This window comes from Pristiophorus japonicus, unplaced genomic scaffold, assembly GCF_044704955.1.
Source record: "Pristiophorus japonicus isolate sPriJap1 unplaced genomic scaffold, sPriJap1.hap1 HAP1_SCAFFOLD_424, whole genome shotgun sequence".
Lineage (NCBI taxonomy): Eukaryota > Metazoa > Chordata > Chondrichthyes > Pristiophoridae > Pristiophorus > Pristiophorus japonicus.
The window spans coordinates 48,723-120,811 of NW_027254135.1; positions in this window are offsets into that span (position 1 = coordinate 48,723).

The window sequence follows — 72,089 nt, forward strand, 5'->3', positions numbered from 1 at the left end:
CCAGTCCATAGGAACTGATCCAGAGTCGATCGACTGTTGGAAAATGACCACCAATGCATCCACTATTTCTATGGCCCTTCCTTAAGTACTCTGGGATGCAGACTATCAGACCCTGGGGATTTATCGGCCTTCGATCCCATCAATTTCCCTAACACAATTTCCCGCCTAATAAGGATATCCTTCAGTTCCTCCTTCTCACTAGACCCTCGGTCCCCTAATACTTCCGGAAGGTTATTTGTGTCTTCCTTCGTGAAGACAGAACCAAAGTATTTGTTCAATTGGTCTGCCATTGCTTTGTTCCCCATTATAAATTCACCTGAGTCCGACTGCAAGGGACCTACGTTTGTCTTCACTAATCTTTTTCTCTTCACATATCTATAGAAGCTTTTGTAGTCAGTTTTTATGTTCCCGGGAAGCTTCCTCTCATACTCTATTTTCCCTCCTAATTAAACACTTTGTCCTCCTCTGCTGTATTACAAAATTCTCCCAGTCCTCAGGTTTGCTGCTTTTTCTGGCCAATTTATATGCCTCTTCCTTGGATTTAACACTATCCTTAATTTCCCTTGTTAGCCACAGTTGAGTCACCTTCCCCATTTTATTTTTACTCCAGACAGGGATGTACAATTGTTGAAGTTCATCCATGTGATCTTTAAATGTTTGCCATTGCCTATCCACCGTCAACCCTTTAAGTATCATTTGCCAGTCTATTCTAGCCAATTCACGTCTCATACCATCGAAGTTACCTTTCCTTAAGTTCAGGACCCTAGTCTCTGAATTAACTGTGTCACTCTCCATCTTAATAAAGAATTCTACCATATTATGGTCACTCTTCCCCAAGGGGCCTCGCACAACAAGATTGCTAATTAGTCCTTTCTCATTACACAACACCCAGTCTAGGATGGCTAGCTCTCTAGTTGGTTCCTCGACATATTAGTCTAGAAAACCATCCCTAATACACTCCAGGAAATCCTCCTCCACCGTATTGCTACCAGTTTGGTTAGCCCAATCAATATGTAGATTAAAGTCACCCATGATAACTGCTGTACCTTTATTGCACACATCCCTAATTTCTTGTTTGATGCCCTCCCCAACCTCACTAGTACTGTTTGGTGGTCTGTACACAACTCCCACTAGCGTTTTCTGCCCTTTGGTATTCCGTAGCTCCACCCATACCGATTCCACATCATCCAAGCTAATGTCCTTCCTTACTATTGCATTAATTTCCTCTTTAACCAACAACACCACCCCACCTCCTTTTCCTTTCTGTCTATCCTTCCTAAATGTTGAATACCCCTGGATGTTGAGTTCCCAGCCTTGATCACCCTGGAGCCATGTCTCCGTGATGCCAATCACATCATATCCGTTAACTGCTATCTGCGCAGTTAATTCATCCACCTTATTCCCAATACTCCTCGCATTGAGGCACAGAACCTTCAGGCTTGCCTTTTTAACACACTTTGACCCTTTAGAATTTTGCTGCAAAGTGGCCCTTTTTGTGTTTTGCCTTGGGTTTCTCTGCCCTCTACTTTTACTTTTCTTCTTTCTATCTTTTGTTTCTGCCCCCATTCTACTTCCCTCTGTCTCCCTGCATAGGTTCCCATCCCCCTGCCATATTAGTTGAACTCCTCCCCAACAGCACCAGCAAACACTCCCCCTCGGACATTGGTTCCGGTCCTGTCCAGGTGCAGACCGTCCGGGTTGTACTGGTCCCACCTCCCCCAGAACCGGTTCTAATGCCCCAGGAATTTGAAACCCTCCCTTCTGCACAACTCCTCAAGCCACGTATTCATAGAAACATAGGAACATAGAAAATAGGTGCAGGAGTGGGCCATTCAGCCCTTCGAGCCTGCACCGCCATTCAATGAGTTCATGGCTGAACATGAAACTTCAGTACCCCCTTCCTGCTTTCACGCCATACCCCTTGATCCCCCGAGTAGTAAGGACTACATCTAACTCCTTTTTGAATATATTTAGTGAATTGGCCTCAACTACTTCCAGTGGTAGAGAATTCCACAGGTTCACCACTCTCTGGGTGAAGAAGTTTCTCCTCATCTCGGTCCTAAATGGCTTACCCCTTATCCTTAGACTGTGACCCCTGGTTCTGGACTTCCCCAACATTGGGAACATTCTTCCTGCATCCAACCTGTCCAAACCCGTCAGAATTTTAAACGTTTCTATGAGGTCCCCTCTCACTCTTCTGAACTCCAGTGAATACAAGCCCAGTTGATCCAGTCTTTCTTGATAGGTCAGTCCCACCATCCCGGGAATCAGTCTGGTGAATCTTCGCTGCACTCCCTCAATAGCAAGAATGTCCTTCCTCAAGTTAGGAGACCAAAACTGTACACAATACTCCAGGTGTGGCCTCACCAAGGCCCTGTACAACTGTAGCAACACCTCCCTGCCCCTGCGATTCCTACCCTGACTAGCACGTGGCACTGGTAGCAATCCTGAGATTAGGAAGGCCAATGGTATCTTGGCCTTTATTGCAAAGGGGGTGGAGTATAAAAGCAGGGAAGTCTTGCTCCAGTTATACAGGGTATTGGTGAGGCCACACCTGGAGTACTGCGTGCAGTTTTGCTCTCTGTATTTACGAAAGGATATACTTGCTTTGGAGGCAGTTCAGAGAAGGTTCACTCGGTTGATTCCGGAGATGAGGGGATTGACTTATGAGGAAAGTTTGAGTAGATTGGGTCTCTACTCATTGGAATTCAGAAGAATGAGAGGTGATCTTATGGAAACGTATCAGATTATGAGGGGGGCTCGACAAGGTGGATGCAGAGAGGATGTTCCCACTGATGGGGGAGACTAGAACTAGGGGGCATGGTCTTAGAATAAGGGGCCGCCCATTTAAAACTGAGATGAGGAGGAATTTCTTCTCTCAGAGGGTTGTAAATCTGTGGAATTCTCTGCCCCAGAGAGCTGTGGAGGCTGGGACATTGAATATATTTAAGGTGGAGATAGACAGATTTTTGGGCGATAAGGGAGTGAAGGGTTATGGGGAGCGGGCGGGGAAGTGGAGCTGGGTCCATGATCGGATCAGCCATGGTGGTATTAAATGGTGGAGCAGGCTCGAGGGGCCGAATGGCCGACTCCTGCTCCTGTTTCTGATGTTCTTGTTGTCTATTCAATAACTGTTAGACTGAGTTCTGTTTAACTCCAAGAGATACGACCTTGGCTCTGCTTTATTAAGGCCCAAAGTGACTGATATACAAAATGGCTGGCCTTTAATACCTGGCTTGTACACAGGTGCATCTGGCCCAATGGCCTCCAACAAAGATGCCATCTAGTGGCTAGTGATACCAAAAGTACCTACTTTTATTATGTTCTGAAGTAGAATGGACAGAAGGACACTGAAGCAGCCACGAAAGCAATGACCATATACCTACAGTAGCTGCAGCCAGGAATGGTGATTGTATGTCTTCAGTCAATTTCCCTCGGCAGTCTAATCTTGTAGTTTTTTAAGTGGGTTTTTTTGTTGCATAATAAAACGCACACTGGGTTAAGCCTAAATCTTTGTGTCACGTGTTGTCCCTTCCCCGCTATAAGTTACGAGATCCAAGAATTAAAGTAGAGTTAAAAACACAAAGACCCCACGAGAGAAAGGTGAAAATTTACTCACGTTCCTCTCAATTTCCGCAGAGGATCTTTCATCCTCAGCTTATGCTCCACACCGGCAGCATCTGCTGCCCTTTCCTCCTTTTGTAGCTGGGAGGGCAAAATGGTAAAATCAAGTTCCGTGAAGAGAAATGGATCCCAACCCCTTCCCATTCACTCCCACTGTACACAATCCCAATGGAGACAATCCCCTTCCCATTCACTCCCACTGTACACAATCCCAATGGAGACAATCCCCTTCCCATTCACTCCCACTGTACACAATCCCAATGGAGACAATCCCCTTCCCATTCACTCCCACTGTACATAATCCCAACAAACCCAAACCCCTTCCCATTCACTCGCACTGTACACAATCACAATGGAGACAATCCCCTTCCCATTCACTCCCACTGTACACAATCCCAATGGAGACAATCCCCTTCCCATTCACTCCCATTGTACACAATCCCAATGGAGACAATCCCCTTCCCATTCACTCCCACTGTACATAATCCCAACAAACCCAAACCCCTTCCCATTCACTCCCACTGTACATAATCCCAACAAACCCAAACCCCTTCCTATTCACTCCCACTGTACACAATCCCAATGGAGACAATCCCCTTCCCATTCACTCCCACTGTACATAATCCCAACAAACCCAATCCCTTTCCCATTCACTCCCACTGTACATAATCCCAACAAACCCAAACCCCTTCCCATTCACTCGCACTGTACACAATCCCAATGGAGACAATCCCCTTCCCATTCACTCCCACTGTACATAATCCCAACAAACCCAAACCCCTTCCCATTCACTCCCACTGTACATAATCCCAACAAACCCAAACCCCTTCCCATTCACTTTCACCTTACAGAATCCCAGTGGACCCATACCACTTCCCATTCACTCCCACTGCACACAGTCCCAATGGACACAAACCCCTTCCCATTCACTCCCACTGTACACAATCCCAATAGACCCAAACTCCTTCCCATTCACTCCCACTCGACACAATCCCAATGGACACAAACCCCTTCCCATTCACTCCCACTGAAAACAATCCCAATGGCCTCAATCCCCTTCCCATTCACTCCCACCGTACACAATCCCAATGGACCCAAGCCCCTTCCCATTCTCTCCCAATTCACGCAATCCCAATGGACCCAATCCTCTTCCCATTCACTCCCATTGTACACAATCCCAACAGACCAAAACCCCTTCCCATTCACTCAAACTGCACAAAAATCCAATGGACTCAAACCTCTTCCCATTCACTCCCACTGTACACGATCCCAATGGATCCAACTCCCTTCCCATTCACTCCCACTGCACGCAATCCCAATGGTACCAAACCCCTTCCCATTCACTCCCACTGCACGCAATCCCCATGGACCCAAACTCCTTCCCATTCACTCCCACTGTACACAATCCCAATAGACCCAAACCCCTTCCCATTCACTCCCACTCTACACAATCCCAATGGGCCCAAACTCCTTCCCATTCACTCCCACTGTACACAATCTCAATGGTCTCAAACCGCTTCCCATTCACTCCCACTGTACACAATCCCAATGGAACCAATCCCCTTCTCATTCACTCCCACTGTACACTATCGCAATGGAACAAAACCCCTTCCCATTCACTCCCACTGCACGCAATTCCCATTGACCCAAACTCCTGCCCATTCACTCCCACTGCACACAATCCCAATGGATCCAAACCCCTTCCCATTCACTTCCACTGTACACAATCCCAATGATTCCAAACCCCTTCCCATTCACTCGCACTGTACACAATCCCAATGGACTCAAACCTCTTCCCATTCACTCCCACTGTAAACAATCCCAATAGACCCAAACCCCTTCTCATTATCTCCGACTGCACATAATCCCAAATGATCCAAACCCCTTCCCATTCACTCCCACTGAAATCAATCTCAATGGCCTCAAACCCCTTCCCATTGTCTCCCACTTCACACTATCCCAATAGACCCAAACCCTTCCCATTCACTTCCATTGTACACAATCCCAACAGACCCAAACCCCTTCCCATTCACTCCCACTGAAAACAATCTCAATGGCCCCAAACCCCTTCCTATTGTCTCCCACTTCACGCTATCCCAATGGACCCAACCCCTTCCCATTCACTCCCACTGAAAACAATCTCAATGGCCCCAAACCCCTTCCCATTCTCTCCCACTTCACGCAACCCCAATGGACCCAACCCCTTCCCATTCACTCCCACTGTACACAATCCCAATGGACTCAAACCTCTTCCCATTCACTCCCACTGTACACAATCCCAATGGATCCAAAACCCTTCCCATTCACTCCCACTGTACACAATCCCAATGGAACCAATTCCCTTCCCATTCACTCCCACAGTACACAATCCCAATGCACCCAAACCCCTTCCCATTCTCTCCCACTGCACGCAATCACAATGGACCCAATCCACTTCACTCCCACTGTACGCAATCCCAATGGGACCAAACCCCTTCCTTTTCACTCCCACCGTGTACAATCCCAATGGATCCAAACCCGTTCCCATTCTATCCCAATTCACGCAATCCCAATGGACACAATCCCCTTCCCATTCACTCCCACTGTACACAATCCCAACAGACCCAAACCCCTTCCCATTCACTCCCACTGCACAAAATCCCAATTGATCCAAACCCCATCCCATTCTCTCCCACTTTACGCAATCCCAATGGACCCAACACCTTCCCATTCACTCCCACTGTACACAATCCCAATGGATCCAAACCCCTTCCCATTTACTTCCACTGGACACAATCCCAATTGACCCAAAACCTTTCCCATTCCCTCCCACTGTACACAATCCCAATGGACACGAACCCCTTCCCATTCACTCCCACTGAAAACAATCCCAATGGCCCCAAACCCCTTCCATTCACTCCCACTCTACGCAATCCCAATGGACACGAACCCCTTCCCATTCACTCCCACCGTGCACAATCCCAATGGATCCAAAACCCTTCCCATTCTCTCCCACATCACGCAATCCCAATGGACCCAATCCCCTTCCCATTGACTCCCACTGTACACAAGTCCAACAGACCCAAACCCCTTCCCAGTCACTCACACTGCACAAACTCCCAATGGACCCAATCCCCTTCCCATTGACTCCCACTGTACACAAGTCCAACAGACCCAAACCCCTTCCCAGTCACTCACACTGCACAAAGTCCCAATGGACTCAACCCCTTCCCATTCATTCCCACTGTACACAATCCCAACAGACTCAAACTCCTTCCCATTCACTCCCACTGTACACAATCCCAGTGGACCCAAACCCCTTCCCATTCAATCCCACTGTACACAATCCCAATGGACCCAAACCCCTTCCCAGTCACTCACACTGCACAAACTCCCAATGTACTCAACCCCTTCCCATTCACTCCCACTGCACGCAATCCCCATGGACGAAAACTCCTTCCCATTCATACCCACAGAACACAATCCCATTGGACCCAAACCCCTTCCCATTCACTTCCACTGTACACAATCCCAATGGACCCAAACCCCTTCCCATTCACTTCCACTGTACACAATCCCAATGGACCCAAACCGCTTCCCTTCCCTCCCACTGTACACAATCCCAATGGCCATAAACTCCTTCCCATTTACTCCCACTGCACACAATCCCAATTGATCCAAAGCCCTTCCCATTCACTCCCACCGAAAACAATCCCAATGGCCCCAAACCCCTTCCCATTCTCTCCCACTTACGCAATCCGAATGGACCCACCTCCTTCCCATTCACTTCCACTGCACACAATCCCAACAGACCCAAACCCCTTGCCATTCACTCACACTGCACAAATTCCCAATGGACTCAAACCTCTTCCCATTCACTCCCACTGTACACAATCCCTATTGACCAAACCCCTTCCCATTCTCTCCCACTGCATGCAATTCCAATGGACCCAATCCCCTTCCCATTCACTCCCAATGTACGCAATCCCAATGGTACCAAACCCTTTCCCATTCACTCCCACTGTACACAATCCCAATGGACCCAATCCCCTTCCCATTCACTTCCACTGTACACAGTCCCAATGGATGCAACTCCCTTCCCATTCACTCCCACTGCACGCAATCCCCATGGACCCGAACTCCATCCCATTCACTCCCATTGTACACAATCCCAATGGAACCAACCCTCTTCCCATTCACTGCCACTGTACACAATCCAAATGGACCCAAACCCCTTCCAATTCACTTCCACTGCACACAATCCCAATGGATCCAAACCCCTTCCCATTCTCTCCCACTGCACGCAATTCCAATGGACCCAATCCCCTTCACTCCCACTGTACGCAATCCCAATGGAACCAAACCCCTTCCTTTTCACTCCCACCGTGTACAATCCCAATGGATCCAAATCCGTTCCCATTCACTCCCACTGCACACAATCCCAACAGACCCAAACCCCTTCCCATTCACTCCCACTACACAAAATCCCAATTGATCCAAACCCCATCGCATTCTCTCCCATTTTACGCAATCCCAATGCACCCAACACCTTCCCATTCACTCCCACTGTATACAATCCCAACAGACCCAAACTCCTTCCCATTCACTCCCACTGTACACAATCCCAATGGATCCAAAATACTTCCCATTCACTTCCACTGAAAACAATCCCAATGGCCCCAATCCCCTTCACTCCCACTGTACGCAATCCCAATGGGACCAAACCCCTTCCTTTTCACTCCCACCGTGTACAACCCCAATGGATCCAAACCCCTTCCCATTCTCTCCCACTGCACTCAATTCCAATGGACCCAATCCCCTTCACTCCCACTGTACGCAATCCCAATGGGACCAAACCCCTTCCTTTTCACTCCCACTGTGTACAATCACAATGGATCCAAACACCTTCCCATTCACTCCCACTGTACACAATCCCAATGGACCCAAACTCCTTCCCATTCACTCCCACTGTACACAATCCCAATGGACCCACAACCCTTCCCATTCATTCCCACTCGACACAATTCCAATGGACCCGAACTCCTTCCCATTCACTTCCACTGTACACAATCCCAATGGACCCAAACCGCTTCCCTTCCCTCCCACTGTACACAATCCCAATGGAATCAATCCCCTTCTCATTCACTCCCACTGTACACTATCGCAATGGAACCAAACCCCTTCCCATTCACCCACACTGTACACAATCTCAATGGTGCAAACCCCTTCCCATTCTCTCCCACTGCACGCAATCACAATGGACCCAATCCACTTCACTCCCACTGTACGCAATCCTAATGGGACCAAACCCCTTCCTTTTCACTCCCACCGTGTACAATCCCAATGGATCTAAACCAGTTCCCATTCTATCCCAATTCACGCAATCCCAATGGACACAATCCCCTTCCCATTCACTCCCACTGTACACAATCCCAACAGACCCAAACCCCTTCCCATTCACTCCCACTGCACAAAATCCCAATTGATCCAAACCCCATCCCATTCTCTCCCCTTTACGCAATCCCAATGGACCCAACAACATTCCCATTCACTCCCACTGTACACAATCCCAATGGATCCAAACCCCTTCCCATTTACTTCCACTGGACACAATCCCAATTGACCCAAAACCTTTCCCATTCCCTCCCACTGTACACAATCCCAATGGATACGAACCCCTTCCCATTCACTCCCACTGAAAACAATCCCAATGGCCCCAAACCCCTTCCATTCACTCCCACTCTACGCAATCCCAATGGACACGAACCCCTTCCCATTCACTCCCACCGTGCACAATCCCAATGGATCCAAAACCCTTCCCATTCTCTCCCACATCACGCAATCCCAATGGACCCAATCCCCTTCCCATTGACTCCCACTGTACAAAAGTCCAACAGACCCAAACCCCTTCCCAGTCACTCACACTGCACAAACTCCCAATGGACTCAACCCCTTCCCATTCATTCCCACTGTACACAATCCCAACAGACTCAAACTCCTTCCCATTCACTCCCACTGTACACAATCCCTATCGACCAAACCCCTTCCATTCACTCCCACTGTACACAATCCCAGTGGACCCAAACCCCTTCCCATTCAATCCCACTGTACACAATCCCAATGGACCCAAACCCCTTCCCAGTCACTCACACTGCACAAACTCCCAATGTACTCAACCCCTTCCCATTCACTCCCACTGCACGCAATCCCCATGGACGAAAACTCCTTCCCATTCATACCCACAGAACACAATCCCATTGGACCCAAACCCCTTCCCATTCACTTCCACTGTACACAATCCCAATGGACCCAAACCGCTTCCCTTCCCTCCCACTGTACACAATCCCAATGGCCATAAACTCCTTCCCATTTACTCCCACTGTACACAATCCCAATTGATCCAAAGCCCTTCCCATTCACTCCCACCGAAAACAATCCCAATGGCCCCAAACCCCTTCCCATTCTCTCCCACTTACGCAATCCCAATGGACCCACCTCCTTCCCATTCACTTCCACTGTACACAATCCCAACAGACCCAAACCCCTTGCCATTCACTCACACTGCACAAATTCCCAATGGACTCAAACCTCTTCCCATTCACTCCCACTGTACACAATCCCTATGGACCAAACCCCTTCCCATTCTCTCCCACTGAACGCAATTCCAATGGACCCAATCCCCTTCCCATTCACTCCCAATGTACGCAATCCCAATGGACCCAATCCCCTTCCCATTCACTTCCACTGTACACAGTCCCAATGGATGCAACTCCCTTCCCATTCACTCCCACTGCACGCAATCCCCATGGACCCGAACTCCTTCCCATTCACTCCCATTGTACACAATCCCAATGGAACCAACCCTCTTCCCATTCACTGCCACTGTACACAATCCAAATGGACCCAAACCCCTTCCAATTCACTTCCACTGTACACAATCCCAATGGATCCAAACCCCTTCCCATTCTCTCCCACTGCACGCAATTCCAATGGACCCCATCCCCTTCACTCCCACTGTACGCAATCCCAATGGAACCAAACCCCTTCCTTTTCACTCCCACCGTGTACAATCCCAATGGATCCAAATCCGTTCCCATTCTATCCCACTTCACGCAATCCCAATGGACACAATCCCCTTCCCATTCACTCCCACTGCACACAATCCCAACAGACCCAAACCCCTTCCCATTCACTCCCACTGCACAAAATCCCAATTGATCCAAACCCCATCGCATTCTCTCCCATTTTACGCAATCCCAATGCACCCAACACCTTCCCATTCACTCCAACTGTATACAATCCCAACAGACCCAAACTCCTTCCCATTCACTCCCACTGTACACAATCCCAAATGGATCCAAAATACTTCCCATTCACTTCCACTGAAAACAATCCCAATGGCCCCAAACTCCTTCACTCCCACTGTACGCAATCCCAATGGGACCAAACCCCTTCCTTTTCACTCCCACCGTGTACAACCCCAATGGATCCAAACCCCTTCCCATTCTCTCCCACTGCACTCAATTCCAATGGACCCAATCCCCTTCACTCCCACTGTACGCAATCCCAATGGGACCAAACCCCTTCCTTTTCACTCCCACTGTGTACAATCCCAATGGATCCAAACCCGTTCCCATTCTATCCCAATTCACGCAATCCCAATGGACACAATCCCCTTCCCATTCACTCCCACTGTACACAATCCCAACAGACCCAAACCCATTCCCATTCATTCCCACTGCACAAAATCCCAATTGATCCAAACCCCATCCCATTCTCTCCCACTTTACGCAATCCCAATGCACCCAACACCTTCCCATTCACTCCCACTGTACACAATCCCAACAGACCCAAACTCCTTCCCATTCACTCCCACTGTACACAATCCCAATGGACCCAGACCCCTTCCCATTCACTCCCACTGTACACAATCCCAATGGATCCAAACCCCTTCCCATTCACTTCCACTGGACACAATCCTAATTGACCCAAAACGCTTCCCATTCCCTCCCACTGTACACAATCCCAATAGACCCAAACCCCTTCCCATTCACTCCCACTGTACACAATCGCAATGGATGAAACCACTTCGCATTATGTCCGACTGTACATAATCCCAATTGATCCAAACCCCTTCCCATTCATTCCACTGAAAACAATCCCAATGGCCCCAAACCTCTGCCATTCACTCCCACTGTACACAATCGCAATGGACACGAACCCCTTCCCATTCACTCCCACCGTGCACAATCCCAATGGATCCAAACCCCTTCCCATTCTCTCCCACATCACGCAATCCCAATGGACTCAACCCCTTCCCATTCACTCCCACTGTACACAATTCCAACAGGCCCAAACTCCTTCCCATTCACTCCCACTGTACACAATCCCACTGGACCCAAACTCCTTCCCATTCACTCCCACTGTACACAATCCCAATGGACCCAAACTCCTTCCCATTCACTCCCACTGTACACAATCCCAATGGACCCACAACCCTTCCCATTCATTCCCACTCGACACAATCCCACTGGACCCAAACCCCTTCCCATTCACTCCCACTGACGCAATCCCCATGGACGAAAACTCCTTCCCATTCACTCCCACTGTACACAATCCCAATGGACCCAGACCCCTTCCCATTCACTCCCACTGTACACAATCCCAATGGACCCAAACTCCTTCCCATTCACTTCCACTGTACACAATCCCAATGGAATCAATCCCCTTCTCATTCACTCCCACTGTACACAATCTCAATGGAGCAAACTCCTTCCCATTCACTTCCACTGTACACAATCTCAATGGAGCAAACTCCTTCTCATTCACTCCCACTGTACACTATCGCAATGGAACCAAACCCCTTCCCATTCACCCGCACTGTACACAATCTCAATGGAGCAAACCCCTTCCCATTCTCTCCCACTGTACGCAATCACAATGGACCCAATCCACTTCACTCCCACTGTACGCAATCCCAATGGGACCAAACCCCTTCCTTTTCACTCCCACCGTGTACAATCCCAATGGATCCAAACCCCTTCCCATTCTCTCCCACTGCACGCAATCCCCATTGACCCAAACTCCTTCCCATTCACTCACACTGTACACATTCCCAATGGCCTAAAACCGCTTCCCATTCACTCCCACTGTACACTATCGCAATGGAACCAAACCCCTTCCCATTCACTCCCACTGTACACATTCCCAATGGATCCAAACCCCTTCCCACTCACTCCCACTGTACACAATCCCGATGGACCCAAACCCCTTCCCATTCACTCACACTGCACAAAATCCCAATGGACTCAAACCTCTTCCCATTCACTCCCACTGTACACAATCCCAATGGAGCCAAACACCTTCACATTTACTCCCATTGTACACAATCCCAATGGACCCAAACCCCTTCCCATTCACTCGCACTGTACACAATCCCAATGGAACCAAACCCCTTCCCATTCATTCCCACTGTACACAATCCCAATGGACCCAAACACCACCTCATTCACTCTCACTGTACACAATCCCAATGGACCCAAACACCTTCCCATTCACTCCCACTGTACACTAACCCAATGCACCCAAACCCCTTCCCACTCACACCCACTGTACACAATCCCAATGGATCCAAACCCCTTCCCACTCACTCCCACTGTACACAATCCCGATGGACCCAAACCCCTTCCCATTCACTCCCACTGAACAATCCTAATGGACCCAAACCCCTTCCCACTCACTCCCACTGTACACAATCCCAATGGATCCAAACCCCTTCCCATTTACTACCGTTGTACACATTCCCAATGGTCCCAAACCCCTTCCCATTCACTCCCACTGTAAACAATCCCAATGGATCCAAGTCCCTTCCCACTCACTCCCAATGTACACAATCCCAATGGACCCAAACCTCTTCCCATTCACTCCCACTGTACACGATCCTAATGGACTCAAACCCCTTCCCATTTACTTCCACTGTACATAATCCCAGTGGACCCAAACCCCTTCCCATTCACTCCCACTGTACACGTTCCCAATGGACCCAAACCCCTTCCCATTCACTCCCACTGTACCCAATCCCAATTGACCCAAACCACTTCCCATTCACTCCCACTGTGCACAATCCCAATGGACCCAAATCCCTTCCCATTCACTCCCACTGTACACAATCCCAATGGATCGAAACCACTTCCCATTCACTCCCACTGTGCACAATCCCAATGGACCCAAGTCCCTTCCCACTCACTCCCAATATACACAATCCCAATGGACCCAAACCTCTTCCCATTCACTCCCACTGAGCACGTCCCGATGGACCCAAACCCCTTCCCATTCACTCCCACTGTACACGATCCCAATGGACCCAAACTCCTTCCCATTTACTCCCACTGTACACAATCCCAGTGGACCCAAACCCCTTCCCATTCACTCCCACTGTACACGATCCCAATGGACCCATACCCCTTCCCATTCACTCCCACTGTACACAATCCCAATGGATCCAAACCTCTTCCCATTCACTCCCACTGTGCACAATCCCAATGGACCCAAACCCCTTCCCATTCACTCCCACTGTACACAATCACAATGGATCCAAACCCCTTCCCATTCACTCCCACTGTACACAATCCCAATAGAACCAAACCCCTTCCCATTCACTCCGACTGCGCACAATCCCAATGGACCTAAACCCCTTCCCATTCACTCCCACTGTGCACAATCCCAATGGACCTTAACCCCTTCCCATTCACTCCCACCATACACAGTCTTAATGGACCCATACTCCTTCCCATTCACTCCCACTGTACACAGTCCCCATGGACCCAAACCCCTTCCCATTCACTCCCACTGTGCACAATCCCAATGGACCCAATCCCCTTCCCATTTACTCCCATTGTACACAATCCCAATGGACTCAAACCCCTTCCCATTCACTCCCACTGTGCACAATCGCAATGGACTCAAACCCCTTCCCATTCACTCCCACTGAACACAATCCTAATGGACCCAACCCCCTTCCTATTCACTCCCACTGTACACAATCCCAATGCACCCAAACCCATTCCCATTCACTCCCACTGCACAAAATCCCAATGGCCCAATCCCCTTCCCATTCACTCCCACAGTACACAATCCCAATGGACCCAAGTCCCTTCCCATTCACTCACATTATGCACAATCCCAATGGAACCACACACCTTCCCATTCACTCCCACTGTACAAAATCCCAATGCCCAATCCCCTTCACTCCCACTGTACACAATCCCAATGGACCCAAGTCCCTTCCCACTCACTCCCAATGTACACAATCCCAATGGACCCAAACCTCTTCCCATTCACTCCCACTGTACACGATCCTAATGGACTCAAACCCCTTCCCATTTACTCCCACTGTACATAATCCCAGTGGACCCAAACCCCTTCCCATTCACTCCCACTGTACACAATCCCAATTGACCCAAACCACTTCCCATTCACTCCCACTGTGCACAATCCCAATGGACCCAAATCCCTTCCCATTCACTCCCACTGTACACAATCCCAATGGATCGAAACCACTTCCCATTCACTCCCACTGTGCACAATCCCAATGGACCCAAGTCCCTTCCCACTCACTCCCAATATACACAATCCCAATGGACCCAAACCTCTTCCCATTCACTCCCACTGAGCACGTCCCGATGGACCCAAACCCCTTCCCATTCACTCCCAATGTACACAATCCCAATGGACTCAAACCCCTTCCCATTCACTCCCACTGTACACAATCGCAATGGACTCAAACCGCTTCCCATTCACTCCCACTGTACACAATCCTAACGGACCCAACCCCCTTCCCATTCACTCCAACTTTACACAATCCCAATGGACCCAAACCCCTTCCCATTCACTCCCACTGTACACATTCCCAATGCACCCAAACCACTTCCCATTCACTCCCACTGTACACAATCCCAATGGACCCGAGTCCCTTCCCATTCACTCACATTGTGCACAATCCCAATGGAACCACACCCCTTCCCATTTACTCCCACTGTACATAATCCCAGTGGACCCAAACCCCTTCCCATTCACTCCAACTGTACACGATCCCAATGGACCCAAACCCCTTCCCATTCACTCCCACTGTACACAATCCCAATTGACCCAAACCACTTACCATTCACTCCAACTGTGCACAATCCCAATGGATCGAAACCACTTCACATTCACTCCCACTGTACACAATCCCAATGTACCCATACTCCTTCCCATTCACTCCCACTGTACGCAATCCTAATGGAGCCAAACCCCTTCCCATTCACTCTCACTGCACACAATCCCAATGGACCCAAACCCCTTCCCATTCACTCACATTGTGCACAATCCCAATGGACCCAAGCCCCTTTCCACTCACTCCCACTGTACACAATCCCAATGGACCCAAACCTCTTCCCATTCACTCCCACTGTACACGATCCAAATGGACCCAAACCCCTTCCCATTCACTCCCACTCTGAACAATTCCAATGGACGCACACCCTTCCCATTCACTCCCACTGTACACAATCCCAATGGATCCAAACCCCTTCCCATTTACTCCCACTGTACACAATCCCAATGGACCCAACCCCCTTCCCATTTACTCCCACTGTACACAATCCCAATGGATCCAAACCCCTTCCCATTCCCTCCCACTGCACGCAATCCAAATGGACCCAAACCCCTTCCCATTCACTCCCACTCTGAACAATTCCAATGGACGCACACCCTTCCCATTCACTCCCATTATACACAATCCCAATGGACTCAAACCCCTTCCCATTCACTCCCACTGTGCACAATCCCAATCCACCCAAACCCCTTCCCATTCACCCCCACTGTACACAATCCCAATCGATCCAAACCCCTTCCCATTCAGTCCCATTATACACAATCCTAATGGACCCAACCCCCTTCCTATTCACTCCAACTTTACACAATCCCAATGGACCCAAACCCCTTCCCATTCACTCCCACAGCACGCAATCCAAAAGGACCCAAACCCCTTCCCATTCACTCCCACTGCACACAATCCCAATGGACCCAAACCCCTTCCCATTCACTCCCACTGTACACAATCCCAATGGACCCAAACCCCTTCCCATTCACCCCCACTGTACACAATCCCCTGGACCCACACCCCTTCCCATTCACTCCCATTGTACACAATCCCAATGGACTCAAACCCCTTCCCATTCACTCCCACTGTGCACAATCCCAATCCACCCAAACCCCTTCCCATTCACCCCCACTGTACACAATCCCAATGGATCCAAACCCCTTCCCATTCAGTCCCATTATACACAATCCTAATGGACCCAACCCCCTTCCCATTCACTCCAACTTTACATAATCCCAATGGACCCAAACCCCTTCCCATTCACTCCCACTGTACACAATCCCAATGGACCCAAACCCCTTCCCATTCACTCCCACTGCACGCAATCCAAAAGGACCCAAACCCCTTCCCATTCACTCCCACTGCACACAATCCCAATGGACCCAAACCCCTTCCCATTCACTCCCACTGTACACAATCCCCATGGACCCACACCCCTTCCCATTCACTCCCATTGTACACAATCCCAATGGACTCAAACCCCTTCCCATTCACTCCCACTGTGCACAATCCCAATCCACCCAAACCCCTTCCCATTCACCCCCACTGTACACAATCCCAATGGACCCAAACCCCTTCCCATTCACTCCCACTGTACACAATCCCAATGGACCCAAACCCCTTCCCATTCACCCCCACTGTACAAAATCTCAATGGATCCAAACCCTTCCCAATCGCTCCCGCTCAGGTCCCCTTGCTTGAGACATTGGCTCTACCTTTTTCATCGCTAATTTGTACTGCCGCCTGGTCTTTGGCTCCTGTGGAGGTGGAACTTCTTCCTCGCGTGCAGGTCTGGCTTCTGGTTCTTCAGGGAGTGTCGTTGGAGCGAGACCCGTACTGTCTGGGAGGGGAGGTGGAAGAAGATCTCATCGAAGCTCAACTATAGCTGGATCAGGATATCTGTTCACGCCCCACCTTCCCTCCCCACTCCTACTCACCCCCTCCGCATCTCAACCACGACACAACACCTCACTGATGTCCCTCATCCATGGCACCATTCTGGCCAATCTCCCCCCTTAACCTTTTCTGCTCTGAGGAAACATAGAAACATAGACAATAGGTGCAGGAGTAGGCCATTCGGCCCTTCGAGCCTGCACCACCATTCAATAAGATCATGGCTGATCATTCCCTCAGTACCCCTTTCCTGCTTTCTCTCCATACCCCTCGATCCCTTTAGCCATAAGGGCCACATCTAACTCCCTCTTGAATATATCCAATGAACTGGCCTCAACAACTTTCTGTGGTAGAGAATTCCACAAGTTCACAATTCTCTGGGTGAAGAAGTTTCTCCTCATCTCAGTCCTAAATGGTTTACCCCTTATCCTTAGACTGTGACCCCTGGTTCTGGACTTCCCCAACATCGGGAACATTCTTCCCGCATCTAACCTGTCCCGTCCCGTCAGAATTTTATATGTTTCTATGAGATCCCCTCTCATCCTTCTAAACTCCAGTGTATAAAGGCCCAGTTGATCCAGTCTCTCCTCATATGTCAGTCCTGCCATCCCGGGAATCAGTCTGGTGAACCTTCGCTGCACTCCCTCAATAGCAAGAACGTCCTTCCTCAGATTAGGAGACCAAAACTGAACACAATATTCCAGGTGAGGCCTCACCAAGGCCCTGTACAACTGCAGTAAGACTTCCCTGCTCCTAAACTCATATCCCCTAGCTATGAAGGCCAACATACCATTTGCCTTCTTCACCGCCTGCTGTACCTGCATGCCAACCTTCAATGACTGATGTACCATGACACCCAGGTCTCGTTGCACCTCCCCTTTTCCTAATCTGCCGCCATTCAGATAATATTCTGCCTTCCTGTTTTTGCCCCCAAAGTGGATAACCTCACACTTATCCACATTATATTGCATCTGCCATGCATTTGCCCGCTCACCTAACCTATCCAAGTCACCCTGCAGCCTCTTAGCATCCTCCTCACAGCTCACACCGCCACCCAGCTTAGTGTCATCTGTAAATTTGGAGATATTACACTCAATTTCTTTGTCTAAATCATTGATGTATATTGTAAATAGCTGGGGTCCCAGCACTGAGCCCTGCGGCACTCCACTAGTCACTGCCTGCCATTCTGAAAAGGACCCGTTTATCCCGACTCTCTGCTTCCTGTCTGCCAACCAGTTCTCGATCCCCGTCAGTACATTACCCCCAATACCGTGGGCTTTAATAAGGAGAACAAGCCCAGCTTTTCCAGTCTCGTCACGTCATTGAAGTCCTCTCTGGCACCACTCGAGCAAATAACCTCTGCACACTCTCCAATGCCTTGACATCAGTCCGGAAATGCCAGGGCCAGAATTGGACACAATACTCCAGTTTAGGGGCATATTACAAAGGTTTGAGCATTCAGGGCCCTCGCCTTTGTACCCCTGGTGTCCCCCGCACCGTGAGAGCCCGAGCGACATCGCATTTCGAGAGCATCCACCCCTCGATGGTTGCATGGGTGTCGTGGAACAGCGAACGTGTAGGAGGGTTTGAAGTTTATTGATACACCACATTTCACATCTTCAGTCCAAATTAAAAACCGAGTGAACACAAACACAATTGTAAGTTAACAGAGAGACACCGGACATCACCGTAAGTACAGACGCTGTCCAGCAATTACTGCACCGTCCCGGGTACTGACACCGGCCCGGGGGCAGAAACGGCACGTGAAAAGGGTTTGTACAGTCCAAACACGCTGCCTGCCCTGGGAGTGTTTGATGGGACAGTGTAGAGGAAGCTTTACTCTGTATCTAACCCCCTGTACCTGCCCTGGGAGTGTTTGATGGGACAGTGTAGAGGAAGCTTTACTCTGTATCTAACCCCCTGTACCTGCCATGGGAGTGTTTGATGGGACAGTGTAGAGGGAGCTTTACTCTGTATCTAACCCCCTGTACCTGCCCTGGGAGTGTTTGATGGGACAGTGTAGAGGGAGCTTTACTCTGTATCTAACCCCCTGTACCTGCCATGGGAGTGTTTGATGGGACAGTGTAGAGGGAGCTTTACTCTGTATCTAACCCCCTGTACCTGCCCTGGGAGTGTTTGATGGGACAGTGTAGAGGGAGCTTTACTCTGTATCTAACCCCCTGTACCTGCCCTGGGAGTGTGTGATGGGACAGTGTCGAGGGAGCTTTACTCTGTATCTAACCCCCTGTACCTGCCCTGGGAGTGTTGATGGGACAGTGTAGAGGGAGCTTTACTCTGTATCTAACCCCCTGTACCTGCCCTGGGAGTGTTTGATGGGACAGTGTAGAGGGAGCTTTACACTGTATCTAACCCCCTGTACCTGCCCTGGGAGTGTTTGATGGGACAGTGTAGAGGGAGCTTTACTCTGTATCTAACCCCCTGTACCTGCCCTGAGAGTGTGTGATGGGACAGTGTCGAGGGAGCTTTACTCTGTATCTAACCCCCTGTACCTGCCCTGGGAGTGTTTGATGGGACAGTGTAGAGGGAGCTTTACTCTGTATCTAACCCCCTGTACCTGCCCTGGGAGTGTTTGATGCGACAGTGTAGAGGGAGCTTTACTCTGTATCTAACCCCCTGTACCTGCCCTGGGATGGTGTCAGGGGAAGTTGTATCACAGTCTGTCCCATTCTGTACCTCGCCAGAAATCGGCTTCAGAGACCTGTGGCCTTTTACTGGGTTTCGTGCGAGGCCTCCGTATTGCCAGCGATCTTTTGCCGAGGTTAACCCTATCTTTCACCAATGAGCTATCCAGCAATGGCATTAGGGCCTAAGGAAAGGGATAAAAGCAAAACAAGTTATATTCAGGTGCAGTGGCATCAGCTCGACTAAATTCAGCAAATATTGATTCAGTCTGAACTCATTCCCGGGATGTGGGCGTCGCTGGCCCGGCCCAGCGTTTATCGCCCGTTCCTCGTCGCCCCTTGAGAAGGTGAGGGTGGTGAGCCTCCTTCTTGAACCGCTGCAGTCCCGTGTGGTGAAGGTTGCTGTGAGGGAGGGAGTTCCAGGATTGTGACCCGGAGACGATGAAGGAACGGCCGATATATTTCCCAAGTCGAGGGATGGTGTGTGACTGGGAGGGGAACGTGGAGGGGGTGGTGTTCCCATGGACCTGCTGCCCTTGACCTTCTGGGCGGTAGAGGTCGCGGGTTTGGGAGGTGCTGGTGAAGAAGCCTTGGTGAGTTGCCGCGGTGCATCTTGTGGACGGTGCACACTGCAGCCAGGGGGCGCCGGAGTGAGTGTTGGAGGTGGTGGAGGGAGTGAGTGTTGGAGGTGGTGGAGGGAGTGAGTGTTGGAGGTGGTGGAGGGAGTGAGTGTTGGAGGTGGTGGAGGGAGTGAGTGTTGGAGGTGGTGGGGGGAGTGAGTGTTGGAGGTGGTGGAGGGAGTGAGTGTTGGAGGTGGTGGAGGGAGTGAGTGTTGGAGGTGGTGGAGGGAGTGAGTGTTGGAGGTGGTGGAGGGAGTGAGTGTTCGCTGTAGTTTAGAAGGATGAGAGGGGACCTCATAGAAACGTTTAAAATTCTGACGGGACTGGACAGGTTAGATGCAGGAAGAATGTTCCCGATGTTGGGGAAGTCCAGAACCAGGGGACACAGTCTAAGGATAAGGGGTAAGCCATTTAGGACCGAGATGAGGAGAAACTTCTTCACCCAGAGAGTGGTGAACCTGTGGAATTCCCTGCCGCAGAGAGTTGTTGAGACCAGTTCATTGAATATATTCAAAAGGGAGTTAGATGTGACCCTTACGGCTAAAGGGATCGAGGGGTATGGAGAGAAAGCAGGAACGGGGTACTGAGGGAATGATCAGCCATGATCTTATTGAATGGCGGAGCAGGCTCGAAGGGCCGAATGGCCGACTCCTGCACCTATTGTCTATGTTTCTATGAGATGGTGGGTAACGTGGCCCATCGAGCGGGACTGCTTTGTCCTGGATGGTGTCGAGCTTCTCGAGTGTTTGTTGGAGCTGCAACTCATCCAGGCAAGTGGGGAGTGTTCCATCACACTCCTGACTGGTGTCTTGTCGATGGTGGAGAGGCTTTGGGGGAGTCAGGAGGTGAGACACTGGTCACAGAACACCCAGCCTCTGACCCGCTCTTGTACACACAGTATTTATGTGGCTGGTCCAGTTCAGTTTCTGCTCAATGGTGACCCCCCAGGATGTTGATGATGGGGCGGTTCGGCCATGGGAATGCCGTTGAATGTCATGGGGCCGTGGTTGGACTCTCGCTTGTGGGAGATGGCCATTTCCTGGCACTTGTGTGGCGTGAATGTTCCTTGCCACTTATCTGCCCAAGCCCGAACATCGCCCAGGTCTTGCTGTATGCGGGCACGGACTGCTCCATTATCTGAGGAGTTGTGAATGGAACTGAACACTGTGCAGTCATAGAAACATAGACAATAGGTGCAGGAGTAGGCCATTCAGCCCTTCGAGCCTGCACTGCCATTCAATGAGTTCATGGCTGATCATTCCCTCAGTACCCCTTTCCTGCTTTCTCTCCATACCCCTTGATCCCTTTAGCCGTAAGGGCCATATCGAACTCCCTCTTGAATATATCCAATGAACTGGCCCCAACAACTCTCTGAGGCAGGGAATTCCACAGGTTCACAACTCTCTGAATGAAGAAGTTTCTCCTCATCTCGGTCCTAAATGGCTTACCCCTTATCCTTAGACTGTGTCCCCTGGTTCTGGACTTCCCCAACATCAGGAACATTCTTCCTGCATCTAACCTGTCCAATCCCGTCAGAATTTTATATGTTTCTATGAGATCCCCTCTCATCCTTCTAAATTCCAGTGAATACAGGCCCAGTCGATCCAGTCTCTCCTCATATGTCAGTCCCGCCATCCCGGGAATCAGTCTGGTGAACCTTCGCTGCACTCCCTCAATAGCAAGAATGTCCTTCCTCAGATTAGGAGACCAAAACTGTACACAATACTCCAGGTGTGGCCTCACCAAGGCCCTGTACATCTGTGAACATCCCCACTTCTGACCTTATGACGGAGGGAAGGTCATTGATGAAGCAACTGAAGATGGTTGGACCGAGGACACTGCCCTGAGGAACTCCTGCAGCGATGATCGACCTCCAATGACCACAACCATCTCCCTTTGTGCTGGGTATGACTCCAGCCAGTGGGGAGTTTTTCCCCCCTGATTCCCATTGACCAGTTTTACTGGGGCTCCTTGATGCCCCACTCGGTCAAATGCTGCCTTGATGTCGAGGGCAGTCCCTCTCCCCTCACCTCAGGAATTCAGCTCCTGTGTCCACGTTTGGACCGAGGCTGTAATGTGGACGTGTTTGCCCGCTCACTGAGCCTGTCTCTATCCCTTTGCAGATTTTTTTGCGTCCTCCTCACAACTTGCTCTCCGCCCCATCTTTGTGTCACCAGCAAACTTGGCTACGTTACACTCGGTCCCTTCATCTACGTCAATGACCCTGAAATCCCAGCCTCCCTAGGTACGTACGGAGATGCTGCAGATCCAGGAAGGCATCGGAAATGTTGTTTTCCACCACACAACGAGCCGTGTGCTGAAACCCGGCTTTTCCGATCTGTCAGCTATTTACAATATACATTAATGATTTAGACGAAGGAATTGAGTGTAATATCTCCAAGTTTACAGATGACACTAAGTTGGGTGGCGGTGTGAGCTGCGAGGAGGATGCTGAGAGGCTGCAAGGTGACTTGGACAGGTTAGGTGAGTGGGCAAATGCATGGCAGATGAAGTATAATGTGGATAAATGTGAGGTTATCCACTTTGGGGGTAAAAACAGAGAGACAGACTATTATCTGAATGGTGACAGATTAGGAAAAGGGGGAGGTGCAACGAGACCTGGGTGTCATGGTACATCAGTCATTGAAGGTTGGTCATGCAGGTACAGCAGGCGGTGAAGAAAGCAAATGGTATGTTGGCCTTCATAGCGAGGGGATTTGAGTATAGGGGCAGGGAGGTGTTGCTACAGTTGTACAGGGCATTGGTGAGGCCTCACCTGGAGTATTGTGTACAGTTTTGGTCTCCTAATCTGAGGAAGGACGTTCTTGCTATTGAGGGAGTGCAGCGAAGGTTCACCAGACTGATTCCCGGGATGGCGGGACTGACATATGAGGAGAGACTGGATCGACTGGGCCTGTATTCACTGGAGTTTAGAAGAATGAGAGGGGGACCTCATAGAAACGTTTAAAATTCTGACGGGATGGGACAGGTTAGATGCAGGAAGAATGTTCCCGATGTTGGGGAAGTCCAGAACCAGGGGTCACAGTCTAAGGATAAGGGGTAAGCCATTTAGGACCGAGATGAGGAGAAACTTCTTCACTCAGAGAGTGGTGAACCTGTGGAATTCCAGGCCGCAGAGAGTTGTTGAGGGCAGTTCATTGGATATATTCAAGAGGGAGTTAGATGTGGGCCCTTACGGCTAAAGGGATCAAGGGGTATGGAGAGAAAGCAGGAAAGGGGTACTGAGGGAATGATCAGCCATGATCTTATTGAATGGCGGTGCAGGCTCGAAGGGCCGAATGGCCGGCTCCTGCACCTATTGTCTATGTTTCTATGTTTCGAGAGGCAGAAAGCCTCAGCACAGTAGGCAGTGCACCTTGAAGTGCCGCATGCTACAGGGCGAGGGAGCGAGAGCGGGAACGTGGGATTAGGCCGGGAGAGGTCTTGGTCGGCCAGAGCGGACACGATGGGCCGGAATGGTCCCCTCCTGCTGTGCCATAAACTACTATGACTCTATTCCATGACAATAGAGCGGGCGGGGAAGTGGAGCTGTGTCCATGATCGGATCGGCCGTGATATTAAATGGCGGAGCAGGCTCGAGGGGCCGAATGGCCGGCTCCTGCTCCTATTCCTTATGTTCTTACGTCCCATAACCCGGGAGTACGATTGGCCTGTTAAACATCTGCGAATTGTCGAGGATAATAGTCGATGATACCTGCCCAGGAGATTCTGGCATCGTGACTTTTGGCACATCTGATAGTCTTTCAACCGAACTGGTGACCTGCTCCTCACTGACTCGGAGATAATATTGAGATAGTTAGTGCGTCTGGTTACAGCTTAGTGACAAGATAAAAAGACTTAAATCAACAACAACAACTTAATACTAACACTAATAACTTGCAGTTATATAGCACCTAATACGTAGAAATACCACCAACGCTGTCTCCGCGAGATCCTGCAAATCCCCCGGGAGGACAGACGCACCAACGTTAGCGTCCTCGACCAGGCCCAACATCCCCAGCATCGAAGCACTGACCACACTCGACCAGCTCCGCTGGGCAGGGCCACATTGTCCGCATGTCCCCCCCCCCAGACACGAGACTCCCCAAAGCGAGCGCTCTACTCGGAACTCCTTCACGGGCAAACGGGCCAAAGGTGGGGCAGAGGGAACATTACAAGGGACCACCCTCAAAGCCCTCCCTGATATAAAGTGCAACATCCCCCACCGACACCTGGGAGTCCCTGGGCCCAAAGACCAGTCCCGCCCCAAGTGGAGGGAGTGCATCCGGGAGGGGGCGCTGAGCACCTCGAGTCTCGTCGCCGAGAGCGTGCAGAGACCAAGCGCAGGCAGCGGAAGGAGCGTGCGGCAAACCTGTCCCACCCTCCCCTTCCCTCAACGTCTGTCTGTCCCACCTGTGACAGGGACTGTGGCTCCTGTATTGGGCTGTTCAGCCACCGAAGGACTCACGTTTAGAGTGGGAGCAAGCCTTCCTCGATTCCGAGGGTCTGTCTGTGATAACGTAGTGAAACCTTCCAAGCTATTTCACTGCAGTGTTACAGACAATACAGATAAATTTGAGACCGAGACATAAATATATTGACCTGGATAGAGGATTGGCGAACTAACAGAGAACAGAGAGTCGGGATAAATGGGTCATTCTCGGGTTGGTAACCAGTAACTAGTGGGGTGCCGCAGGGATCAGTGCTGGGGCCCCAGCTATTTACAATCTATATTAACCACCTGGAAGAAGGGACTGAGTGTAACGGAGCCAAGTTTGTTGATGATACAAAGATGGGAGGAAAAGCAATGTGTGAGGAGGTCACAAAAAATCTGCAAAAGGACACAGACCGGCTCAGTGAGTGGGTGAACATTTGTCAGATGGAGTATAATGTGGGAAAGTGTGAGGTCAGGCACTTGGGCAGAAAAAAAATCAAAGAGCAAGTTATTATTTAAATGGAGAAAGATTACAAAGTGCCGCAGTACAGCGGGACCTGGGGGTTACTTGTACATGAAACACAAAAGGTTAGTATGCAGGTACAGCAAGTGATCAGGAAGGGCCAATGGTATCTGAGCCTTTATTGCAAAGGGGATGGAGTATAAAAGCAGGGAAGTCTTGCTCCAGTTATACAGGGTATTGGTGAGGCCACACCTGGAGTACTGCGTGCAGTTTTGCTCTCTGTATTTACGAAAGGATATACTTGCTTTGGAGGCAGTTCAGAGAAGGTTCACTCGGTTGATTCCGGGGATGAGGGGGTTGACTTATGAGGAAAGGTTGAGGAGGTTGGGCCTCTACTCATTGGAGTTCAGAAGAATGAGAGGTGACCTTATGGAAACGTATCACATTATGAGGGGGCTCGACAAGGTGGATGCAGAGAGGATGTTCCCACTGATGGGGGGGGAGACTAGAACTAGGGGGCATGGTCTTAGAATAAGGGGCCGCCCATTTAAAACTGAGATGAGGAGGAATTTCTTCTCTCAGAGGGTTGTAAATCTGTGGAATTCTCTGCCCCAGAGAGCTGTGGAGGCTGGGACATTGAATATATTTAAGGTGGAGATAGACAGATTTTTGGGCGATAAGGGAGTGAAGGGTTATGGGGAGCGGGCGGGGAAGTGGAGCTGAGTCCATGATCGGATCAGCCCATGGTCGTATTAAATGGCGGAGCAGGCTCGAGGGGCCGAATGGCCTATTTCTGATGTTGTAAAGCCCTTGCGCGGGTTACCTGAAGCCGGGCTCTGCGACCTGGGGCATTGGACGAAACAGTGCGGGCTTCATGCCTGGAAAGCCGAGCTGTAACAGACAGAAAGCTTTGAGATGGACATGCAACTTAACGGTGACGCAGACACATATCATTCAATCCCACTGGTCAGAATCAAAAAGAACCCATCCACTCCTGTTCTACACAATCCCAATGGACCCAAGCCCCTTCCCATTCACTCCCACTGTACACAATCCCAATGGACCCAGACCCCTTCCCATTCACTCCCACTGTACACAATCCCAATGGACCCAAACCCCTTCCCATTCACTCCCATGGTGCAGAATCCCAATGGACCCAGACCCCTTCCCATTCACTCCCACTGTACACAATCCCAATGGACCCAAACCCCTTCCCATTCACTCACAGTGTGCACAATCCCAATGGACCCAGACCCCTTCCCATTCACTCCCACGGTGCACAATCCCAATGGACCCAGACCCCTTCCCATTCACTCCCAGTGTACACAATCCCAATGGACCCAGACCCCTTCCCATTCACTCACAGTGTGCACAATCCCAATGGACCCAGACCCCTTCCCATTCACTCCCACTGTACACAATCCCAATGGACCCAGACCCCTTCCCATTCACTCCCACTGTACACAATCCCAATGGACCCAGACCCCTTCCCATTCACTCCCACTGTACACAATCCCAATGGACCCAGACCCCTTCCCATTCACTCCCACTGTACACAATCCCAATGGACCCAGACCCCTTCCCATTCACTCACAGTGTGCACAATCCCAATGGACCCAGACCCCTTCCCATTCACTCCCACTGTACACAATCCCAATGGACCCAGACCCCTTCCCATTCACTCCCACTGTACACAATCCCAATGGACCCAGACCCCTTCCCATTCACTCCCACTGTACACAATCCCAATGGAACAAGACCCCTTCCCATTCACTCCCAATGTACACAATCCCAATGGACCCAGACCCCTTCCCATTGACTCCCATTGTACACAATCTGCATCCCCCCCCATTCCCCCGTGCCATTTCTCACCTTGAGGTTCTGGGCCATCAGAGACTTGGTCTTCTCTCTGATTGATTCCGACGCTCTGAGTCCTGGCTTCTTCTCCCTCATCACCACCACCGCCGGCCCGGCAGTCTCTGGCGGCTTGACTTTCAGCTCCGGCCGGTCCAAGGTCATGTCGGTAGCCGTCGGTCGCCCTGGCTCCTGCACCGCCGGTTTATCCCTCAGCGGCGGTGGCCCCTTGGTCCTGTCTGGTTTTGCCGGAGACACTGGGCCCTGCTCCAGCGCAGTAACCGGAGCCCGCCTCTGCTTCACTGGTGACGGTGATGCCGGGCCCTTGGGCGATCGGGCCAGCGGTGAGTCAGGAGCCTTGTCCTCCCTGGGCGTTCCCGGCGTCCCAGGCTCCCTCTCCGTCGCCCCGGGGGTCTCCGCTTCCCACTCCGGCATTGCCGGTGTCCTGGCCCACTTGAACAGTGACTTCAGACCCGTGTCGGAAGACGGGCGCGGAGACAAACTCGCGTCCGTCATCAATGGCGAGTCCACACTTCCGTCCGACGACAAAATGTCGGAACTCTGATCTGGGGGCAAAAGGCAAAATGAGTCTTGCCTGCCGCGTTTCCGTTGCAAAACTAATACCCCACCTGCCCTTTCTAGGGACAGGTAGAGCACGGGGTTAGATACAGAGTAAAGCTCCCTCTCCACTGTCCCATCAAACACTCCCAGGGCAGGTACAGCACGGGGTTAGATACAGAGTAAAGCTCCCTCTCCACTGTCCCATCAAACACTCCCAGGGCAGGTACAGGGGGTTAGATACAGAGTAAAGCTCCCTCTCCACTGTCCCATCAAACACTCCCAGGGCAGGTACAGCACGGGGTTAGATACAGAGTAAAGCTCCCTCTCCACTGTCCCATCAAATACTCCCAGGGCAGGTACAGGGGGTTAGATACAGAGTAAAGCTCCCTCTACACTGTCCCATCAAACACTCCCAGGGCAGGTACAGGGGGTTAGATACAGAGTAAAGCTCCCTCGACACTGTCCCATCAAACACTCCCAGGGCAGGTACAGGGGGTTAGATACAGAGTAAAGCTCCCTCTACACTGTCCCATCAAACACTCCCGGGGCAGGTACAGGGGGTTAGATACAGAGTAAAGCTCCCTCTACACTGTCCCATCAAACACTCCCAGGGCAGGTACAGGGGGTTAGATACAGAGTAAAGCTCCCTCGACACTGGCCCATCAAACACTCCCAGGGCAGGTCCAGGGGGTTAGATACAGAGTAAAGCTCCCTCGACACTGTCCCATCAAACACTCCCAGGGCAGGTACAGGGGGTTAGATACAGAGTAAAGCTCCCTCGACACTGTCCCATCAAACACTCCCAGGGCAGGTACAGCACGGGGGTAGATACAGAGTAAAGCTCCCTCTACACTGTCCCATCAAACACTCCCAGGGCAGGTACAGCACGGGGTTAGATACAGAGTAAAGCTCTCTCTACACTGTCCCATCAAACACTCCCAGGGCAGGTACAGCACGGGGTTAGATACAGAGTAAAGCTCCATCTACACTGTCCCATCAAACACTCCTAGGGCAGGTACAGGGGGTTAGATACAGAGTAAAGCTCCCTCTACACTGTCCCATCAAACACTCCCAGGGCAGGTACAGCACGGGGTTAGATACAGAGTAAAGCTCCCTCTACACTGTCCCATCAAACACTCCCAGGGCAGGTACAGGGGGTTAGATACAGAGTAAAGCTCCCTCTACACTGTCCCATCAAACACTCCCAGGGCAGGTACAGCACGGGGTTAGATACAGAGTAAAGCTCCCTCTACACTGTCCCATCAAACACTCCCAGGGCAGGTACAGGGGGTTAGATACAGAGTAAAGCTCCCTCGACACTGTCCCATCAAACACTCCCAGGGCAGGTACAGGGGGTTAGATACAGAGTAAAGCTCCCTCTACACTGTCCCATCAAACACTCCCAGGGCAGGTACAGGGGGTTAGATACAGAGTAAAGCTCCCTCGACACTGTCCCATCAAACACTCCCAGGGCAGGTACAGGGGGTTAGATACAGAGTAAAGCTCCCTCTACACTGTCCCATCAAACACTCCCAGGGCAGGTACAGCACGGGGTTAGATACAGAGTAAAGCTCCCTCTACACTGTCCCATCAAACACTCCCAGGGCAGGTACAGGGGGTTAGATACAGAGTAAATCTCCCTCGACACTGTCCCATCAAACACTCCCAGGGCAGGTACAGGGGGTTAGATACAGAGTAAAGCTCCCTCGACACTGTCCCATCAAACACTCCCAGGGCAGGTACAGCACGGGGTTAGATACAGAGTAAAGCTCCCTCTACACTGTCCCATCAAACACTCCCAGGGCAGGTACAGCACGGGGTTAGATACAGAGTAAAGCTCCCTCTACACTGTCCCATCAAACACTCCTAGGGCAGGTACAGGGGGTTAGATACAGAGTAAAGCTCCCTCTACACTGTCCCATCAAACACTCCCAGGGCAGGTACAGGGGGTTAGATACAGAGTAAAGCTCCCTCTACACTGTCCCATCAAACACTCCCAGGGCAGGTATAGGGGGTTAGATACAGAGTAAAGCTCACTCTACACTGTCCCATCAAACACTCCCAGGGCAGGTACAGGGGGTTAGATACAGAGTAAAGCTCCCTCTACACTGTCCCATCAAACACTCCCGGGGCAGGTACACGGGGTTAGATACAGAGTAAAGCTCCCTCTACACTGTCCCATCAAACACTCCCAGGGCAGGTCCAGGGGGTTAGATACAGAGTAAAGCTCCCTCGACACTGTTCCATCAAACACTCCCAGGGCAGGTACAGGGGGTTAGATACAGAGTAAAGCTCCCTCTACACTGGCCCATCAAACACTCCCAGGGCAGGTCCAGGGGGTTAGATACAGAGTAAAGCTCCCTCGACACTGTCCCATCAAACACTCCCAGGGCAGGTCCAGGGGGTTAGATACAGAGTAAAGCTCCCTCGACACTGTCCCATCAAACACTCCCAGGGCAGGTACAGGGGGTTAGATACAGAGTAAAGCTCCCTCTACACTGTCCCATCAAACACTCCCAGGGCAGGTACAGCACGGGGTTAGATACAGAGTAAAGCTCCCTCTACACTGTCCCATCAAACACTCCCAGGGCAGGTACAGCACGGGGTTAGATACAGAGTAAAGCTCCCTCTACACTGTCCCATCAAACACTCCCAGGGCAGGTACAGCACGGGGTTAGATACAGAGTAAAGCTCCCTCTACACTGTCCCATCAAACACTCCCAGGGCAGGTACAGCACGGAGTTAGATACAGAGTAAAGCTCCATCTACACTGTCCCATCAAACACTCCTAGGGCAGGTACAGGGGGTTAGATACAGAGTAAAGCTCCCTCTACACTGTCCCATCAAACACTCCCAGGGCAGGTACAGCACGGGGTTAGATACAGAGTAAAGCTCCCTCTACACTGTCCCATCAAACACTCCCAGGGCAGGTACAGGGGGTTAGATACAGAGTAAAGCTCCCTCGACACTGTCCCATCAAACACTCCCAGGGCAGGTACAGGGGGTTCGATACAGAGTAAAGCTCCCTCTACACTGTCCCATCAAACACTCCCAGGGCAGGTACAGGGGGTTAGATACAGAGTAAAGCTCCCTCGACACTGTCCCATCAAACACTCCCAGGGCAGGTACAGGGGGTTAGATACAGAGTAAAGCTCCCTCTACACTGTCCCATCAAACACTCCCAGGGCAGGTACAGGGGGTTAGATACAGAGTAAAGCTCCCTCGACACTGTCCCATCAAACACTCCCAGGGCAGGTACAGGGGGTTAGATACAGAGTAAAGCTCCCTCTACACTGTCCCATCAAACACTCCCAGGGCAGGTACAGCACGGGGTTAGATACAGAGTAAAGCTCCCTCTACACTGTCCCATCAAACACTCCCAGGGCAGGTACAGGGGGTTAGATACAGAGTAAATCTCCCTCGACACTGTCCCATCAAACACTCCCAGGGCAGGTACAGGGGGTTAGATACAGAGTAAAGCTCCCTCGACACTGTCCCATCAAACACTCCCAGGGCAGGTACAGCACGGGGTTAGATACAGAGTAAAGCTCCCTCTACACTGTCCCATCAAACACTCCCAGGGCAGGTACAGCACGGGGTTAGATACAGAGTAAAGCTCCCTCTACACTGTCCCATCAAACACTCCTAGGGCAGGTACAGGGGGTTAGATACAGAGTAAAGCTCCCTCTACACTGTCCCATCAAACACTCCCAGGGCAGGTACAGGGGGTTAGATACAGAGTAAAGCTCCCTCTACACTGTCCCATCAAACACTCCCAGGGCAGGTATAGGGGGTTAGATACAGAGTAAAGCTCCCTCTACACTGTCCCATCAAACACTCCCAGGGCAGGTACAGGGGGTTAGATACAGAGTAAAGCTCCCTCTACACTGTCCCATCAAACACTCCCGGGGCAGGTACAGGGGGTTAGATACAGAGTAAAGCTCCCTCTACACTGGCCCATCAAACACTCCCAGGGCAGGTCCAGGGGGTCAGATACAGAGTAAAGCTCCCTCGACACTGTCCCATCAAACACTCCCAGGGCAGGTACAGGGGGTTAGATACAGAGTAAAGCTCCCTCTACACTGGCCCATCAAACACTCCCAGGGCAGGTCCAGGGGGTTAGATACAGAGTAAAGCTCCCTCGACACTGTCCCATCAAACACTCCCAGGGCAGGTACAGGGGGTTAGATACAGAGTAAAGCTCCCTCGACACTGTCCCATCAAACACTCCCAGGGCAGGTACAGCACGGGGTTAGATACAGAGTAAAGCTCCCTCTACACTGTCCCATCAAACACTCCCAGGGCAGGTACAGCACGGGGTTAGATACAGAGTAAAGCTCCCTCTACACTGTCCCATCAAACACTCCCAGGGCAGGTACAGCACGGGGTTAGATACAGAGTAAAGCTCCCTCTACACTGTCCCATCAAACACTCCCAGGGCAGGTACAGCACGGGGTTAGATACAGAGTAAAGCTCCATCTACACTGTCCCATCAAACACTCCTAGGGCAGGTACAAGGGGTTAGATACAGAGTAAAGCTCCCTCTACACTGTCCCATCAAACACTCCCAGGGCAGGTACAGCACGGGGTTAGATACAGAGTAAAGCTCCCTCTACACTGTCCCATCAAACACTCCCAGGGCAGGTACAGGGGGTTAGATACAGAGTAAAGCTCCCTCGACACTGTCCCATTAAACACTCCCAGGGCAGGTACAGGGGGTTAGATACAGAGTAAAGCTCCCTCTACACTGTCCCATCAAACACTCCCAGGGCAGGTACAGCACGGGGTTAGATACAGAGTAAAGCTCCCTCTACACTGTCCCATCAAACACTCCCAGGGCAGGTACAGGGGGTTAGATACAGAGTAAATCTCCCTCGACACTGTCCCATCAAACACTCCCAGGGCAGGTACAGGGGGTTAGATACAGAGTAAAGCTCCCTCGACACTGTCCCATCAAACACTCCCAGGGCAGGTACAGCACGGGGTTAGATACAGAGTAAAGCTCCCTCTACACTGTCCCATCAAACACTCCCAGGGCAGGTACAGCACGGGGTTAGATACAGAGTAAAGCTCCCTCTACACTGTCCCATCAAACACTCCTAGGGCAGGTACAGGGGGTTAGATACAGAGTAAAGCTCCCTCTACACTGTCCCATCAAACACTCCCAGGGCAGGTACAGCACGGGGTTAGATACAGAGTAAAGCTCCCTCTACACTGTCCCATCAAACACTCCCAGGGCAGGTACAGGGGGTTAGATACAGAGTAAAGCTCCCTCTACACTGTCCCATCAAACACTCCCCCGGCAGGTACAGGGGGTTAGATACAGAGTAAAGCTCCCTCTGCACTGTCCCATCAAACACTCCCAGGGCAGGTACAGGGGGTTCGATACAGAGTAAAGCTCCCTCTACACAGTCCCATCAAACACTCCCAGGGCAGGTACAGGGGGTTCGATACAGAGTAAAGCTCCCTCTACACTGTCCCATCAAACACTCCCAGGGCAGGTACAGGGGGTTAGATACAGAGTAAAGCTCCCTCTGCACTGTCCCATCAAACACTCCCAGGGCAGGTACAGGGGGTTCGATACAGAGTAAAGCTCCATCTACACTGTCCCATCAAACACTCCTAGGGCAGGTACAGGGGGTTAGATACAGAGTAAAGCTCCCTCGACACTGTCCCATCAAACACTCCCAGGGCAGGTACAGCACGGGGTTAGATACAGAGTAAAGCTCCCTCTACACTGTCCCATCAAACACTCCCAGGGCAGGTACAGCACGGGGTTAGATACAGAGTAAAGCTCCCTCTACACTGTCCCATCAAACACTCCCAGGGCAGGTACAGGGGGTTAGATACAGAGTAAAGCTCCCTCTACACTGTCCCATCAAACACTCCTAGGGCAGGTACAGGGGGTTAGATACAGAGTAAAGCTCCCTCTACACTGTCCCATCAAACACTCCCAGGGCAGGTACAGGGGGTTAGATACAGAGTAAAGCTCCCTCTACACTGTCCCATCAAACACTCCCAGGGCAGGTACAGGGGGTTAGATACAGAGTAAAGCTCCCTCTACACTGTCCCATCAAACACTCCCAGGGCAGGTACAGGGGGTTAGATACAGAGTAAAGCTCCCTCTACACTGTCCCATCAAACACTCCCAGAGCTCCCTCTACAGGCAATGTGTGAGGAGGACACACAAAATCTGCAAAAGGACACAGACAGGCTCAGTGAGTGGGCAAACTTTTGTCAGATGGAGTATAATGTGGGACAGTGTGAGGTGAGGCACTTGGGCAGAAAAAAATCAAAGAGCAAGTTATTATTTAAATGGAGAAAGATTACAAAGTGCCGCAGTACAGCGGGACCTGGGGGTTACTTGTACATGAAACACAAAAGGTTAGTATGCAGGTACAGCAAGTGATCAGGAAGGCCAATGGTATCTTGGCCTTTATTGCAAAGGGGATGGAGTATAAAAGCAGGGAAGTCTTGCTCCAGTTATACAGGGTATTGGTGAGGCCACACCTGGAGTACTGCGTGCAGTTCTGCTCTCCGTATTTACGAAAGGATATACTTTGCTTTGGAGGCAGTTCAGAGAAGGTTCACTCGGTTGATTCTGGGGATGAGGGGGTTGACTTATGAGGAAAGGTTGAGGAGGTTGGGCCTCTACTCATTGGAGTTCAGAAGAATGAGAGGTGATCTTATGGAAACGTATCAGATTATGAGGGGGGCTCGACAAGGTGGATGCAGAGAGGATGTTCCCACTGATGGGGGAGACTAGAACTAGGGGGCATGGTCTTAGAATAAGGGGCCGCCCATTTAAAACTGAGATGAGGAGGAATTTCTTCTCTCAGAGGGTTGTAAATCTGTGGAATTCTCTGCCCCAGAGAGCTGTGGAGGCTGGGACATTGAATATATTTAAGGTGGAGATAGACCGTTTCTTAAACGATAAGAAACACAGACAATAGGTGCAGGAGTAGGCCATTCGGCCCTTCGAGCCTGCACCACCATTCAATACGATCATGGCTGATCATTCCCTCAGTACCCCTTTCCTGCTTTCTCTCCATACCCCTTGATCCCTTTAGCCGTAAGGGCCACATCTAACTCCCTTTTGAATATATTCAATGAACTGGCCTCAACAACTCTCTGTGGTAGAGAATTCCACAGGTTCACCACTCTCTGGGTGAAGAAGTTTCTCCTCATCTCGGTCCTAAATGGCTTCCCCCTTATCCTTAGACTGTGACCCCTGGTTCTGGACTTCCCCAACATCGGGAACATTCTTCCTGCATCTAACCTGTCCTGTCCCGTCAGAATTGTATATGTTTCTATGAGATCCCCTCTCATTCTTCTGAACTCCAGCGAACACTCACTCCCCCCACCACCTCCAACACTCACTCCCTCCACCACCTCCAACACTCACTCCCTCCACCACCTCCAACACTCACTCCCTCCACCACCTCCAACACTCACTCCCTCCACCACCTCCAACACTCACTCCCTCCACCACCTCCAACACTCACTCCCTCCACCACCTCCAACACTCACTCCCTCCACCACCTCCAACACTCACTCCCCCCACCACCTCCAACACTCACTCCCTCCACCACCGGCGCCCCCTGGTTGCAGTGTGCACCATCTACAAGATGCACCGCGGCAACTGGCCAAGGCTTCTTCACCAGCACCTCCCAAACCCACGACCTCTACCGCCCAGAAGGTCAAGGGCAGCAGGTCCATGGGAACACCACCCCCTCCACGTTCCCCTCCCAGTCACACACCATCCCGACTGGGAAATATATCGGCCGTTCCTTCATCGTCTCCGGGTCACAATCCTGGAACTCCCTCCCTCACAGCAACCTTCACCACACGGGACTGCAGCGGTTCAAGAAGGAGGCTCACTACCCTCACCTTCTCAAGGGGCGACGAGGAACGGGCGATAAACGCTGGGCCTGGCCAGCGACGCCCACATCCCGGGAATGAGTTCAGACTGAATCAATATTTGCTGAATTTAGTCGAGCTGATGCCACTGCACCTGAATATAACTTGTTTTGCTTTTATCCCTTTCCTTAGGCCCTAATGCCATTGCTGGATAGCTCATTGGTGAAAGATAGGGTTAACCTCGGCAAAAGAAAATAGGTGCAGGAGTCGGCCATTCGGCCCTTCGAGCCTGCACCACCATTCAATAAGATCATGGCTGATCATTCCCTCAGTACCCCTTTCCTGCTTTCTCTCCATACCCCTCGATCCCTTTAGCCGTAAGGGCCACATCTAACTCCCTCTTGAATATATCCAATGAACTGGCCTGAACAACTCTCTGCGGCAGGGAATTCCACAGGTTCACCACTCTCTGGGTGAAGAAGTTTCTCCTCATCTCGGTCCTAAATGGTTTACCCCTTATCCTTAGACTGTGACCCCTGGTTCTGGACTTCCCCAACATCGGGAACATTCTTCCTGCATCTAACCTGTCCCGTCCCGTCAGAATTTTATATGTTTCTATGAGGTCCTCTCTCATCCTTCTAAACTCCAGTGAATACAAGCCCAGTCGATCCAGTCTCTCCTCATATGTCAGTCCTGCCATCCCGGGAATCAGTCTGGTGAACCTTCGCTGCCCTCCCTCAATAGCAAGAATGTCCTTCCTCAGATTAGGAGATCAAAACTGAACACAATATTCCAGGTGTGGTCTCACCAAGGCCCTGTACAACTGCAGTAAGACCTCCCTGCTCCTATACTCAAATCCCCTCGCTATGAAGGCCAACATGCCATTTGCCTTCTTCACCGCCTGCTGTACCTGCATGCCAACCTTCAATGACTGATGTACCATGACACCCAGGTCTCGTTGCACCTCCCCTTTTCCTAATCTGCCGCCATTCAGATAATATTCTGCCTTCCTGTTTTTACCCCCAAAGTGGATAACCTCAATTTATCCACATTATACTGCATCTGCCATGCATTTGCCCACTCACCTAACCTGTCCAAGTCACCCTGCAGCCTTTTAGCGTCCTCCTCACAGCTCACACCGCCACCCAGCTTAGTGTCATCAGCAAACTTGGAGATATTACACTCAGTTCCTTCATCTAAATCATTGATGTATATTGTAAAGAGCTGGGGTCCCAGCACTGAGCCCTGCGACACCCCACTAGTCACTGCCTGCCATTCTGAAAAGGACCCGTTTATCCCGACTCTCTGCTTCCTGTCTGCCAACCAGTTCTCTATCCACGTCAGTACATTACCCCCAATACCATGGGCTTTAATTTTGCACACCAATCTCTTGTGTGGGACCTTGTCAAAAGCCTTTTGAAAGTCCAAATACACCACATCAACTGGTTCTCCCTTGTCCACTCTACTAGTTACATCCTCAAAAAATTCCAGAAGATTTGTCAAGCATGATTTCCCTTTCATAAATCCATGCTGACTTGGACCGATCCTGTCACTGCTTTCCAAATGCGCTGCTATTTCATCTTTAATAATTGATTCCAACATTTTCCCCACTACTGATGTCAGGCTAACCGGTCTATAATTACCCGTTTTCTCTCTCCCTCCTTTTTTAAAAAGTGGTGTTACATTAGCTACCCTCCAGTCCATAGGAACTGATCCAGAGTCGATCGACTGTTGGAAAATGATCACCAATGCATCCACTATTTCTAGGGCCACTTCCTTAAGTACTCTGGGATGCAGACTATCAGGCCCCGGGGATTTATCGGCCTTCAATCCCATCAATTTCCCCAACACAATTTCCTGACTAATAAGGATTTCCTTCAGTTCCTCCTTCTCACTCGACCCTCGGTCCCCGAGTATTTCCGGAAGGTTATTTGTGTCTTCCTTCGTGAAGACAGAACCAAAGTATTTGTTCAATTGGTCTGCCATTTCTTTGTTCCCCCATTATAAATTCACCTGATTCTGACTGCAAGGGACCCACGCTTGTCTTCACTAATCTTTGCCGTGGACTTGGCTCTGGCTTTCCTGCCGAGAGGGACCATCACCCACCCTTGCCACCGCACACCTGAAGCCAGAGCGAATTGGAAAATGATGGTCAGAGCCTCTGCTATTTCCTCTTTCGCTTCGCTTAACAGCCTGGGACACATTTCATCCAGGCATGGGGCCTTATCCACTTTCAAAGCTGTTAAACCCCTTAATACCTCCTCTCTCACTATGTTTATGTCATCTAATACTCCTCCTTCCCCAATAGCAAAGTCTGCATCGCCCCCTTGCTTTTGTGAAAACGAACACAAAGTATTAATTAATAACCATACCCAGGTCTCCCGCATCCACATGCAGATTACCCTCACGGTTCAAGCAGACCCCACCCTTTCTTTAGTTATCACCTTGCTCGGAGTATATTTATAAAACATCGTTGGGTTTTTCTTGATTTTACATCAAAGTGATACAGTTTGGTAGAAAGAATGAGGGTAACGAAAAGGTTGAGAAGATAAACTGAAGGCGACAATTGTAAAGGGGGTACGTGAACAGAGAGACCGACGGCACATGTGTGCAAAACTAACAAGAAATATTTTTAAAGATTACATAGGCCCCTCGAGCCGGCTCCGCCATTTAATACCATCATGGGCTGATCCGATCATGGACCCAGCTCCACTTCCCCGCCCGCTCCCCATAACCCTTCACTCCCTTATCGCCCAAAAATCTGTCTATCTCCACCTTAAATATATTCAATGTCCCAGCCTCCACAGCTCTCTGGGGCAGAGAATTCCACAGATTTACAACCCTCTGAGAGAAGAAATTCCTCCTCATCTCAGTTTTAAATGGGCGGCCCCTTATTCTAAGACCATGCCCCCTAGTTCTAGTCTCCCCCATCAGTGGGAACATCCTCTCTGCATCCACCTTGTCGAGCCCCCCTCATAATCTGATACGTTTCCATAAGATCACCTCTCATTCTTCTGAACTCCAATGAGTAGAGGCCCAACCTCCTCAACCTTTCCTCATAAGTCAACCCCCTCATCCCCGGAATCAACCGAGTGAACCTTCTCTGAACTGCCTCCAAAGCAAGTATACCCTTTCGTAAATACGGAGAGCAAAACTGCACGCAGTACTCCAGGTGTGGCCTCACCAATACCCTGTATAACTGGAGCAAGACTTCCCTGCTTTTATACTCCATCCCCTTTGCAATAAAGGCCAAGATACCATTGGCCCTTCCTGATCACTTGCTGTACCTGCATACTAACCTTTTGTGTTTCATGTACAAGTAACCCCCAGGTCCCGCTGTACTGCGGCACTTTGTAATCTCTCTCCATTTAAATAATAACTTGCTCTTTGATTTTTTTGTGCCAAAGTGCATGACCTCACACTTTCCCACATTATACTCCATCTGACAAATGTTTGCCCACTCACTGAGCCTGTCTGTGTCCTTTTGCAGATTTTTTGTGTCCTCCTCACACATTGCTTTTCCTCCCATCTTTGTATCGTCAGCAAACTTGGCTACGTTACACTCAGTCCCTTCTTCCAAGTCGTTAATATAGATTGTAAATAGCTGGGGTCCCAGCACTGATCCCTGCGGCACCCCACTAGTTACTGGTTGCCAACCCGAGAATGAACCATTTATCCCGACTCTCTGTTCTCTGTTAGTTAGCCAATCCTCTATCCATGCTGATATATTATCCCCAACCCCGGGAACTTTTATCTTGTGCTTCGACAAGTATGTAAAAAGATAGAGAGTGACAAAAATAAACGTTGGCCCCTTAGAGGCGGGGACAGCAGAAATTATAATGGGGAATAAAGAAACGGCAGAAAAATGTTCCACAAATATTTTTTGTCTGTCTTCACAATAGAAGACACAAAAAGAATCCCTAAAATGGTGGGGAACCAAGGGTTTAATGAGGGTGAGAAACTTAATTTAATTAATATAAGTTGAGAAAAAGTACTAGAGAAACTAATGCGACTAAAAGACAAACAATTCCCTGGACCTGACGACCGACATCCGATGTTCTAAAAGAGGTGACTGCAGAGATAGACACCGACTCTCCCCGGGGTACGGGTCTCCCCCACGGGGCACTGACTCTCCCCGGGGTACGGGTCTCCCCCACGGGGCACTGACTCTCCCCGGGGTACGGGTCTCCCCCACGGGACACCCACTCTCCCCGGGGTACGGGTCTCTCCCCCACGGGGCACCGACTCTCCCCGGGGTACGGGTCTCCCCCACGGGGAACTGACTCTCCCCGGGGTACGGGTCTCCCCCCACGGGGCACTGACTCTCCCCGGGGTACGGGTCTCCCCCACGGGGCACCGACTCTCCCCGGGGTACGGGTCTCCCCCACGGGGCACCGACTCTCCCCGGGGTACGGGTCACACCCACGGGGAACCGACTCTCCCTGGGGTACGGGTCTACCCCACGGGGCACTGACTCTCCCCGGGGTACGGGTCTCCCCCACGGGACACCGACTCTCCCCGGGGTACGGGTCTTCCCCACGGGGCACTGACTCTCCCCGGGGTACGGGTCTCCCCCATGGGGCACCGACTCTCCCCGGGGTACGGGTCTCCCCCACGGGGCTCCCACTCTCCCCGGGGTACGGGTCTACCCCATGGGACACCGACTCTCCCCGGGGTACGGGTCTCCCCCACGGGGCACCGACTCTCCCCGGGGTACGGGTCTCCCCCACGGGACACCGACTCTCCCCGGGGTACGGGTCTCTCCCCGGGGTACGGGTCTCCGCTGACCTATTACCTGATTGCTTGCTAAGTGTCAGTCGAGACAAGAAACTGCGGTTTTTCCTCCGTCTCTGTTGCAGTGGCCGTTCGTCGCCCATTGAAGACTGCGACACATGAAAGAGAAAGGGATGTACATTACCATCAGGAAACACTGAGAGAGAGAGAGAGAGAGAGAGAGAGACAGAGAGAGAGAGAGAGAGAGAGAGACAGACAGAGAGAGAGAGAGAGAGAGAGAGAGACAGAGAGAGAGAGAGAGAGAGAGAGAGAGACAGAGAGAGAGACAGAGAGAGAGAGAGAGAGAGAGAGACAGACAGAGAGAGAGAGAGAGAGAGAGAGACAGAGAGAGAGACAGAGAGAGAGAGAGAGAGAGAGAGAGAGACAGAGAGAGAGAGAGACAGAGAGACAGAGAGAGAGAGAGAGACTGGGAGAGAGAGAGCAACTTCTCCTTTTCTGCTTTTTAGTCAGTCCCTCGGAGTCGAGGAAGACTTGCCTCCACTCTAACAGTGAGTCCTTCGGTGGCTGAACAGCCCAATACGGGGAACCCACAGTCCCCTGTCACAGGTGGGACAGACAGACGTTGAGGGAAGGGAGGGTGGGACAGACAGACGTTGAGGGAAGGGGAGGGTGGGACTGGTTTGCCGCACGCTCCTTCCGCTGCCTGCGCTTGGTCTCTGCACGCTCTCGGCGACGAGACTCGAGGTGCTCAGTGCCCCCTCCCGGATGCACTCCCTCCACTTGGGGCGGACTGGTCTTTGGGCCCAGGGACTCCCAGGTGTCGGTGGGGATGTTGCACTTTATATCAGGGAGGGCTTTGAGGGTGGTCCCTTGTAACGTTCCCTCTGCCCCACCTTTGGCCCGTTTGCCCGTGAAGGAGTTCCGAGTAGAGCGCTCGCTTTGGGGAGTCTCGTGTCTGGGGGGGGGACATGTGGACAATGTGGCCCTGCCCAGCGGAGCTGGTCGAGTGTGGTCAGTGCTTCGATGCTGGGGATGTTGGGCCTGGTCGAGGACGCTAACGTTGGTGCGTCTGTCCTCCCGGGGGATTTGCAGGATCTTGCGGAGACAGCGTTGGTGGTATTTCTCCAGTGACTTGAGGTGTCTACTGTACATGGTCCATGTCTCTGAGCCATACAGGAGGGCGGGTATCACTACAGCCCTGTAGACCATGAGCTGGGGGTGAGATACCTACTGTACATGGTCCGTGTCTCTGAGCCACACAGGAGGGCGGGTATCACTACAGCCCTGTAGACCATGAGCTGGGGGTGAGGTACCTACTGTCCATGGTCCATGTCTCTGAGCCACACAGGAGGGCGGGTATCACTACAGCCCTGTAGACCATGAGCTGGGGGTGAGATACCTACTGTACATGGTCCATGTCTCTGAGCCATACAGGAGGGCGGGTATCACTACAGCCCTGTAGACCATGAGCTGGGGGTGAGATACCTACTGTACATGGTCCGTGTCTCTGAGCCACACAGGAGGGTGGGTATCACTACAGCCCTGTAGACCATGAGCTGGGGGTGAGATACCTACTGTACATGGTCCGTGTCTCTGAGCCATACAGGAGGGCGGGTATCACTACAGCCCTGTCGACCATGAGCTGGGGGAGAGATACCTACTGTACATGGTCCATGTCTCTGAGCCACACAGGAGGGCGGGTATCACTACAGCCCTGTAGACCATGAGCTGGGGGTGAGATACCTACTGTACACGGTCCGTGTCTCTGAGCCACACAGGAGGGTGGGTATCACTACAGCCCTGTAGACCATGAGCTGGGGGTGGGTTTGAGGGGTCTGGTCTTCAAACACTCTCTTCCTCAGGCGACCGGAGGCTGCACTGGGGCACTGGAGGCGGTGTTGGACCTCGTCGCCAATGTCGGCCCTTGTTGATGGGAGGCTCCCGAGGTATGGGGAAATGGTCCACGGTGTCCAGGGCCGGGCCGTGGATCGTGATGACTGGGGGGACAGTGCTGTACGGTGAGGACAGGCTGGGGGAGGACCTTTGTCTTACGGAGGTTTAGTGTAAGGCCTGAGCTCTCGTACACCTCGGTGAATACGTCGACTATGTCCCGGAGTTCAGCCTCTGTATGTGTGCGCAGACGCAAGCGTCGTCCGCGTACTGTAGCTCGGCGACAGAGGTTGGGGTGATCTTGGACCTGGCCTGGAGATGGCGAAGGTTGAACAGGTTCCCACTGGTTCTGTAGTTTAGTCCCACTCCAGCGGGGAGCTTGTTGACCGTGAGGTGGAGCATGGCGGCGAGGGAGATTGAGAAGAGGGTTGGGGGCGATGACACAGCCCTGTTTGACCCCGGTCCGGACGTGGATTGGGTCTGTGATGGATCCGTGGGTAAGGATCACGGCCTGACTGTCATCGTGGAGCAGGCGGAGGATGGTGACAAACTTTTGGGGGCATCCGAAACGGAGGAGGACGCTCCAGAGACCCTCGCGGTTGACAGTGTCCAAGGCCTTTGTCAGGCCATGTACAAGGGCTGGTGCTGCTCCCTGCGTTTCCCTCGTGTAGATCATGGCCGTCGTGGACAGAATCCGCACTGAGACTCCGCGAGGAGATCTTCAGCCACCGGGAGAAGACGGTTGAGGTGGACTCCGGCGATAACGTTCCCTGTGGCCGACAGCAGGAAGAGACCTCACCAATTGCCACAGTCGGGCTTGTCCCCTTCCTTGAAGGTGGCCATGATTACGTCAGAGAGAGAGAGAGAGAGAGAGAGAGTGACAGAGAGAGAGAGAGACAGAGAGAGAGACAGAGAGAGAGAGAGAGAGAGAGAGAGGGAGAGAGAGAGAGAGAGAGAGGGAGAGACAGAGACAGAGAGAGACAGAGATAGAGAGAGAGAGACAGAGAGAGAGAGAGAGACAGAGAGAGAGAGAGAGACAGAGAGAGAGAGAGAGAGAGTGACAGAGAGAGAGTGATAGAGAGAGAGAGACAGAGAGAGAGAGATAGAGAGAGAGAGACAGAGAGAGAGAGAGAGACAGAGATAGAGAGAGAGAGACAGAGAGAGAGAGAGAGACAGAGAGAGAGAGAGAGACAGAGATAGAGAGAGAGAGACAGAGAGAGAGAAAGAGACAGAGATAGAGAGAGAGAGACAGAGATAGAGAGAGAGAGCGCTGTGCTCTGTAGTCCATGACTGGGTGATTGGCCAATCTCTGCTCACCTGTACTGTGATGTGTTCCTTGAAAATGTTGCTCGAATCCGGAGTGATATCGAGTTCATCGGCTCCCCTGGGAATTACCGAAAAATGTAAATGTTACATTAATACTAATTTAACAATCGCTGTCCCAACAAACACTCCCAGGGCAGGTACAGGGGGTTAGATACAGAGTAAAGCTCCCTCTACACTGTCCCATCAAACACTCCCAGGGCAGGTACAGCACGGGGTTAGATACAGAGTAAAGCTCCCTCTGCACTGTCCCATCAAACACTCCCAGGGCAGGTACAGGGGGTTAGATACAGAGTAAAGCTCACTCTACACTGTCCCATTAAACACTCCCAGGGCAGGTACAGGGGGTTAGATACAGAGTAAAGCTCCCACTACACTGTCCCATCAAACACTCCCAGGGCAGGTACATCACGGGGTTAGATACAGAGTAAAGCTCCCTCTACACTGTCCCATCAAACACTCCCAGGGCAGGGACAGGGGGTTAGATACAGAGTAAAGCTCCCTCTACACTGTCCCATCAAACACTCCCAGGGCAGGTACAGCACGGGGTTAGATACAGAGTAAAGCTCCCTCTACACTGTCCCATCAAACACTCCCAGGGCAGGTACAGCACGGGGTTAGATACAGAGTAAAGCTCCCTCTACACTGTCCCATCAAACACTCCCAGGGCAGGTACAGCACGGGGTTAGATACAGAGTAAAGCTCCCTCTACACTGTCCCATCAAACACTCCCAGGGCAGGTACAGGGGGTTAGATACAGAGTAAAGCTCCCTCTACACTGTCCCATCAAACACTCCCAGGGCAGGTACAGGGGGTTAGATACAGAGTAAAGCTCCCTCGACACTGTCCCATCAAACACTCCCAGGGCAGGTACAGGGGGTTAGATACAGAGTAAAGCTCCCTCTACACTGTCCCATCAAACACTCCCGGGGCAGGTACAGGGGGTTAGATACAGAGTAAAGCTCCCTCTACACTGTCCCATCAAACACTCCCAGGGCAGGTACAGGGGGTTAGATACAGAGTAAAGCTCCCTCTACACTGTCCCATCAAACACACCCAGGGCAGGTACAGGGGGTTAGATACAGAGTAAAGCTCCCTCGACACTGTCCCATCAAACACTCCCAGGGCAGGTACAGGGGGTTAGATACACAGTAAAGCTCCCTCTACACTGTCCCATCAAACACACCCAGGGCAGGTACAGGGGGTTAGATACAGAGTAAAGCTCCCTCTACACTGTCCCATCAAACTCTCCCAGGGCAGGTACAGGGGGTTAGATACAGAGTAAAGCTCCCTCTACACTGTCCCATCAAACACTCCCAGGGCAGGTACAGGGGGTTAGATACACAGTAAAGCTCCCTCCACACTGTCCCATCAAACACTCCCAGGGCAGGTACAGGGGGTTAGATACAGAGTAAAGCTCCCTCTACACTGTCCCATCAAACTCTCCCAGGGCAGGTACAGGGGGTTAGATACAGAGTAAAGCTCCCTCTACACTGCCCCATCAAACACTCCCAGAGCAGGTACAGCACGGGGTTAGATACAGAGTAAAGCTCCCTCTACACTGTCCCATCAAACACTCCCAGGGCAGGTACAGGGGGTTAGATACAGAGTAAAGCTCCCTCTACACTGTCCCATCAAACACTCCCAGGGCAGGTACAGGGGGTTAGATACAGAGTAAAGCTCCCTCTACACTGTCCCATCAAACACTCCCAGGGCAGGTACAGGGGGTTAGATACAGAGTAAAGCTCCCTCTACACTATCCCATCAAACACTCCCAGGGCAGGTACAGGGGGTTAGATACAGAGTAAAGCTCCCTCTACACTGTCCCATCAAACACTCCCAGGGCAGGTACAGGGGGTTAGATACAGAGTAAAGCTCCCTCTACACTGTCCCATCAAACACTCCCAGGGCAGGTACAGGGGGTTAGATACAGAGTTAAGCTCCCTCCACACTGTCCCATCAAACACTCCCGGGGCAGGTACAGCACGGGGTTAGATACAGAGTAAAGCTCCCTCCACACTGTCCCATCAAACACTCCCGGGGCAGGTACAGGGGGTTAGATACAGAGTAAAGCTCCCTCTACACTGTCCCATCAAACACTCCCAGGGCAGGTACAGGGGGTTAGATACAGAGTTAAGCTCCCTCCACACTGTCCCATCAAACACTCCCGGGGCAGGTACAGCACGGGGTTAGATACAGAGTAAAGCTCCCTCTACACTGTCCCATCAAACACTCCCAGGGCAGGTACAGGGGGTTAGATACAGAGTAAAGCTCCCTCTACACTGTCCCATCAAACACTCCCAGGGCAGGTACAGGGGGTTAGATACAGAGTAAAGCTCCCTCTACACTGTCCCATCAAACACTCCCAGGGCAGGTACAGGGGGTTAGATACAGAGTAAAGCTCCCTCTACACTGTCCCATCAAACACTCCCAGGGCAGGTACAGGGGGTTAGATACAGAGTTAAGCTCCCTCCACACTGTCCCATCAAACACTCCCGGGGCAGGTACAGGGGGTTAGATACAGAGTAAAGCTCCCTCTACACTGTCCCATCAAACACTCCCAGGGCAGGTACAGGGGGTTAGATACAGAGTTAAGCTCCCTCCACACTGTCCCATCAAACACTCCCGGGGCAGGTACAGCACGGGGTTAGATACAGAGTAAAGCTCCCTCTACACTGTCCCATCAAACACTCCCAGGGCAGGTACAGGGGGTTAGATACAGAGTAAAGCTCCCTCTACACTGTCCCATCAAACACTCCCAGGGCAGGTACAGGGGGTTAGATACAGAGTAAAGCTCCCTCTACACTGTCCCATCAAACACTCCCAGGGCAGGTACAGGGGGTTAGATACAGAGTTAAGCTCCCTCCACACTGTCCCATCAAACACTCCCGGGGCAGGTACAGCACGGGGTTAGATACAGAGTAAAGCTCCCTCTACACTGTCCCATCAAACACTCCCAGGGCAGGTACAGGGGGTTAGATACAGAGTAAAGCTCCCTCTACACTGTCCCATCAAACACTCCCAGGGCAGGTACAGGGGGTTAGATACAGAGTAAAGCTCCCTCTACACTGTCCCATCAAACACTCCCAGGGCAGGTACAGGGGGTTAGATACAGAGTAAAGCTCCCTCTACACTGTCCCATCAAACACTCCCAGGGCAGGTACAGCACGGGGTTAGATACAGAGTAAAGCTCCCTCTGCACTGTCCCATCAAACACTCCCAGGGCAGGTACAGGGGGTTAGATACAGAGTAAAGCTCCCTCTACACTGTCCCATCAAACACTCCCAGGGCAGGTACAGGGGGTTAGATACAGAGTAAAGCTCCCTCTACACTGTCCCATCAAACACTCCCAGGGCAGGTACAGGGGGTTAGATACAGAGTAAAGCTCCCTCTACACTGTCCCATCAAACACTCCCAGGGCAGGTACAGGGGGTTAGATACAGAGTAAAGCTCCCTCTACACTGTCCCATCAAACACTCCCAGGGCAGGTACAGGGGATTAGATACAGAGTAAAGCTCCCTCTACACTGTCCCATCAAACAATCCCAGGGCAGGTACAGCACGGGGTTAGATACAGGGTTAAGCTCCCTCTACACTGTCCCGTCAAACACTCCCAGGGCAGGTACAGGGGGTTAGATACAGAGTTAAGCAGTGTCAAGTGCCGATGGTATTCGATCTCGGGGTTACGCACCATGTGACCATTGCCCCTGCCAGCACGTCCTCAGTCTCCTCCGGCGCCTCGCTCTCGGTTCGGGCAACGCGTCGCGTCAAGATCGCGGTCAGTATACCTAGGATCTGCGGGAGAAAAACAGCCGCTGTCAAATAACGCAGCCTGGGAACTCTCACTGGTGTGGGGACTCTCAGTCAAACCCTGTCTCTCTCTCTCTCTGTCTCTCTCTCTGTCTCTCTCTGTCTCTGTCTCTGTCTCTCTCTCTGTCTCTGTTTCTCTCTCTGTCTCTCTCTCTGTCTCTGTCTCTGTCTCTCTCTCTCTCTCTCTCTCGCTGTCTCTCTAACTCTCTCTCTCGCTGTCTCCTTGTCTCGCTCTCTCTCTCTCTCTCTCTCTCTCTCTCTGTCTCTCTCGCTCTCTGTCTCTCTCGCTCTCTGTCGCTCTCTGTCTCTGTCTCTCTCTCTCTACCTGTCTCTCTCTCTCTCTGTCTCTCTGTCTCCCTGTCTCTCTCTCTGCCTCTGTCTCTATCTCTTCCTGGCTCTCTCTCCCTCTGTCTCTCTCTCCCTCTGTCTCCCCCTCTCTCTCTCCCCCTCTCTCTCTGTGTCTCTCCCTGTCTCTCTCTCTCTCTGTCTTCTCTCTGTCTCTCTCTCTCTCTGTCTCTCTCTCTGTCTCTCCCTGTCTCACTCTCTCTCTGTCTCTCTCTGTCTCTACCTGTCTTTCTCTCTGTCTGTCTCTCCCTGTCTCTCTCTCTCTCTCTCTCTCTGTCTCTGTCTCACTCTCTCTCTCTCTCTCTCTGTCTCTCTCTCTCTCTCTGTCTCTCTCTCTCTTTGTCTCTCCCTGCCTCTCTCTCTCTCTCTCTCGCTCTGTATCTCTCTCTCTCACTCTCTGTCTCTCCCTGTCTCTATCTCTCTCTCTGTATCTCTGTATCTCTCTCTCTCTGTATCTCTGTCTCTCTCTGTCTCTCTGTATCTCTCTCTCTGTCTCTCTCCCACTGTCTGTCTGTCTCTCTCTCTCTGTCTCTCTCTCTGTCTCTCTCTCTCTCTCTGTCTCTGTCTCTCTCTCTCTCTGTCTCTCTCTCTCTCTCTCTCTCTCTCTGTCTCTCTCTCTCTATCACTCTCTCTGTCTCTCTCTCTCTGTCTCTCTCTCTTGTACTCACCACAGTTGTGATCAATGCCATGATGAGTGTGACTAAGCCATCCATCCTGACCCGGCTTTGTTGGGGACCAGCCGAAGGCTAACGCTGTGACAGTCTCTTTCTCCTCCAGTCCTGCTCCTTTCCGATCAAACTTCAAGTTCTGCATTCAGCTCTGACACACGCTCACCACTTCCTCGTGTAAACCACAGCACAGCCACTGGCACAACAGACACACAGCTATGAATAGCCTCGGGCCATAATAGCTTCCTGTATATCGGGACATCTCTTTCGATAGCCTCTACACTAACCCATCAAACACTCCCAGGGCAGGTACAGCATGGGGTTAGATACAGAGTAAAGCTCCATCTACACTGTCCCATGAAACACTCCCAGGGCAGGTACAGGGGGTTAGATACAGAGTAAAGCTCCCTCTACACTGTCCCATCAAACACTCCCAAGGCAGGTACAGGGGGTTAGATACAGAGTAAAGCTCCCTCTACACTGTCCCATCAAACACTCCCAGGGCTGGTACAGGGGGTTAGATACAGAGTAAAGCTCCCTCTACACTGTCCCATCAAACACTCCCAGGGCAGGTACAGCACGGGGTTAGATACAGAGTAAAGCTCCCTCTACACTGTCCCATCAAACACTCCCGGGGCAGGTACAGGGGGTTAGATACAGAGTAAAGCTCCCTCTACACTGTCCCCATCAAACACTCCCAGGGCAGGTACAGCACGGGGTTAGACACAGAGTAAAGCTCCCTCTACACTGTCCCATCAAACACTCCCAGGGCTGGTACAGGGGGTTAGATACAGAGTAAAGCTCCCTCTACACTGTCCCATCAAACACTCCCAGGGCAGGTACAGCACGGGGTTAGATACAGAGTAAAGCTCCCTCTACACTGTCCCATCAAACACTCCCGGGGCAGGTACAGGGGGTTAGATACAGAGTAAAGCTCCCTCTACACTGTCCCCATCAAACACTCCCAGGGCAGGTACAGCACGGGGTTAGACACAGAGTAAAGCTCCCTCTACACTGTCCCATCAAACACTCCCAGGGCAGGTACAGCACGGGGTTAGATACAGAGTAAAGCTCCCTCTACACTGTCCCATCAAACACTCCCAGGGCAGGTACAGGGGGTTAGATACAGAGTAAAGCTCCCTCTACACTGCCCCATCAAACACTCCCAGGGCAGGTACAGCACGGGGTTAGATACAGAGTAAAGCTCCCTCTACACTGTCCCATCAAACACTCCCAGGGTAGGTACAGGGGGTTAGATACAGAGTAAAGCTCCCTCTATACTGTCTCATCAAACACTCCCGGGGCAGGTACAGCACGGGGTTAGATACAGAGTAAAGCTCCCTCTACACTGTCCCATCAAACACTCCCAGGGCAGGTACAGCACGGGGTTAGATACAGAGTAAAGCTCCCTCTACACTGTCCCATCAAACACTCCCAGGGCAGGTACAGCACGGGGTTAGATACAGAGTAAAGCTCCCTCTACATTGTCCCATCAAACACTCCCAGGGCAGGTACAGGGGGTTAGATACAGAGTAAAGCTCCCTCTACACTGTCCCATCAAACACTCCCGGGGCAGGTACAGCACGCGGTTCGATACAGAGTAAAGCTCCCTCTACACTGTCCCATCAAACACTCCCAGGGCAGGTACAGCACGGGTTAGATACAGAGTAAAGCTCCCTCTACACTGTCCCATCAAACACTCCCAGGGCAGGGACAGGGGGTTAGATACAGAGTAAAGCTCCCTCTACACTGTCCCATCAAACAGTCCCAGGGCAGGTACAGGGGGTTAGATACAGAGTAAAGCTCCCACTACACTGTCCCATCAAACACTCCCAGGGCAGGTACAGCACGCGGTTCGATACAGAGTAAAGCTCCCTCTACACTGTCCCATCAAACACTCCCAGGGCAGGTACAGGGGGTTAGATACAGAGTAAAGCTCCCTCTACACTGTCCCATCAAACACTCCCGGGGCAGTGATTGAGTTTGGTCCGGGTACCCATGAGGCCTATGTATAGTTACTGACGTACTTGACCAGAACGTGTCTGCTCGGTTGCTTGGATAAACCTCCGTGCTTGCTTCCATTTCTTTCGGGGGTTGATGATACAGGTGGTGGTAACATTTCCCAGATGCTGCACTGTGGCTTGGTGCTGAGGCCAACGATGTCAGAATGGGCCGGTTACATCACAGAGCACGCCCCTCACAGGAAACACTGAGACCTTCCCCCACCCCCACACCGGGGCACAGAGACAGAGAGAGTGTTATATATGTGGCCTTGTATTTACTCTGTACAGCCACCAGAGGGCTCATTCCCCAGAGCCCCAAGGGACCCCACAATCCCTTGGGAGCACAGGTATTTAAGGAGGCCTCGTAGGTTGGAGAGGCACTCTGGAGACCTGCAACAAAGGACTGCGGTCGCACCTTACTTCGAGCTCACCGTGTTCAGTCTGACTCCTTCTCCATGCACAACAACTGGCGACGAGGTACCGATAGCGAACCCAAAGATGCAGAGAACCGTGGGCCTCCTGGGGAAATTCTCGGAGGGAGATGATTGGGAAACCATTGTGGAGCGAATCGACCGATGATCCGTGGCCTACGAGCTAGACGGGGAAGAGCGCGCTGTCAAACAAAGGGCCATCCTCCTCACCGTCTGCGGGGCACCAACATTTGGCCTCATGAGGAATCTGCTCACTCCAGTGAAACCCACGGAGAAATCGTATGACGGTTTGTGCTGGGGTGATCATCGTTTCCATTTGTGCCGATTCAAGGAGTACTTTTGCAAGGGCTGTGGAACAATGGGACACCTCCAACAAGTGTGCAGGCGAGCTACAAAGCCTGTTAAACCTGCAAACCACCATGTTGTTGCAGAGGAGGACAGATCCACGGAGGATCACGACGAACCAGAGCCTCAGACCGAGGAGGCAGAGGTACATGGGGTGCAAGGGAAATCACGCTTGACAAACCTTCTGGAATTTTTTGAGGATGTTTCCAGTAGAGTGGACAAGGGAGAACCAGTTGATGTGGTGTATTTGGACTTTCAGAAGGCTTTCGACAAGGTCCCACACAGGAGATTAATGTGCAAAGTTAAAGCACATGGGATTGGGGGTAGTGTGCTGACGTGGATTGAGAACTGGTTGTCAGACAGGAAGCAAAGAGTAGGAGTAAATGGGGACTTTTCAGAATGGCAGGCAGTGACTAGTGGGGTACCGCAGGGTTCTGTGCTGGGGCCCCAGCTGTTTACACTGTACATTAATGATTTAGACGAGGGGATTAAATGTAGTATCTCCAAATTTGCGGATGACACTAAGTTGGGTGGCAGTGTGAGCTGCGAGGAGGATGCTATGAGGCTGCAGAGCGACTTGGATAGGTTAGGTGAGTGGGCAAATGCATGGCAGATGAAGTATAATGTGGATAAATGTGAGGTTATCCACTTTGGTGGTAAAAACAGAGAGACAGACTATTATCTGAATGGTGACAGATTAGGAAAAGGGGAGGTGCAACGAGACCTGGGTGTCATGGTACATCAGTCATTGAAGGTTGGCATGCAGGTACAGCAGGCGGTTAAGAAAGCAAATGGTATGTTGGACTTCATAGCGAGAGGATTTGAGTATAGGGGCAGGGAGGTGTTGCTACAATTGTACAGGGCCTTGGTGAGGCCTCACCTGGAATATTGTGTTCAGTTTTGGTCTCCTAACTTGAGGAAGGACATTCTTGCTATTGAGGGAGTGCAGCGAAGGTTCACCAGACTGATTCCCGGGATGGTGGGACTGACCTATCAAGAAAGACTGGATCAACTGGGCTTGTATTCACTGGAGTTCAGAAGAATGAGAGGGGACCTCATAGAAACATTGAAAATTCTGACGGGACTGGACAGGTTAGATGCAGGAAGAATGTTCCCGATGTTGGGGAAGTCCAGAACCAGGGGTCACACAGTCTAAGGATAAGGGGTAAGCCATTTAGGACCGAGATGAGGAGAAACTTCTTCACCCAGAGAGTGGTGAACCTGTGGAATTCTCTACCACAGGAAGTAGTTGAGGCCAATTCACTAAATATATTCAAAAGGGAGTTAGATATAGTCCTTACTACTCGGGGGATCAAGGGGTATGGCGAGAAAGCAGGAATGGGGTACTGAAGTTGCATGTTCAGCCATGAACTCATTGAATGGCGGTGCAGGCTCAAAGGGCCGAATGGCCTACTCCTGCACCTATTTTCTATGTTTCTATTAATTGTCCCCCCGATAATGCTCAATGTTGAACTAAATGGACTCCCGGTGTTGATGGAGCTGGACACGGACGCGAGCCAGTCCATCATGGGCAAAAGGACTTTCGAACGATTGTGGTGCAACAAGGCCTCAAGGCCAGTCTCAACTCCAGTTCTCACGAGACTAAGAGCTTACAACGAAAGAACTGATCCCTGTAATCGGCAGGGCTACCGTAAAGGTCTCCTACGACGGAGCGGTGCACAAGCCACCACTCCGGGTGGTACCGGGCGATGGTCCCACACTGCTCGGCAGGAGCTGGCTGGGAAAGATACACTGGGACTGGGACAACATCCGAGCGCCATCGCCCGCTGACAACACTTCGTGTGCCCAGGTCTTAAAAACAAATTTCCTTCGCTGTTCGAACCAGGCATCGGGAAGTTCCAAGGAGCGAAAGTGCAGATTGTCGAAATCGCGACTCTCTATTTAACAATAAAAAATGAAACTCAGACATAAACAGAGTCCCTTTAATAGACTTTACTTGCTACAAGGGAAAACCTCGCTGAGACAAAGGCTCCGCGAAGGTTTTTAACAGGAACACAAAAACACACTATAGCTTGACACAGAAAACAGACAGAGAGGTTCTGGTTCCATCACGTGTATCATACGAACATAAGAACATAAGAATTAGGAACAGGAGTAGGCCATCTAGCCCCTCGAGCCTGCTCCGCCATTCAACAAGATCATGGCTGATCTGGCCGCGGACTCAGCTCCACTTACCCGCCCTCTCCCCGTAACCCTTAATTCCCTTATTGGTTAAAAATCTATCTATCTGTGACTTGAATACATTCAATGAGCTAGCCTCAACTGCTTCCTTGGGCAGAGAATTCCACAGATTCACAACCCTCTGGGAGAAGGAATTCCTTCTCAACTCGGTTTTAAATGGGCTCCCCCGTATTTTGAGGCTGTGCCCCCTAGTTCTAGTCTCCCCGACCAGTGGAAACAACCTCTCTGCCTCTATCTTGTCTATCCCTTTCATTATTTTAAATGTTTCTCTAAGATCACCCCTCATCCTTCTGAACTCCAACGAGTAAAGACCCAGTCTACTCAATCTATCATCATAAGGTAACCCCCTCATCTCCGGAATCAGCCGAGTGAATCGTCTCTGTACCCCCTCCAAAGCCAGTATATCCTTCCTTAAGTAAGGTGACCAAAACTGCACGCAGTACTCCAGGTGCGGCCTCACCAATACCCTGTACAGTTGCAGCAGGACCTCCCTGCTTTTGTACTCCATCCCTCACCATTACCTCGACTATTTCATTTAGCCCTGTCAAATCCCGTTTAGGTCTGTGACTTCCATAGGCCTCCCTTAGAGTCTTTATTGATCTGATAAGGGGTACCACATATCCTAAGTAACAGGACCCTGTCCAGTTGGCTGGTAACCATGGGTAGGCTTTATGGCCACAAATAAAGTAGGTGCAATTATAGGACGTCAGCCCCTGGTCCTTTCGCACTGTCCCTACTCGAGTGGTCTCACCTTCCCACCCTTCACCTGGGGCTTTGTTATGGACCGTTGTCCAGCCAACGGTTGCTATCTTTCTCCCATCAGTGGGATTAGTTGTAGCTTGCCATTTAGTCATTTGGGAACACTTGCTGCATCCCATTTCTGGTCCTCATCACTCACTCGGCATGTTATACCCTGAGGATTTCCTATTCCGGGAGTAATACTTTGGAAGGGAGGCTGACGGTTGTTATTATAACCGGGCTGGTACCGTCCCTGGAAGGCTGTAAGTTTATACCCTGCCGACCTCCATTCTGTTTGCTCCTTCGGTTCTGGGACCTTGGTTAGGTTTGTCCTATTTTCCACCGTCAACCGTTCGACCATTTCTGATTCATTAAAGGGGGACGGGTCTCAGGGGAACAGCCCCCTTCGGAGTGGACAGGTACATGGGAACATATCCAACAACCGGACAAGTTTATTTCCTGAGCGTACTTCGGGCTCAGTGCCATAAATACGTTTACCTGTAGTTCCCTTTGTCCGTGTCTCTGTACCCCTGGTTCTGTCAATGACACGAGGCACAACTCAGTCCCCATAGTCCGTACAATTCCTTCTTCATTCCTCCTGGTCGGGTGCCCCTTTTGCAATGGGACACACGGATCCATGTTGGCCTTTCCTTCACCTTGATTGCAGTATTAGTCGCCAGCAAGACCTGGGATGGTCCTTTGAACCTTGCTTGTAGGCTGCTTTCTCTTTTAAACGTTTTGATGTCAACGAATTCCCCGGGCTCCGGATTATAACAACTTCCCTGCCGACCTGAGCTTCCTTTACCTGTGAATGAAAGCTGGGAATATATTTGGTTAGTGCAATGCAATAATTCAACATTTTTTCCTCCATTTAGTGGATGTCCATTGGTTTTGCAGTAAACGGTGCTGTAAAAGGTAATCGTTCACAGATTTTCACAGATCCGTTTTGCAATTGCCGAAATACCTGTGCTTACCAAGTTAACATAAGAACATAAGAAGAATGAGGAACAGGAGTAGGCCATCTAGCCCCTCGAGCCTGCTCCGCCATTCAACAAGATCATGGCTGATCTGGTCGTGGACTCAGCTCCACTTACCCGCCCTCTCCCCGTAACCCTTAATTCCCTTATTGGTTAAAAATCTATCTATCTGTGACTTGAATACATTCAATGAGCTAGCCTCAACTGCTTCCTTGGGCAGAGAATTCCACAGATTCACAACCCTCTGGGAGAAGAAATTCCTTCTCAACTCGGTTTTAAATTGGCTCCCCCGTATTTTGAGGCTGTGCCCCCTAGTTCTAGTCTCCCCGACCAGTGGAAACAACCTCTCTGCCTCTATCTTGTCTATCCCTTTCATGATTTTAAATGTTTCTATAAGATCACCCCTCATCCTTCTGATCTCCAACGAGTAAAGACCCAGTCTACTCAATCTATCATCATAAGGTAACCCCCTCATCTCCGGAATAAGCCGAGTGAATCGTCTCTGTACCCCCTCCAAAGCCAGTATATCCTTCCTTAAGTAAGGTGACCAAAACTGCACGCAGTACTCCAGGTGCGGCCTCACCAATACCCTGTACAGTTGCAGCAGGACCTCCCTGCTTTTGTACTCCATCCCTCTCGCAATGAAGGCCAACATCCCATTCGCCTTCCTGATTACCTGCTGCACCTGCAAACTAACCTTTTGGGATTCATGCACAAGGACCCCAGGTCCCTCTGCACCGCAGCATGTTGTAATTTCTCCCCATTCAAATAATATTCCCTTTTACTGGTTTTTTTCCCCAAGGTGGATGATCTCACACTTTCCGACATTGTATTCCATCTGCCAAACCTTAGCCCATTCGCTTAACCTATCCAAATCCCCTTGCAGCCTCTCTGTGTCCTCTACACAACCCGCTTTCCCACTAATCTTTGTGTCAAAATATAATCTGCCGTCCCCCCTTTTGTAGTATTTGTATTTGTTGTTGGATTACAAAATGTCAAATATGGTAATACTGTGTTTTTTTAAAAAATCGGACTTCTCATTTATGCTTATCGTGATTCACAGATCACAGAATGCAAAGTAGTTGTTTTATAATTGTGTGACCAACTTCTGGTTTAGAAGCTGGGGATGTCCCATAACTATCTCATGCGGTGACAGGCCTGTTGTTCTGTCGGTTGCAGATCGCATTACCATCAAGGCTAAGGGCAGCAGTTCTGTCCATTTCTGACCAGTGTCATTGCATAGGTTTGCCGGCTTATTTTTAAGCATTCCATTATATCTTTCAACAAGTCCAGCTGATTGTGGATGATAACTGCAATGAAAACGTTGGCTAATCTGTAAAGCTTTACACATTTCTCTTGTAACAGTTCCCGTGAAATGTGACCCGTTATCACTGGAAAGCTTAGCAGGGATTCCGAAGCGCGGTACAATTTCTTTTAACAAACATTTAGCAACAGTAGTGGCATCGGTCTTTTAACATGGAAAGGCTTCAATCCATCTAGAGAACACATCTACAATAACTAATACATACTTGAATCCCATACACATCGGTAATTCAATAAAATCCATGTGTAAATGTACAAAAAGGCCCGACTGGATTTGGGTGGGAGGTAGAATTCTACTTTTTCCGTCTTACCCGGATTCATTGTCTGACAGGTAACACAATTTTCACAAATTTGTTTTGCAATTGCCGAAATACCTGGTGCATACCAAGTTGCCAAAATATAATCTGCCAATCCCCCCTTTTGTAGCATTTGTATTTGTTGTTGGATTACAAAATGTCAAATATGGTAATACTGTTTTTTTTTTAAATCGGACTTCTCATTTATAAGAACATAAGAACATAAGAATGAGGAACAGGAGTAGGCCATCGAGCCCCTCGAGCCTGCTCCGCCATTCAACAAGATCATGGCTGATCTGGCCGTGGACTCAGCTCCACTTACCCGCCCTCTCCCCGTAACCCTTAATTCCCTTATTGGTTAAAAATCTATCTATCTGTGACTTGAATACATTCAATGAGCTAGCCTCAACTGCTTCCTTGGGCAGAGAATTCCACAGATTCACAACCCTCTGGGAGAAGGAATTCCTTCTCAACTCGGTTTTAAATTGGCTCCCCCGTATTTTGAGGCTGTGCCCCCTAGTTCTAGTCTCCCCGACCAGTGGAAACAACCTCTCTGCCTCTATCTTGTCTATCCCTTTCATTATTTTAAATGTTTCTATAAGATCACCCCTCATCCTTCTGAACTCCAACGAGTAAAGACCCAGTCTACTCAATCTATCATCATAAGGTAACCCCCTCATCTCCGGAATCAGCCGAGTGAATCGTCTCTGTACCCCCTCCAAGGCCAGTATATCCTTCCTTAAGTAAGGTGACCAAAACTGCACGCAGTACTCCAGGTGCGGCCTCACCAATACCCTGTACAGTTGCAGCAGGACCTCCCTGCTTTTGTACTCCATCCCTCTCGCAATGAAGGCCAACATCCCATTCGCCTTCCTGATTACCTGCTGCACCTGCAAACTAACTTTTTGGGATTCATGCACAAGGACCCCCAGGTCCCTCTGCACCGCAGCATGTTGTAATTTCTCCCCATTCAAATAATATTCCCTTTTACTGGTTTTTCCCCCAAGGTGGATGACCTCACACTTTCCGACATTGTATTCCATCTGCCAAACCTTAGCCCATTCGCTTAACCTATCCAAATCTCTTTGCAGCCTCTCTGTATCCTAATCTTTGTGTCATCTGCAAATTTTGTTACACTACACTCTGTCCCCTCTTCCAGGTCATCTATGTATATTGTAAACAGTTGTGGTCCCAGCACCGATCCCTGTGGCACACCACTAACCACCGATTTCCAACCCGAAAAGGACCCATTTATCCCGACTCTCTGCTTTCTGTTAGCCAGCCAATTCTCTATCCATGCTAATACATTTCCTCTGACTCCGCGTACCTTTATCTTCTGCAGTAACCTTTTGTGTGGCACCTTATCGAATGCCTTTTGGAAATCTAAATACACCACATCCATCGGTACACCTCTATCCACCATGCTCATTATATCCTCAAAGAATTCCAGTAAATTAGTTAAACATGATTTCCCCTTCATGAATCCATGCTGCGTCTATCTATCCAAATCTCTTTGCAGCCTCTCTGTGTCCTCTACACAACCCGCTTTCCCACTAATCTTTGTGTCATCTGCAAATTTTGTTACACTACACTCTGTCCCCTCTTCCAGGTCATCTATGTATACCGTGATTCACAGATCACAGAATGCAAAGTCCTTCTTTTATAATTGTGTGCCCGACTCCTGGTTCAGAAGCTGAACATCAAAAACTCTAACCTTCTGCTCTGTAACTTCAATCTTACGATAGCGTGTCTCATAAATTACAATTTTTTTAAGCTGCAGTTCCTGACTCAGTAGTTGCATAATTTTATTAAAAAGGCTTCCAAACCCAAGATTGTTCCAATACAACCAAAATGTTTATCAAGGAGAATCGCTTGAAATACCGCAAATTCCAATTCAAATATTGTGCTGCCAATCTTGTCAATTTAAAAATCTCTTTACTGAGCTTAGAAGCTTACATGTCAAGGTTTTGCACAAAAGGGCAATGGGAGCGTACTCCCACAGCCTGCAGCCTCGAGAGACCCACGCAAAAAATGCGTCAGAACTTCCCATCCCCGTTTTTTATCTCACTCCTAGACTAAATTTATACCTTTCAACCCAATGTAATCAATGATTGTGTGTTTTCTTTTTTTTGGCGTGTCGAAATTAAAAAAAAACAACAGGATCACACTCTTTAAAAAACCTTTTGCTCAACAACCTTTATCCTTTGTTCATTTCCTAGCTCCGCAACTTATCATCCGAATAAATCCACACCTGCGTTTCTAACTTAAAATGTAATAGCATAAGGTTCACACTTTCTTAAACTTCCCGCGTGCAGGACAACACTACGAAGGGTTTAAAAAAAAAAACCTATTGCTCTGTTTGGGAAAAAGTGGGCGGAGCTAAAACAAACGGACAACGCCACATATTCCCAAACAGGCTTTCGGACACATGAAAAATCCCGCCGTCAAAAATCACACACGCACTCCCACTCAGAAACGGACATTCACAAAAGTCTCTCTTCATTCAACAAAGCTTATTGTTTGGCCAGCTCTATTTTTGGATCCATATACATGATTGATTTACTTTCTCTGTTATTTTTACGTGGGCTTGAAGAATCGGAACCCAGGCCCTTTTTATTACTTTCTTTTTTTCCCCCTGGGTCTCTGTCGATAAGACACTCCCCCTAGACATGTTCTCTCTAAATTAAATGAACCATCGGGTGGAACTGGCCCGTTTTCACCCTTAGTCCATTTTACCCAATTTTTTAGGTGGTCAATTGAAGACTGACCACAATTCTGGAGCATGACATAGGCTGGTGTGCCCTTTTGGTGGTGTTTTTACTTGCTCCGGCCCCCATTCTGGATGATTAAGATTTTCCACAGTTTCTGATCTCGCAATCCTTTCGGCCGACCGAGTTCTCTACGCCCACTTCTCCTGGCCGTCACGTGGCCTGAAAGGGCTCTTAATTCGGGCTCAGTCTGGGTGTGTGAGAGACGTTGTCACGAAGCAACCATAGCTGATCAGTCAGTTACTGTTTCTTTTCTCAATCAATCCTTGTTTTCCCAAATCACAATTTTCCCGAGTGACTCTTCCTGTTTCTCTAATTGCAATGTCGCTCAAAGGTATTGAACACAACAGGATAACAAGGATAATTAAGACAAACAACATTCACGCGGGTACACAAATCATAGCCTTAAACTCTATCCAAACCAATAGTCAATTCTTGGTCTGCGTTGTACACCACTACAGACCGAGTCCTTAACTTATCTAAAATGATCCTGCACAAGGATCCTATTGCACAAGGAACGTTCCCTCAGGGACCTATATTATCCTATCGCACAAGGATAACTCCTTTTTAGTCCTATCACACAAGGACTCTGATCCTATCGCACAAGGAACGTTCCCTCAGGGACCTATATTATCCTACCGCACAAGGATAACTCCTTTTTAGTCCTATCACACATTTGAGTACAGGGGCAGGGAGGTGTTGCTACAGTTGTACAGGACATTGGTGAGGCCACACCTGGAGTATTGTGTACAGTTTTGGTCTCCTAACCTGAGGAAGGACATTCTTGCTATTGAGGGAGTGCAGCGAAGGTTCACCAGACTGATTCCCGGGATGGCGGGACTGACCTATCAAGAAAGACTGGATCAACTGGGCTTGTATTCACTGGAGTTCAGAAGAATGAGAGGGGACCTCATAGAAACATTTAAAATTCTGACGGGGTTAGACAGGTTAGATGCAGGAAGAATGTTCCCGATGTTGGGGAAGTCCAGAACCAGAGGTCACAGTCTAAGGATAAGGGGTAAGCCATTTAGGACCGAGATGCGGAGGAACTTCTTCACCCAGAGAGTGGTGAACCTGTGGAATTCTCTACCACAGAAAGTTGTTGAGGCCAATTCACTAAATATATTCAAAAAGGAGTTAGATGAGGTCCTTACTACTCGGGGGATCAAGGGGTATGGCGAGAAAGCAGGAATGGGGTACTGAAGTTGAATGTTCAGCCATGAACTCATTGAATGGCGGTGCAGGCTAGAAGGGCCGAATGGCCTACTCCTGCACCTATTTTCTATGTTTCTATGTTTCTATGACTCTGATCCTATCGCACAAGGAACGTTCCCTCAGGGACCTATATTATCCTATCGCACAAGGATAACTCCTTTTTAGTCCTATCACACAAGGACTCTGATCCTATCGCACAAGGATCATTGATATTTAACGCTCTTTTACCTTAAACTAATGGCGATCTCCCCCGGGCTGTTTCCAGATCGGATATTTTCAGGATCAGATCCCTTCTGCCTTCAAGCCGCGCCGGAAATAATTAAAAAATAACTCTAGCTCTTAACCGAGTCTCGTAGATCGCAGCACACCTCCACTGTGGGCAACAGATTACATACGCGGTTCAACAGTGAAGAGGCCCCCCTCTCGTGAGCAAACGGCTCACCTTATTCTGGCCGGTGAGGCCCTTCACTGACAAGGCACTATACCAGCATCCGTTCACCCACAGGGGAGAGAGTAAGCGATCTCGGTGGGAGCTCTAAGAAACTGTCGAAATCTCGACTCGCTATCTAACGGTTAAAAAAAAAAGGAAACTCAGACATAAACAAGCCCGGTAGATGTCCCTTTAATAGATTTTACTTGCTCCAAAGGGAAAACCTCGCTGAGACAAAGGCTCCGCCAAGGTTTCCAACAGGAACACAAAAACACACGATAGCTTGACACAGAAAACAGACAGAGAAGTTCTGGTTCCATCACGTGTATCAGTTCTGCCCTTGTGGTCAGCAAATACAGATGAGGAATTCTTCAATCACTTGATTAACACGGTTCCTTGTTTCAATTCCCTACTTATCTATACAGCCTTTATCTGGAACTTCTAAGATTCATCGTTGCGACAGTTACTACTTGGGAGCACAATCCTGAAACAAAAGGGGCGCTCTTTCTGTTCGGGAGGGTACACTCAAGGTTCCCTCTCTCACACAGATGGTTCCCAAGCTTCTAAATTAATTGGCTATCAATCCAGGTTAACATGTTTACACAGGCTGTCTGCTGCCAGGACAGTCTGGGAGAATTGGGATTCCATTGTGTTTTACTACAAGAGGGTACACTTAACAGAAAATGTAACTTTAAAAGTCAATCTCCACAAGATCCACCTGATTCCAGGGGGCGCGACCCACCCATCACAAGGCGAGAGCAGTACCGCAGCACCGTACATGATGAGAGAAAGGGCAGAGGTCGAGCTAGACCGCCCTCGGCTGCAAAGAGAGGGCGTCATTTCACCGATCGAGTTCAGCGAGTGGGGGCCGGTCCTATTGCCCCAGTCCTCAAAGGGAGACAGCACCGTCGGAATCTGTGGCGATTACAAAGTAACTATCGATCGCTTCTCCCTGCAGGGCCAATACCCACTACCAAAGGCCGACGACCTCTTTGCAACGGCGGCGGGAGGAAAGACGTTCATGAAGCTGGATCTGACTAGGCCGACACGACGCAGGAACTGGAGGAATCATCGAAGGCCCTCACCTGCATCAACACGCACAAGGGTCTTTTTGTTTATAACAGATGCCCGTTTGGAATCCGATCAGCGGCGGCGACATTCCAGAGCAACATGGAAAGTTTACTGAAGTCGGTCCCGCACACCGTGGTCTTCCAGGGCGACATCTTGGTCACAGGTCGGGACACAGTCGAGCACCTGCAGAACCTGGAGGAGGTTCTTAGTCCACTCAACCGCGTGGGGCTCAGGTTAAAACACTCAGAGTACGTTTTCCTAGTGCCTGAAGTGGAGTTCCTGGGAAGGAGGATTGCGGCGGACGGCATCAGGCCCACCAACGCGAAGACTGAGCCAATCGAGAACGCACCGAGGCCACAGAATGTGACGGAGCTGTGGTCGTTCCTGGGGCTTCTGAACTACTTTGGTAACTTCTCACCGGGTCTCAGCACACTGTTAGAACCCCTGCATGTCTTACTACGAAAAGGGGGCGAATGGGTTTGGGGCAAAAGCCAAGAAAATGCCTTTGTAAAAGCGAGAAAATTGTTATGCTCAAACAAATTGCTTGTGTTGTATGATCCATGTAAGCGTTTGGTACTAGCATGTGATGCATCGTCATATGGTGTCGGGTGTGTATCGCAACAAGCTAATGATTTCGGGAAACTGCAACCAGTTGCTTATGCATCCAGGCGTCTGTCTAAGGCCGAGAGGGCCGACAACATGATTGAAAAGGAAGCGTTAGCGTGTGTCTATGGGGTAAAGAAAATGCATCAATACCTGTTTGGGCTAAAATTTGAATTGGAAACTGACCATAAGCCACTTATATCCCTGTTCTCCGAGAGTAAAGGGGATAAATACCAACGCATCGCCCCGCATCCAGAGATGGGCGCTCACGTTGTCCACATACAACTACACCATCCGCCACAGGCCAGGCACAGAAAACTGTGCCGATGCTCTCAGTAGGCTGCCATTGCCCACCGCGGGGGTGGAAATGGCGCAGCCCGCAGATCTAGCCATGGTTATGGAAGCATTTGAGAGTGAGCAATCACCCGTCACTGCCCGGCAGATTAAAACCTGGACAAGCCAGGACCCTCTTATTATCTCTAGTCAAAAGCTGTGTGCTTCACGGGAGCTGGTCCAGTGTCCCAGTGGAAATGCAGGAAGAGATAAAGCCGTTCCAGCGGCGCAAAGATGCAATGTCTATCCAGGCAGACTGCCTTCTGTGGGGCAATCGAGTAGTGGTCCCCAAGAAGGGCAGAGACACCTTCATCAATGACCTCCACAGTACCCACCCAGGCATCGTAATGATGAAAGCGATAGCCAGATCCCACGTATGGTGGCCCGGTATCGATGTGGACTTAGAGTCCTGCGTTCACAGATGTAATACATGCTCGCAGTTAAGCAATGTACCCAGGGAGGCGCTGCTAAGTTTATGGTCTGGGCCCTCCAAACCGTGGTCTAGGGTACACGTCGACTATGCAGGCCCGTTCTTGGGTAAAATGTTCCTTGTGGTTGTAGACGTGTACTCCAAGTGGATTGAATGTGAGATAATGTCGGCTAACACGTCCGCTGCCACTACTGAAAGCCTGCGGGCCATATTTGCCACACACGGCTTACCCGATGTCCTGGTGAGCGACAACGGGCCATGTTTTACCAGTGCTGAGTTCAAAGAATTCGTGACCCGTAACGGGATCAAACATGTCACATCTGCCCCGTTTAAACCAGCGTCCAATGGTCAGGCAGAGAGAGCAGTGCAAACCATCAAGCAAGGCTTGAAGAGGGTAACTAAAGGCTCACTGCAGACTCGCCTATCCCGAGTCCTGCTTAGCTACCGCACGAGACCCCACTCACTCACTGGGATCCCACCTGCTGAACTGCTCATGAAAAGAGCACTTAAGACAAGGCTCCCGTTAGTTCACCCTGATCTACATGAACAGGTAGAGAGCAGGCGGCTTCAACAAAGTGCATACCATGATAGCGCAAATGTGTCACGCGAGATTGAATCAATGATCCTGTATTTGTATTAAATTATGGACAAGGTCCCAAGTGGCTTCCCGGCACTGTCGTGGCCAAAGAGGAGAGCAGGGTGTTTCAAGTCAAACTTTCAAATGGACTCATTGACCGGAAACACTTGGACCAAATCAAACTCAGATTCGCGGACTACCCTGAGCAACACACCTTGGACACTACCTTTTTTGATCCCCCAACATACACACCAGTGGCAACCAGCATCACGGTTGACCACGAAGCAGGACCCATCATCCACAGCAGCCCAGCAGGGCCCAACACACCAGGCAGCCCAGCAAGGCCAGCAGCCCAGCGAGGGCCCAACACACCAGGCAGCCCAGCAAGGCCAGCAGACCAGCAGGACCCAACACACCAGGCAGCCCAGCAAGGCCAGCAGCCCAGCGAGGGCCCAACACACCAGGCAGCCCAGCAAGGCCAGCAGCCCAGCGAGGGCCCAACACACCAGGCAGCCCAGCAAGGCCAGCAGCCCAGCGAGGGCCCAACACACCAGGCAGCCCAGCAAGGCCAGCAGCCCAGCGAGGGCCCAACACACCAGGCAGCCCAGCAAGGCCAGCAGCCCAGCGAGGGCCCAACACACCAGGCAGCCCAGCAAGGCCAGCAGCCCAGCGAGGGCCCAACAAATGATTCAACGACACCAGCTTTCACACCGAGACCATCAACCAGGGCAAGAAGGGCCCCAGATCGACTCACGTTGTAAATAGTTACGCTAGTGACTTTGGGGGGAGAATGTTGTTATATATGTGGACTTGTATTTACTCTGTACATCCACCAGAGGGCTCATCCCCTGGAGTCCCAAGTGATCCCATAAGCCCTTGGGAGCACAGGTATTTAAGGAGGCTTCACAGGTCAGAGAGGCACTCTGGAGACCTGCAATAAAAGACTAAGGTCACACTTTACTTCGAGCTCACAGTGTTCAGTCTGACTCTCTCTCCATACACAACAGAGAGAGGGAGAGACAGAGAGAGAGAGAGACAGAGAGAGTGAGAGAGGGAGAGAGAGAGAGGGAGAGGGAGAGAGAGAGACAGAGAGAGAGAGAGAGAGAGAGACAGAGAGAGCAAGAGGGAGAGAGAGAGAGAGAGACACAGAGAGAGAGAGGAGGAGAGAGAGACAGAGAGAGAGGGAGGGGAGAGAGAGAGAGGGAGAGAGGGAGGAGAGAGAGAGCGAGAGAGAGAGAGAGAGAAGGGGAGAGAGAGAGAGAGAGAGCGAGAGAAAGGGAGAGAGAGAGAGAGAGGAGAGAGGGAGGGAGAGAGAGAGAGAGAGAGAGAGAGAGGGCGAGGGATAGAGTGAGAGAGAGTTAGAGAGAGGGAGAGGGAGGGAGAGAGAGAGAGAGAAAGGGAGAGAGAGAGGGAGAGAGAGAGAGAAAAGGAGAGAGAGAGAGGAAGAGAGAAAGAGAGACAGAGAGATTCTGAAGGGGGATTAACATCAAGTGATCAGGAAGGGCCAATGGTATCTTGGCCTTTATTGCAAAGGGGATGGAGTATAAAAGCAGGGAAGTCTTGCTCCAGTTATACAGGGTATTGGTGAGGCCACACCTGGAGTACTGCGTGCAGTTTTGGTTTCTACTCTCCCCGGGGTACGGGTCTCCCCCCACGGGACACCGACTCTCCCCGGGGTACGGGTCTCCCCCCACGGGACACCGACTCTCCCCGGGGTACGGGTCTCCCCCACGGGGGAACCGACTCTCCCCGGGGTACGGGTCTCCCCGGGGTACGGGTCTCCCCCTCGGGGGAGCCGACTCTCCCAGGGGTACGGGTCTCCCCCACGGGACACCAACTCTCCCCGGGGTACGTGTCTCCCCCACGGGGCACCGACTCTCCCCGGGGTACGGGTCTCCCTCCCCACGGGACACCGACTCTCCCCGGCATACGGGTCTCCCTCCCCACGGGGCACCGGCTCTCCCCGGGGTACAGGTCTCCCTCCCCACGGGACACCGACTCTCCCCGGGATACGGGTCTCCCTCCCCACGGGGCACCGGCTCTCCCTGGGGTACGGGTCTCCCCCCGACGGGGCACCGACTCTCCCCGGGATACGGGTCTCCCTCCCCACGGGGCACCGACTCTCCCCGGGGTACAGGTCTCCCTCCCCACGGGACACCGACTCTCCCCGGGATACGGGTCTCCCTCCCCACGGGGCACCGGCTCTCCCCGGGGTACGGGTCTCTCTCCCCACGGGGCACCGGCTCTCCCCGGGGTACGGGTCTCTCCCCCACGGGGCACCGGCTCTCCCCAGGGTACGGGTCTCCCTCCCCACGGGACACCGACTCTCCCCGGGGTACGGGTCTCCCCCCCACGGGGCACCGACTCTCCCCGGGATACGGGTCTCCCTCCCCACGGGGCACCGACTCTCCCCGGGGTACAGGTCTCTCTCCCCACGGGACACCGACTCTCCCCGGGGTACGGGTCTCCCTCCCCACGGGGCACCGACTCTCCCCGGGGTACGGCTGCCGCACTGTTGGAAAATCCTATGTAAACATGTCACGGCGCAGTTACAGCCTCCTGCCACTGGCGTGTGACACGTTTACATAGGCTGCTCTCATGATAAACGTGCAGATAATAATGCCCTGGATCCTGAGCAGATACGTTGCTGGCCAATATCCAGCCCCTTGGTGCTGTCCTGGGAGGTCAAACTGCATTTGCTTCTGAGCCATCTTGCAGCTCCATTGTTGATCCTTGTTGCCTGTGTGCTGGCAGACGGCGGCCATCTTTGATGCAGGCGGAAGCTCTTGAATGAATTCTGCCATATCTTTGTTTTTGGGGGGTGTGAGGAGGAGTTTGGGCCTGGAATCGATTGCAATCGATGTGGGAGTGTAAATAAACCCTGGGCCCGCCGGAAAAGCGGGTGCTGGAGGCCTCCAATGGGTCAGAGGTCATTGGGGCCATGACAGTTGCTGGCAAGCAGACAGGGCGGCGGCCATCTTTGCTACTGGCGGAAGTGGCATAAATCTCCCTTTGTGCTGTTTGTGGGAGGGTTTTTTGGAGTTGTTTTGGAGGGAAGGGGTGCAAGGAGAGATCTGCAGCCCTCTGCCGGTGGGGGGCATGTTTTGGGGGCCGGGATTCTTGTTTTAATGGGGTGCTAGGAACTGTTGTGCTGGTAAATGTGCCTGGGGGGGGGGAAGTATTTGAGTGCAACAGCGGAAGTGAAGTGGGAACCAGGAAGTGAAGTGGACAACCAGGAAGTGGAGAGCAGAAGCAGGAAGTGGAAGGACAGCTGATGGAGCCAGCTGTCATAATGGACGTGTCCAGTAGGGGGGGCACCCCCACAGACTCATCAGGTGAGGATGGGACCCCTCAATTGGCCTCAGCACCATTTGGGGGGGGGTGGGGTGGAGCTAGAGTTGGCCTCAGCACCAGTGGTGGGGTGGGTAAGGAATAAAGGCTCCCAACATATCCGCAGCATTGTCACCTCCGTATCATCGCCCGCCTCTGCCCCAGCTCTTCCACTGCAGAAGCCCTCATCCCTGCCTCCGTTACCTCCAGACTCGACTATTCCAACGCGCACCTGGCCGGCCTCCCACATTCTACCCGACGGAAACTCGAGATGATCCAAAATTCGGCTGCCCCCGTGTCCTAACTCACACCGAGTCCCACTCACCCATCACCCCCTGTGCTCACTGACCCCGTGTCCTAACTCACACCCAGTCCCACTCACCCATCACCCCCTGTGCTCACTGTCCCCGTGTCCTAACTCACACCCAGTCCCACTCACCCATCACCCACTGTGCTCACTGACCCCGTGTCCTAACTCACACCCAGTCCCACTCACCCATCACCCCCTGTGCTCACTGCCTCGTGTCCTAACTCACACCCAGTCCCACTCACCCATCACGCCCTGTGCTCACTGCCCCATGTCCTAACTCACACCCAGTCCCACTCACCCATCACCCCCTGTGCTCACTGACCCCGTGTCCTAACTCACACCCAGTCCCACTCACCCATCACCCCCTGTGCCCCGTGTCCTAACTCACACCCAGTCCCACTCACCCATCACCCCCTGTGCTCACTGACCCTGTGTCCTAACTCACACCCAGTCCCACTCACCCATCACCCCCTGTGCTCACTGACCCCGTGTCCTAACTCACACCCAGTCCCACTCACCCATCACCCCCTGTGCTCACTGCCACGTGTCCTAACTCACACCCAGTCCCACTCACCCATCACCCCCTGTGCTCACTGACCCCGTGTCCTAACTCACACCCAGTCCCACTCACCCATCACCCCCTGTGCCCCGTGTCCTAACTCACACCCAGTCCCACTCATCCATCACCCCCTGTGCTCACTGCCCCGTGTCCTAACTCACACCCAGTCCCACTCACCCATCACCCCCTGTGCCCCGTGTCCTAACTCACACCCAGTCCCACTCATCCATCACCCCCTGTGCTCACTGCCCCGTGTCCTAACTCACACCCAGTCCCACTCACCCATCACCCCCTGTGCCCCGTGTCCTAACTCACACCCAGTCCCACTCACCCATCACCCCCTGTGCCCTGTGTCCTAACTCACACCCAGTCCCACTCACCCATCACCCCCTGTGCTCACTGACCCCGTGTCCTAACTCACACCCAGTCCCGCTCACCCATCACCCCCTGTGCTCACTGACCCCGTGTCCGAACTCACACCCAGTCCCACTCACCCATCACCCCCTGTGCCCCGTGTCCTAACTCACACCCAGTCGCACTCACCCATCACCCCCTATGCTCACTGACCCCGTGTCCTAACTCACACCCAGTCCCACTCACCCATCACCCCCTGTGCCCCGTGTCCTAACTCACACCCAGTCCCACTCACCCATCACCCCCTATGCTCACTGACCCCGTGTCCGAACTCACACCCAGTCCCACTCACCCATCACCCCCTGTGCCCCGTGTCCTAACTCACACCCAGTCGCACTCACCCATCACCCCCTATGCTCACTGACCCCGTGTCCTAACTCACACCCAGTCCCACTCACCCATCACCCCCTATGCTCACTGACCCCGTGTCCTAACTCACACCCAGTCCGACTCACCCATCACCCCCTGTGCTCACTGACCCGTGTCCTAACTCACACCCAGTCCCACTCACCCATCACCCCCTATGCTCACTGACCCCGTGTCCTAACTCACACCGAGTCCCGCTCACCCATCACCCCCTGTGCTCACTGTCCCCGTGTCCTAACTCACACCCAGTCCCACTCACCCATCACCCCCTGTGCTCACTGACCCGTGTCCTAACTCGCACCAAGTCCCACTCACCCATCACCCCCTGTGCTCACTGACCCCGTGTCCTAACTCACACCCAGTCCCACTCACCCATCACCCCCTGTGCTCACTGCCCCGTGTCCTAACTCACACCCAGTCTTACTCACCCATCACCCCCATCACCCCCTGTGCTCACTGTCCCCGTGTCCTAACTCGCACCAAGTCCCACTCACCCATCACCCCCTGTGCTCACTGACCCCGTGTCCTAACTCACACCCAGTCCCACTCACCCATCACCCCCTGTGCCCCATGTCCTAACTCACACCCAGTCCCACTCACCCATCACCCCCTGTGCTCACTGACCCCGTGTCCTAACTCACACCCAGTCCCACTCACCCATCACCCCCTGTGCTCACTGCCCCGTGTCCTAACTCACACCCAGTCCCACTCACCCATCACCCCCTGTGCTCACTGTCCCCGTGTCCTAACTCGCACCAAGTCCCACTCACCCATCACCCCCTGTGCTCACTGACCCCGTGTCCTAAATCACACCCAGTCCCACTCACCCATCACCCCCTGTGCCCCGTGTCCTAACTCACACCCACTCCCACTCACCCATCACCCCCTGTGCTCACTGACCCGTGTCCTAACTCACACCCAGTCCCGCTCACCCATCACCCCCTGTGCTCACTGACCCCGTGTCCTAACTCACACCCAGTCCCACTCACCCATCACCCCCTGTGCCCCGTGTCCTAACTCACACCCAGTCCCACTCACCCATCACCCCATGTGCTCACTGACCCTGTGTCCTAACTCACACCCAGTCCCACTCACCCATCACCCCCTGTGCTCACTGACCCCGTGTCCTAACTCACACCCAGTCCCACTCACCCATCACCCCCTGTGCTCACTGTCCCCGTGTCCTAACTCGCACCAAGTCCCACTCACCCATCACCCCCTGTGCTCACTGACCCCGTGTCCTAACTCACACCCAGTCCCACTCACCCATCACCCCCTGTGCTCACTGACCCCGTGTCCTAACTCACACCCAGTCCCACTCACCCATCACCCCCTGTGCTCACTGCCCCGTGTCCTAACTCACACCCAGTCCCACTCACCCATCACCCCCTGTGCCCCGTGTCCTAACTCACACCCAGTCCCACTCACCCATCACCCCCTGTGCTCACTGACCTACATTGGCGTCTGGTTAAACAACGCCTCAATTTCAAAATTCTCGTCCTCCTCTTCAAATCCCTCCAGCCCCTACACCCCTCCCTATCTCTGTAACCTCCAGCCCCTACACCCCTCCCTATCTCTGTAACCTCCTCAAGCCCCTACACCCCTCCCTATCTCTGTAACCTCCAGCCCCTACACCCCTCCCTATCTCTGTAACCTCCAGCCCCCACACCCCTCCCTATCTCTGTAACCTCCTCCAGCCCCTACACACCTCCCTATCTCTGTAACCTCCAGCCCCTACACCCCTCCCTATCTCTGTAACCTCCTCCAGCCCCTACACCCCTCCCTATCTCTGTAACCTCCAGCCCCTACACCCTCCCTATCTCTGTAACCTCCAGCCCCTACACCCCTCCCTATCTCTGTATCCCCCTCCAACCCCTACACCCCTCCCTATCTCTGTAACCTCCAGCCCCTGCACCCTCCCTATCTCTGTAACCTCCTCCAGCCCCTACACCCCTCCCTATCTCTGTAACCTCCTCCAGCCCCTACACCCCTCCCTATCTCTGTAACCTCCAGCCCCTGCACCCCTCCCTATCTCTGGAACCTCCTCCAGCCCCCTACACCCCTCCCTATCTCTGTAACCCCCTCCAGCCCCTACACCCCTCCCTATCTCTGTAACCTCCTCCAGCCCCTACACCCCTCCCTATCTCTGTAACCTCCAGCCCCTACACCCCTCCCTATCTCTGTAACCTCCAGCTCCTACACCCCTCCCTATCTCTGTAACCCCCTCCAGCCCCTACACCCCTCCCTATCTCTGTAACCCCCTCCAGCCCCTACACCCCTCCCGATCTCTGTAACCCCCTCCAGCCCCTACACCCCTCCCTATCTCTGTAACCTCCTCCAGCCCCCTACACCCCTCCCTATCTCTGTAACCTCCTCCAGCCCCTCCACCCCTCCCTATCTCTATAACCTCCAGCCCCTACACCCCTCCCTATCTCTGTAACCCCCTCCAGCCCCACGACCCCCCCGAGATCTCTGCACTCCTCTAATTCTGCCCTCCCTGACCATCCCTGATTATAATCGCTCCAC